Source organism: Zingiber officinale, chromosome 10B (assembly GCF_018446385.1).
Source record: "Zingiber officinale cultivar Zhangliang chromosome 10B, Zo_v1.1, whole genome shotgun sequence".
NCBI lineage: Eukaryota > Viridiplantae > Streptophyta > Magnoliopsida > Zingiberales > Zingiberaceae > Zingiber > Zingiber officinale.
In genome coordinates, this window is record NC_056005.1 from 22,493,550 (window position 1) to 22,565,638 (window position 72,089).

At 38.0% G+C, this 72,089-nt stretch overlaps 3 protein-coding genes and 1 pseudogene across 6 annotated transcripts; 3 read left to right on the top strand and 1 right to left on the bottom strand.

Annotated features, from left to right (window-relative positions):
• Positions 1 to 1,916: 1,916 nt before the first annotated feature.
• Positions 1,917 to 5,077, top strand: LOC122029519 (tubulin beta-3 chain-like). Its single transcript, XM_042588535.1, has 3 exons — positions 1,917 to 2,457; positions 3,870 to 4,139; positions 4,270 to 5,077. The coding sequence occupies exons 1-3, from the start codon at positions 2,064 to 2,066 to the stop codon at positions 4,938 to 4,940; spliced, it is 1,335 nt and encodes a 444-aa protein (XP_042444469.1). The 5' UTR covers positions 1,917 to 2,063; the 3' UTR covers positions 4,941 to 5,077.
• A 7,098-nt stretch (positions 5,078 to 12,175) lies between these two features.
• Positions 12,176 to 19,829, top strand: LOC122029549 (subtilisin-like protease SBT2.3). 3 transcript variants are annotated; one of them, XM_042588581.1, is made up of 10 exons: positions 12,176 to 13,065; positions 13,291 to 13,444; positions 15,166 to 15,563; positions 16,329 to 16,424; positions 16,506 to 16,578; positions 17,407 to 17,689; positions 17,799 to 18,127; positions 18,360 to 18,630; positions 18,826 to 19,107; positions 19,232 to 19,829. In XM_042588581.1, exons 1-10 carry the CDS (start codon positions 12,860 to 12,862, stop codon positions 19,645 to 19,647), a joined length of 2,508 nt encoding a protein of 835 aa, XP_042444515.1. In that variant the 5' UTR covers positions 12,176 to 12,859; the 3' UTR covers positions 19,648 to 19,829. The 3 variants fall into 3 exon arrangements, with proteins under 3 accessions (XP_042444515.1, XP_042444514.1, XP_042444516.1); XM_042588580.1 differs by having other exon boundaries at positions 12,177 to 13,065; positions 13,285 to 13,444; XM_042588582.1 differs by lacking the exons at positions 12,176 to 13,065; positions 13,291 to 13,444 and adding an exon at positions 13,494 to 13,775.
• Positions 19,830 to 19,897: 68 nt separating this feature from the next.
• LOC122029010 lies at positions 19,898 to 20,827 on the bottom strand (annotated as a pseudogene).
• Positions 20,828 to 24,790: 3,963 nt separating this feature from the next.
• Positions 24,791 to 30,808, top strand: LOC122030148 (putative rRNA methylase YtqB). Of its 2 annotated transcripts, none has more exons than XM_042589311.1 (6): positions 24,791 to 24,994; positions 25,142 to 25,205; positions 28,375 to 28,567; positions 29,166 to 29,231; positions 29,748 to 29,903; positions 30,389 to 30,808. In XM_042589311.1, exons 1-6 carry the CDS (start codon positions 24,844 to 24,846, stop codon positions 30,392 to 30,394), a joined length of 636 nt encoding a protein of 211 aa, XP_042445245.1. In that variant the 5' UTR covers positions 24,791 to 24,843; the 3' UTR covers positions 30,395 to 30,808. The 2 variants fall into 2 exon arrangements, with proteins under 2 accessions (XP_042445245.1, XP_042445244.1); XM_042589310.1 differs by having other exon boundaries at positions 24,793 to 24,994; positions 29,166 to 29,236.
• The last annotated feature ends 41,281 nt before the right edge of the window (positions 30,809 to 72,089 follow it).

Here is a 72,089-nt window from a genome sequence, read left to right on the forward strand (position 1 = left end):
ATCTAACAAGATGTAAACACTCGATCATGTACCATTCCAAATCATTTCATCAAGAGAGCTGTTTTTCCCACCCGACACACTCCCCTCCCGAGCCCACTATAAAATATAATTATATTTACATTTGTACCCTTTTCCTTATACTTCATTCACGTTTTTTTATTAACGTTTTTTAGTATTAATTTTTTAGTTTTGTTTTTTTAACTAATTTTATTTTTTTCAATTTTATTTTTGAATAATTTTTTATTATATATTTGTAATCTTTGTTTATTTTTTATTGTAAACTTAAGAGTTATTTTTGTAAAAATTTAAAAATATGGATTAAAATAAAAATTATATATATCAACTAACAATTAATAATAAACACAGTTATAACTCACGAATAATTTTTTATTCAAACTAACAATTAGTAAACACATTTATAAATATAAAAAAAATATGGAAATATATAAAATACATGAAAATTTTAACGTTTTTTAATTTTAATTTTTTTAGTTTTGTTTTTTAACTAATTTTATTTTTTTATCAATTTTATTTTTTGAATAATTTTTTATTATATATTTGTAATCTTTGTTTATTTTTTATTATAAATTTTAAGAGTCATTATTTGTAAAAATTTAAAAAAATGAATCAGAATAAAAATTATAGGTATGAACTAACAAAAATATTAATAATTAATAGTATACATATTTATAACTTACGAATAATTTTTTATTCAAATTAACAAATAGTAAACATATAAAAAAAATAATGAAAATATATAAAAATACAAATTTTAATGCCTACAAATTCAGCTCTGACACGTTTGATGGAGTACCTATTACATGTGTAAAGGATTGGATGAGGATAATTTAAAAGGAGAAATATTTTGACATATGTCGAGGGTTGAAAAGAAGATAGAGGTTTTGATACGTGTCATGTATCAAGGGTTGGAGGATGGATAATTTAAAGAAAAGAAAGATTTTGACTTGTGTCAAGAGTGGGATGGAATAATTTAAAAGGAAAGGAGGTTAGAGGGTAATTTAAAGAGAGAGGAAAGTTAGGATATATGTTAGGAGTTGTCAAGGTTTGAGAAGAGGTAATTTAAAAGGAATAGGAGGTTTTGATATATGTCAAAAATAAAATAAAATAAAATAAAAATGGATAAAAAAAATAATAAATAAAATTTATTAAAAAAATAAAACTAATAAAAATAAAGAAACAAAACTAAATAAAAAATACAGGAAAATATATATTAAAAAAAAATGAAATGTGGATTACGTCAGTTGCATACGGGCATAAAATCTTGGTTTAAATTTTATTCGACTTCCAGTCATCCCTCCTGCTCAATTTAATTATGATTTATTTTCTTTAGATATCTATGGAATCGAATTCAGGGGGTCGTTAAGGTGACGATTTCAATAATTTTTTTTTTTTTTTTTTTTTTTGCAACTTACATTGGATCGAAGGAAAGCCATATGCACCGACAAGATCAAGAGAATGAAGAAGAATGCTGAGCCGTTCGATGGGCGGCAGCTTTTCGATCGGATTGGAAGTTTGGGAAGGCGCACAAATTTGACCAGCTTTAGACACCGTCCACTGATGTATGGGTGGGGCTCCACGCACCGTCTGAATTTTTTAATATTTTTTTATAAAAGTATTGATATTTTTCTGGCAATTTCCAAAAGATGCCCTAAAGTTTATTGCTCCACCAAAGACAGATGTTTCACCTAATACCTTCCCTAAAATTAAGAAAAAAATAAATAAGTTAGTAGAATGCTAAAAAATATTTTTAAAAATATATATCGTTTAAAATCTTATTTTTAGAAATTATATAATATATTAAGACATTTTAAAGTAAATGAGAATTGGTAATTAGATAAGTTTATAAATAATTTTATTCGTAGATATTATATAAATGTTATGTTTATCTACAGCCTCCTCTGAATTAAAGTGCTTCTGTCAGAAAGTCCCCGATTTAGAGCAGAAAGACGAGCTAAATTCTTGGGTCCACCACTGAATTCTCGCCGACATCCGCGCCGCCACTTCCCCGTCGTCCTCTGTGCCGTTTCCTTCCACGCAGGAAGATGAGGGAGATCCTCCACATCCAAGCGGGACAGTGCGGAAACCAGATCGGGTCCAAGTTCTGGGAAGTCATCTGCGATGAGCACGGCATCAGCAGCACCGGGGCGTACGCCGGCGACTCTGATCTGCAGCTGGAGCGCGTCAGCGTCTACTTCAACGAGGCCACCGGACAGAGGTATGTGCCGCGGGCCGTCTTGGTTGACCTCGAGCCTGGCACCATGGACGCCGTCCGCTCCGGGCCCTTCGGCCGGATCTTTCGCCCCGACAACTTCATCTACGGTCAATCCGGCGCTGGGAACAACTGGGCCAAGGGCCACTACACCGAGGGCGCTGAGCTCGTCGACGCCGTGCTCGATGTCGTGCGCGCCGAGGTCGAGAAGTGCGATTGCTTGCAAGGTTCGAAATTCTTGCCTCCCCAATTCTCCGTGAAAAAAATAAGGGAGGAGAATTTGCAGGAATTCGCAACAGAACTTTACTTTTGAAACTAAATTTTCTGCGAATTGCATGTGTAATTACGTTCCTTGTCATGCTATTCATCTTTAGTTCTTGTCTCTGTTTTCTTTTCTGATTTTGATTTTGGGGAGTCCTTTCTTGCAGTATTTTTTTTTTTTTTTTTATCATCTCTGATTTGGGGATAGAATTAGATTTTCAACTTAGAGACAGATTTTATGTGCCAATGTGTCTTATTTCTTCTCGAATGAATAGCAATTGTATTCAAGTGCTTCTTTTCCATGTCCTTAAGTATGATAAAAAATAATAATAATAAATCAAGTTCAAAGCATAGGAAGCTGAATCCTCTCCTGATTTCACTAGCTAAATTGGAAGTATCTGTAGATGAGAGAAATTGGCTTACAGGGAACTTCTTTTGTGCATTCCCTTTCTTTAGGCTATGAGATCAACAGGGTTAAAGAACATTTGTCACCAAAATTACAAACTTTTCATGTTTTACTATTGGTGCTCTAATGCAAATCAAAGTTCAGTGGTCAATTATTTTGTCTTTCATTCAAGGAAGATAGTTTCCGAATTTGCAGACAAACTTCTTTGGCCTAGCATATCATTTTTTTTGCTTTCTAAAAGTTAGGTGTTAATTGTCTAGTAATTGTATTAATGTGAAAAAATATATATATGTATGATGTTATTATTGCTATTCTTAGAGCTATTTGAAGTTTGACAAATCATTTTCATATTGGCATTGATATACATCAAAGGTACTAGATGAACTAACCGATCTTATTCTAAACATACTGCTAGCTCAATAAAAGGATAAAATTCAAATAGTTGGGAGAAACAAGAGTTACCAATGATGATGAATTTGGATATTGATTGTCTTGATGCACTATTGCTTTTTACAAGGCTACAAAGATAACTAATAATCATTTTCAAAAGTTAAGACCAAATATCTCCCAATTTTAGCTACTATTGAAATTCAGAATCGACTCTAGATTAGAAAATTTTGGTTTGTGTGAACTTTTTTAAAGATAAATCCTTTTTTCTCTTTAGAAATGTTCATTTAAATTTTAACTGATAGTACATCCTTTTTCTGAAGAACATAGTCGTTCTCTTTCACTTAATTATTTGGATTTTTCTTCCTTTTATGTCATTTTAAATATGTTTAATCGCCCCCACGGCCGAAATGTGTGTTATTGGTTCATCTGGAAAAGCAACCAATTATCCTTTTACCAGGGAGATCCTGTGAGCCAATTTGAGCTACAATTTGTATTTTGATTGTCATACTGTTTTCAGTTTCATACACATGATCAATCTGTCACTAGAATTTCACCAGCTACATATACTACTATAACTTACAGGATTCCAGTTATGTCATTCCTTGGGAGGTGGTACTGGATCCGGCATGGGCACTCTCCTCGTCTCAAAGATTCGCGAAGAATATCCTGATCGAATGATGCTCACCTTTTCGGTGTTTCCATCGCCAAAGGTCTCGGAGACAGTGGTAGAGCCATACAATGCTACTCTTTCAGTGCATCAACTTGTTGAAAATGCCGATGAAAGTATGGTCCTTGACAATGAAGCTCTTTACGACATTTGCTTCCGCACGCTCAAGCTCGCCACACCCAGCTGTAAGTCGACACCTATTTTGTATGTGTTATCGCATTCCTATAGTTTGATCGACTTTCTTGAGTACCATTTCTCTTGTAACATCTACTCTTGTTGCATTCTGATATTTTCTTTGATATTTATATATGCCAGTTGGTGACCTGAATCACCTTATCTCTGCTACCATGAGTGGTGTCACATGCTGTTTAAGGTTTCCTGGTCAGCTGAACTCTGATCTGAGAAAACTCGCAGTGAACTTGATTCCTTTCCCCCGGCTTCACTTCTTCATGGTTGGCTTTGCTCCCTTGACCTCGAGAGGATCGCAGCAGTACCGCGCGCTCACTGTGCCCGAGCTGACACAGCAGATGTGGGATGCTAAGAACATGATGTGTGCTGCCGATCCACGACATGGTCGATACCTTACTGCTTCAGCCGTGTTCCGTGGAAAGATGAGCACAAAGGAAGTGGATGAACAGATGCTCAATATCCAGAGCAAAAATTCCTCCTACTTTGTCGAGTGGATTCCGAACAATGTCAAGTCTAGTGTGTGTGACGTCCCTCCGAAAGGGCTGAAGATGTCGTCGACGTTTATTGGGAACTCAACTGCCATTCAGGAAATGTTCAGCCGAGTCAGCGAGCAGTTCACTCTGATGTTTAGGAGGAAGGCTTTCCTTCACTGGTATACGGGTGAAGGAATGGATGAGATGGAATTCACTGAGGCAGAAAGCAATATGAACGATTTGGTAGCCGAATATCAGCAGTACCAAGACGCGACGGCTCAGGAATACGAAGTGGAATCCGAGGAAGAAGAGTTCGCTGCCTGAAACTCGAAAACTGTCTGTTGTAGTTGGTTTTGTGAGGTTTGGTGATTGTTTTTATCCATGTTTGTGTGCTATCAACAATGTGCAAGAGGAAGTTGTGAATTGCCAATTCCTGATCATAAAATCTGTTATTTATGTAACTATTGTGATTTGTGGGGTTCTATCAATTAGTATAAAATTATCAGACAAACTGGTCTCTGATAATCCTTTTGTGACTAGAAACATAAAAATTGTAGTGTTGGGTGCCAGATATCAAGTAGCTCTTGTGCAGCTGACCCTGTATTTTAAATAAAAAAAATCTTTAATCATGCATTTTATTTTATCTTTATTTTATTTTACAAAAAACAAATGTTATTAAGTGATCATTCAGAATATTAAAAATTTTAAACTTCTATTTATGCATCTTGATGTTACTAACTTAGCATCTAACTATGCAGGTTTAACTAAATAATTATCCAAATGTCCCTAAATAATTAGCATCTTGTCCCTGTTATATTAATTAGTTGTATTACTAGAGAAAGCGCTCGCATTCCTCGACGAAGAAAGCGCAGGAAATGAAACGATGCCACGCTTCAATCATTGTTAATTTTTTTTAAGGACCATGCCACAGGAAAATTACATGGGTGCTGTATTTTCTTATTTAAACCATCAAAAGTTTATTCCTCACAGAAAATACAAAAACAAATTACTGGTTCAACCACATTGACAGAAGTAATGTTCTGGTTGGTTTTGAATGTTGATACGGAACATTATTATGAGTCGTCCTAAAGATAATAATATGAGTTGATAGTTAAAATAATGTGATAGTTAAAATTAAAATTTGTTGGTAGTGTAAGTTAAGATGAGGTGATAATCAAAGTTAAAATGTATGTATTTAAATGGGTATGATTTTTAATATAAATTCGATCAGTTTTAGAGCCGATTGGATTTTCAGGAATCAGCTCTCCACTTCTCATGAATATGGTTCTAACGTAAACCCGATGACCCTCGAGCCGGTCGAACCTCCAGAGCTTAGCTCCCCACTTCTTATGGGCATAGCTCCTAGCGTAAACCTGATCGGCCCTAGAGCCGGTCGGATCACCGAGGTTCAGCTCCCCACTTCTCATGGGGATGACTCCTAGCGTAAACCAAATTGACCCCAGAGCCGGTCGGATCTTCGGGGCTCAGCTCTCCACTTCTCTAGGCATGACTCCTAATGTAAACCCGGTCGACCCCAGAGCTGGTCGGAACTCCGGGGCTCAACTCCTCACTTCTCATGGGCATAACTCCTAGCATAATCTTGATTAACCCCAAAGTCGGTCGGACCTCTGGGGCTCAGGTACTTACTTCTCATGGACATGACTCCCAGCATAAACTCGATCGCCCCAGAGCCAATCAGACTCTCTCTAAGAGACAACATTATCATAAAATAACGGCTACTCACCATAGAATATTCCACTACTTCGACATATACACGTAACGAAACCTTCCTCTGCATAGGGGAAGGTTGTTGTACATCCTCCATTATCCCGACATATTCTGACACCCAATATTCTTTAACGCCATGCACACATGTATCAACACTACTATTCTACTATTCATCTTCTTTTCCATTTTTCATCGGGACTACGATTCTGACTTGCGTGTTAGAGTGCTTGTGCTATAGACCCCAGTGAAGACTGGTCAAATTTGAGGAGTTGTAACTCTTGAATAAAAGTAGTAATGAAGGCAATCATGGGGACATGGAGATAATGGTCAGGGTTACTGGGATCATAAGAATGTGGAGATAATGGGGTTAGTGGGATTATGGGGAAATAGAGATATGGGGGTTAGTGAGAGATCAAAACTTCACCCTTATAAATAATCATATACACACCTATCGAAGAAAAATTTTCTTAGTAAGAGAAGACATATTCGTGGCATAATTATTTTGGTAAGGAAGGAGAAGTTATTGCCATATCAATTTCTAAGAAGTGTTGTAAGTGGGCTTATTAGGTAAATTATGAGTTCCAAAAATGATAATTTTATTTTCTAAAATTTATGTTATTTCTCTACTGTTATTTTCAATTGTTGGATTATTACTAATTATTATCATTATTAGATTTTGGACACTAAATTACTAATGAACTAAATGGTAGAGATACATATTCTGAATATTACCGATTATTGAATTATTATTAATTACCGACCTCTCTTCTAGAAGTGATAATTCTATATATAAGACTGATATTAGTTTAAGCCATGAGGAACATGATTTAATTTTAGTACCTAAGTAACCTTTGTGTTGAGATTATTATTATTTTACTATTGAAAAACTACTACTTTTAACAAACTACGGTGATCCTGTTTGAAGACTAGGGAAATGGTCTGCTGGCTCTGGTGGATGATTTATTGATCAGTGGATGACTTCTTTAGCTTGAAATGGAACTTTCCTCTGATCCTGTGCATAGTTAGATGATCCAATAAAATGTTAGTGACCAAAGACCAGGGAAGGGGTCTCTGGCAAGATCCTCCGACACTCAAGTCAGTACGACACTGGATGAAAGAATGATGAACAGTAGAGAAAGTGTTCATGCGAGCGTAAGGTGTACATGATGCTAATTGCGTACCTTGCCAATGGAGAGGACCTCCTTTTATATACCACCTCTCATAACCTCTGTAATCATGAGAAGTCTCAAGTTGTCAGAGTTTGTTAGGTGATGAAAAGTGTGCAATATGAACCTCTCGGAATGATTATACGAGGAATCTTTTGTCTATCCATTGATATACCTCTTTTGTTGTTTATACTTCGTGCCATTACTAAGGCGGTTAGAGAAATATGTTGTCATGATTAGTTGGCTTATGAGAGACATAATAATCCTCAAAGAAGGCTTTAAAAGAATATTCCCTGATGAATTCTGGTAATCTGTGATAATATTGTCAAGAATTGTCTGCTGAGTATATTTCGGTTGATCTCTGGGGTCAACCTTATTTATGTCTGCTTATGTATTAATTTGTTTGGTCGTGTATTAAACACCATAAAAATTTATTTAGAGACTGATGTGGTGTCCAAAGTATGGTAAGAACTCATTTGAGAGACCATATGATTAATTGTATATTAAAACAACATTCAAGAGGCGATGTGACATCAAGTAATTTTAGACCCGACCAACCTTTGCCTGGCCGAACATTCATGTAAATCCTCTAGAGGGCAGGTACCTCTAAGCCCGATCGGGTTTTGCCCACCCGAGCGTATATTGAGAACTTTATGAGGTTGAGTGTTCTTAAGTCCAGTCGGCTTTTACCCCGACCGGGCAGATACAGAGGAATTTATGTTCGACGAGCCTTCATCTGACCGATCGAATATTTAAGATCTTTATAAGGCTAAAGGTGCTAAGCCCGACCGGCTTTTTCATGTCAGGCCTTTTTTCGCTCGTGTGGGTATTGAGGACTTTATGAGGCTAAGAGTGCTAAATCGGTCGGCCTTTCTTCACCCATGTGGGTATTGAGGACTTTATGAGAGGCTTAGGGTGCTAAACCCGACCGGCCTTTGCTCGGTCGACCTTTGCTCGGCCGGCCTTTGCTCGACCGACCTTTTTTCGCTCGCGTGAGTATTGAGGACTTTATGAGGCTATGGATGCTAAGCCTGATCGGCCTTTGTCCGATTGGCCTTTTTATGCCCGCCTGTGTATTGAGGATTTTATGAGGCTAAGAGTGCTAAGCCCGGCCGACCTTTGACTGACCGGACATACACAGAGAGTCTTAAGTACCTTGAGCCCGACCAACCTGCCATCCGACTATGTGAGTATAAAGAGTTTTTAGAAGGCTTAAGTGCCTAGAGGTCGGATGACCTTTCATCCAGCCGAGCTTCCTTGAACCCGACAGGTCATTTACTGGCCGAGCGCATTATCTCTTTAGTTTCAGAGTAAAACCCTAGAGTCATTATATCCGACCAGGTTCGTAGCCAGTCATTCTTATCCGGACGTCCTGTTGTAGGGCTGCACAGGCAAGCCTCGAGAACTTTGAGGCTGGGCGATCAACAAAACTAAGTGTAGAATGCCCCTCTATTCTGACTTTGATCGTCACATCACCTTGACTTTGACTACAACACCATCTCCTGGATTCGCTTGTTATAACTTGTATCATACAGTATTTGTGTTTTATCCCTCACTTGTTGAGTGACTTCCAAATTACTTACTCCTTACAATCTATTTCAGTTAGAGATGAAATTGGAACCGAGAATGAGATCGAGGATCGAGAGTAAGTCGAATTCTGGGGATGGTGAATCCGCTCTTATTACTGACAGGAAGATTAGAGTTCAGCTACAATAATGAGCTCTTGATTTAAGTGAATATAATTTAATTCGTTCGAATGGTGAAAATAGTATATCGTTTATATATTTTGGGAATGAAAAGACTGGTTTTATTTGACAATTATTATAAGTCTGGTTGTTTTTGAATCTTGGATTTGAAATCAACATCGATGTTAGCCGTCGATCGCGGGGCATGACACCCCCTGTTCTCACTCCAACATTCATGTTTTTTTGTCTTTGTGAGATGCACAAGTCTGCGGTTTCCAACTCCATGTCCTTCCACTATCGACAATCTTGCTCTCTTACCAGCCGTTCATCCATTCAACTTCCGAACGAGATAAAATACAAATCTTTCTCATCTTTCGATAATATTTCTCGGATCCGATTAAGTCGAGCTCGGGTCAAGTCAAGCCGAGCTCAGGTCTTGTCAAATTGTGTTTGGGTCAGGTCTGCCCTTGATATAAGACATCAAGTAAATTCTGTTCGAGTTGCATCTAACTTTCGTTCAAATTGAAACTTTGATTTCGACTTAGCAGTTGCTGACGCGCCGATCCGCAAGAGAGGTATCTGTCAGTATGGAAATCCGGTCATCCTTTCTCTTTCTATTTAAAAGTAACAGGTTGCAACATCAAAGCAAGCAATTTAATTATTACTATTCATTTTTCTCCGTTCATTTTCTCTAGTTTTCTTTGAGATTTGACTTAATGAGCTTTGAAATAAAAGACTCACCTTGACCCCCTTCTAACATCCTCCTTGAATCTTTCCGGACCTCTATCTGAAAATTCTTCTGGTGCTCAACAGTTGGAAGCCTACCTCCTAACGATAATCAGCCTCCTTAGAAATCATCCTGACAACAACCGACTTCGAAAGAAGTAAGTCATCTTGACAACAACCAACCTCATTGAAGTCCGACCTGCTGACCTATAGAGCAGAACCCACCTCCCAACTTGAAGAAAATCGACTCCATTGGTATCCAACGTAACCGGCCAAAAGTAATCCTTTAATCTCGGACCGAATTGGGTTCTAAAAGGTTAGTGAGTGTTGTCAGTTTTGGTCCACTGAATTAAAAGAGTTGGAAAATAAAACTAGCTAGATAGATAGAAATTCCAGTTTGTTTTGTCTCTTTGCCCCAGGCGAATATTAAAGCTAGCTAGAGGCAGCAGCACTCCGCTGCCACTACAAATTATTCGATGAGACAAACGAAGCTCACGGGCATTAAAATCGCAATGCCTCCGTCACACGTTGCGCCATTACCAAACAAGTTAAAGCACTGCCCACCAAATCTCAGAAGTGGACTGGACCGACCTTTCATCCCCAACGGCTCCCTGCAGCAACATGCCACCATTTCTATTGATCGGATTTTAATTTGGCAAGAGAGGAGAGAGAGAAGAGTATTAATGAGATGGGGCTGTTGCGTCAGTGTTGCTTGGTCTTTGAGCAGCAGAGGTATGTATGTGTATCGACACAATTTCTTTTCACCCCCACACTTTCTCTGTTTTTCATTTTTTACCCATATAGTTTAAAATATTATAATTTGTCATTCATAATTTATAAAATTAAATTAAAATAACCTCTGGTCCTAAATATATATACACACGAGTTTGCTATGTGTGAATTCTATGCCACGCAACCCTACGAACCTAGGGCACCTGAAGTCAATCCAGAATATTTTATTTATTTATTTTTATTTTAGATGTATTATATATATTTAAGTTTTAAAGGGTTAGAATTTAGGAATTAGATTATAATAAGTTTGAGTCAATTTGATTTTTTATTTAGGGTTCAGACTTTTTTCTTGGATTATAATGTTTAAAATTAAAAATTTTAAATATTCACAGAATATATTATATATATTTAGGATTTAAAAATTATGTTATAATAAATTTAAGCTACTAGATTCCTCTTTATGGTTCAGATTTTATTTTTTAGTTATAGTATTTAAGATTAAAAATTTTAGATGCCCATTAAGTATAGAGTTTCTTTTTAAAAAAAAATGTTAATTTAAAAAAAAATGAATCAAAAAATTGTAGCTGCTTCTGCAGCATAGTAGGATTATATATATATAAATTAATTAGAATAAAAATAATATATTTTTGATTAAAAATTAAAAAGATGTTCTTAGTTATTGATATCTCCTTTTCAAAAAGAAGTCTTTTACCTTATTTTTTTTTTTAAAAAAAATAACTTTGTCATAAGTACCATACATAAAGAATTAAAAATTAAAAAGATGTTCTTAGTTATTGATATCTCCTTTTCAAAAAGAAGTCTTTTACCATTTTTTTTTTAAAATAACTTTATCATAAGTACCATACATAAAGAATTATATATATATATATATATATATATATATATATATATATATATATATATATTATCAATTATCAAGATAAATTTAAAAAAAATAAATAATCATAAAAAATTATTTAAAACTATTTAAGCAGCATTGGAACATGTATTCAATAGCTATTATAATAATTTTAAAATAATTTTAATTAAATTAATAAAAAAAAATACAAAAGTGGTCATTATACAATATATATTTTTTTTAACTAAATTGAACTTTTTTATTTTAACATATTATAGCATCTACTAATTGTATATTAGATTAAGAGTATTTTTGGCACTGAAAATATGGTGAAACACTCTATTATGTATTTTAGAAAAAAAAAAACCTTTTTAATTTTTGTCTTATATTTTGTTCGTAGCTTTGTAATATTTTAAATAATGAAATGTAAAATAAAAAACAGATAAAATATATAAGAGCAAAATAAAATTTAATTGTTTGTTCCTTTTGACAAGCGGGCGCTCCACCACCCCCGTGTTATTGTCTGTGGAGCCCAATCTCGTCGTTTTAGCCTGCTAGATTCTGCCGTCGATCCAAGATTTTGGACCAATCCAGTCCTGGAATTCGAGCAGTTGCAATCAACCTGAGTAAGTAATCTTTATGATCACGCGGAAACGGTTCTGAAACTGATTTGAATCTTGCAGGGAAGCACGGCTTAGTGACGTTAATGCTGAACCCAATTGCACAGTGACGACGCATCCTCCCTCGTTGATGGATCATCGATACACGACCACCCAAGTGGTGCAGGCTTTTGAGTCCAAACATTCAGAACGTTGGAGAGAGAATCTTGCAGGGAAAGCGAGAGGACATACACGCCAGCATCACCCAACGAGATGAACCCTCTCTGCTGAGGGCTGAGAGAGAAAGAGGATTGGACAACTTCCCCCTCTCTTTCCCGTTCATCTTTTTTAACTCCACCATGTTCTCCTTGCTCTGCTTTGGCTGATATTGTTGCCTGTGGCTCGCTTTGCTGTTGGCTTTTCTGCTTCATTTTTCTCCTTTGGTGGTATAGCCGAGGCTTCACAGGCGGAAGCAAATATAAAAAGAGATTCGCACTCTTTCGGAAAGTAAAAGAGGAAAAGCAGAAAGGGCTTTCTTTGGATGCTATTTTTTCTTTCCGCTTCTCTTTCCCCACTCCGTTAGGCTTTCTGGACTGGCGCTCTCAACGCTCTCTTCTTTGTCTTCTCCAATTGGGTTTTTTGTGGAGGCAGTGGATAAGAAATCTCAAGATTGAGTTTTGGTTGGGGATTCCAGTTCTATTGTTTGAGGAATGAGTTTGGGGCTTTGAGGGTTTGGGGGCTTTGATAAATGAAGGGCCTTTGGGGGGTGTCGCTGCTGGTGCTCGCTTTGTGGCGTCTGTGGGCGGGAGGTCTTTGTCAAGAGGATGCGGCCGTGTACATTGTCACCATGAAGCAGCTGCCCACAGCTCATTACTACGATCAGGCGAGGAGGTTAGGGAGCAGTGGAGTAGGTGCCAGAAACTCGGGAGCTTTCGCTACCCTCAACAAACCAATGTCAGTACTTTTTCCTCTGTTTCGTTTTTAATTTTCTTATCGGTTGCATCTTTCTACTCTTTTTCGAGCCACGAAAGAAGCGATTGGGATACTATATAAGGTTGCTGTCTCATTCTGGAAGGCACTTCTATTGTTCACAATTCACATTAGCTTCTAATTGAACATCTGGGATGCAGAGTTAATTCTTGAAAATGACAAGACTTTTAACCTATGTCCTAGCTCCAGGAACGCATCAAGAACAGATACAAGTTACAGCTCATATCTCATTCGCCTCCAGGATTCGCTGCTAAGGAGGGCATTGAGAGGGGAGAAATATTTGAAGCTGTATAGCTATCATTACCTGATGAATGGCTTTGCCGTGCTTATTACATCTCAACAGGTAATACATTGTATTGCTGTAAATCACTACTGCAATAACAAGTCATGTGTTCATTGAATTCCATGCAAAGCCATAGTAATATTCAACACTTCTCTATCACTGTCATTCACATGTTTAAAGGTTTTCTTTGATTGCCAACTACCTCCCGTGCCTATAATTGATTCAACTTGTCTAACTACAAAATTTATGATTGCCTTTGACACCACTATCATCTCAAGTATTTTTTTTTTTTTTTTTATTTGTGTTCTATCTGAGAGGGGAGAAATATTTGAAGCTGTATAGCTATCATTACCTGATGAATGGCTTTGCCGTGCTTATTACATCTCAACAGGTAATACATTGTATTGCTGTAAATCACTACTGCAATAACAAGTCATGTGTTCATTGAATTCCATGCAAAGCCATAGTAATATTCAACACTTCTCTATCACTGTCATTCACATGTTTAAAGGTTTTCTTTGATTGCCAACTACCTCCCGTGCCTATAATTGATTCAACTTGTCTAACTACAAAATTTATGATTGCCTTTGACACCACTATCATCTCAAGTATTTTTTTTTTTTTTTATCTGTGTTCTATCTGAGGTGCATCTAATTGCTCCAAAATAGCTTATCTTTTTCTAGTAACCCTTCACATTCATCTCATTATCATCTCTGCTACACTAACTTCTTATATGTGCTATTACCTAATTGTCCAGTCCCCATGGGATGCCCAGTTGACTAGAGGGTGGTAGATTTGCTACAATGGGGCATAAATCAATTCCCAATGGGCGCATGCCCTTAGGGAAAAACTCCTCCCACCCCCTAACCACTTAGCGGTCGGCTATAAGCTGATTCTGTGATTTACTTCCCTTCAAATAACCTACGGATAGACTATCTCAAGTCTTTTTTTTTTTCTTTTTCATTTGTGTTCTATCTGAGGTGCATCTAATTGCTCCAAAATAGCTTATCTCTTTCTAGTAACCTTTCACATTCATCTCATTATCATCTCTGCTAAACTAACTTCTTATATGTGCTATTACCTAATTGTCCAGTCCCCACAGGGGTGTCCAGTTGACTAGAGAGTGACAGATTTATTACAATGGGACAGAGATCAATTCCCAGCGGGCGCATGCCCTCAGGGGAAAACTTTCTCTCACCCCTAGCTACTTGGCGGTTGGCTATAAACTAACCTTGTGATTTACCTTCCTTCACATAACCTGTGGATGGGCTGTGAGGAGCGCCTGGGGTGAGCATAATAACCATTTGCTACAATATTACCTAGTTGTCCAGCTATAAACTATTGTCGACACAACATTTACTTTTCTATCAATTATTTTATTTCAGTTTAGCTAATTTATGGTAGTTTTGAGAACAATTTTGTGAGGTAATTTCAGAAAACTACATTTTCTGAGCCTCGTCATTTTTGCAAGAACTTAAATTCTGACGTTGTAAAGGAACATTGAATTTCTGTTCAACATTTATATCCAATTTATTCAGGGATGCAAGCTAAAGGTTTATTGAATGAAAGTGCACAGTATCCCATTATTGCTTTTCTGACCAAAGATCAATAGCAAGGCAGCTTTGTTGTATTTTACTAGTTATGTAATGATTGTTGTTCTTTATAAAATTTCTTGACTTGTTTATTCCTATATTATGAGCAATGATCTCAGAACCAATCTTAGTTATTTTTGGTGCATTCAACTTCTCAATTTGTATTATGAATTGGTCGACCTTTTGAAGGCAGTCAAGCTTTCTAGGAGGCATGAGGTGGCAAACTTAGTATTGGACTTTTCAGTTAGGACTGCAACTACACATACTCCTCAATTTCTAGGTCTGCCTCAAGGAGCTTGGGTTCAAGAAGGTGGGCCAGAATCTGCAGGAGAAGGAATTGTAATTGGGTTTATTGACACAGGAATTGATCCAACTCATCCAAGCTTCTCCGACTCTCTTTCTATCAATCAATATCCTGTACCAGCTCATTTTTCTGGGGTTTGTGAAGTCACAAGGGATTTTCCATCTGGGTCATGTAATCGAAAGCTTGTTGGTGCTCGCCATTTTGCAGCGTCTGCTATTATTAGGGGCATCTTCAATGTGACTCAGGACTATGCTTCACCTTTTGATGGTGATGGGCATGGAACGTAAGTACTTTTCAAGAACAGCTTCCGTTCAATGACTTGTTCTGCTCAATCTCTTCTGGTGCCTTAGGCATAGACACTTCCCTGAAATCTCTTACATTACGTTCACTCTGGCACATACTACTTTCTTTCATTTTAAGTTGGTTCAGCTGAAATACTATTATTTGTTGTCAATCAACAAAAATAAATTTAATTCTAGCTTAATATTTCTGTCACTACGTGCACTTAATAAGTCGAATCATCTTTTACAATTTCTGTAGCTTAATACATTTTACCCTGGTAGTTCTTCCCTGCGAAGGCATCAGTTTAGCGTAGATGTTCCTAACATACATGACCTGTTGTTGGATCAATGTATTGGGCACTCAAATAGAGTATCCATGTCAAACTAAACATAAAGTATCCACAAAGAAATATGTAGATATACATCATTTTTGCCATGCTCATGACATGCCGAAGGTCCCTTTAAGAATAATGAAAATTGCAAAAAAGTTAGATTACTTTTCCTTCTACTTTTCCCAAGAGACAAACAAAGAGATTCAGTACAAACTTTGATAAGAATAGCAAAGACTTCACACTTTGAAATTACATAGACAGACATAAACTATTAAAGTATCTCTGTTTAAGAAGGCTAGACAGCAGCACTACAAATCAATAGAATCATATGATCCATAGATTCAGAGACAACTAATAAAGAGGTGTCTTCATTGACCTGCTTTTGTTTTTCAAGTTTTTATTTTTATTTATGCTATGTTTTCTCTATGCATACAGACATACTGCTTCTATTGCTGCTGGCAACCATGGTGTTCCTGTAATTGTGTCTGGACATCATTTTGGAAATGCCAGTGGGATGGCTCCTCGTGCACAGTAAGTCAAACCTATTGAAGTGTTAATCTTTTATAATGCCTTTCTACTTATGATTGTCTTGAGTGATTAAATTTTCTTCAGCATTGCTGTCTATAAAGCTCTCTACAAAAGCTTTGGCGGTTTTGCAGCTGATGTTGTTGCTGCAATTGACCAGGTAAATGCATCAGTTATTCCACTTCCAAATCAAACGACATAACTTTTTCCTATTTTAGTTTACGGAGTATTCATGTAACCACAGCCCTCTTTCTGTCATCTGATTAGATATATTTCTGACACTTGGTTGCAGTCAAAATGAAGTTGATGAGGACTAGATTGAATTTGAAATCCACAAATTAGATACTTGAGTATCTTTGAAATAGCTATAAATTACATCAAAGCTATTTAAATTTACTTTGTATTTATGTAACCACCCTCTTTTTGTCACCTAATTAGATATATTTCTGTGACTTGGATGCGATCAAAATGAAGTTGATGAGGAATAGATTGAATTCAAGCTCCACAAATTAGAAACTTGAGTGTGTTTCTTTAAAATATAAATATATCCTTATCCTTTGACAATGTTAACTTTGAAACTTTTGCAAGAAAGAGGATATTGAAAGTTCCTAGAATGATGTGGAGGTAGGCCATCCAATTGCTGTTCTAATCTCTAGGCTATTTCCTGCATCTATTGAAGATGGGAATTTCTTTCTTTTATTTGTAACGAGAATAAGATTCTTTTTCCTTAACACAACTTCAAAGTGCACAATAATTTTGTCAGCTTGAACTTCATTATCCATTATGATTTGCAGAATCAAATATTTTTCTTCAGATATATCTGTCATCTCATCTTATTTTGGTGGATTCTGGCATAAGTTAATGAAATATTAGCATTTGTGGAGGATCGGGCCATAGCTGAGAAATGCCTCCTAGTTATTTATACCTATAATTCATTGCATAAAACAGCAATTTGTTATATAATAATTTGTGTGACATGCAACTTCAGGCAGCTCAAGATGGTGTTGACATCATAAGTTTATCAATCACGCCAAACAGGCGTCCTTTTGGGCTAGCGACCTTTTTCAATCCTATAGATATGTCATTACTCTCAGCTGTAAAAGCTGGAATATTTGTTGTGCAAGCAGCAGGGAACACCGGGCCTTCACCTAAGAGTGTATCTTCCTTTAGTCCTTGGATATTTACTGTGGGTGCTTCAGCTCATGATAGAGTATATAATAACTGTCTAGTGCTTGGAAACAATCTAACAATCTCAGGAGTTGGACTTGCTCGTAAGTATTATGTTTTTCTTCCTTAAATTGACTTCAATTTACTTGGATTTTTTTTCTGTTTGTTACGGACACAAAATTGACCATCACTATCATTGTTTGCATACTATAGCTAGAACAGACAGTGGTTCAATGTACCCTCTTATCACTGCTATTCATGCTCTGAGAAATGGCACAACCGAAATGAGCGAGTTCTTGGGAGAATGCCAAGATTCTAGTTATATGAATGAAGATCTTACTGATGGCAAAATATTGATCTGCAGTTATTCTATCAGATTTGTTCTGGGTCTATCCTCTATAAAACAGGCCCTAGAGACGGCCAAGAATGTTAGTGCAGTCGGAGTAATATTCTACATGGATTCCTTCGTTACTGGATTTCATCTTAACCCTACTCCTATGAATATGCCTGGTGTGGTAATACCCTCTGCAGATGATTCCAAGGTATCAGTACAAGGAATATTGAGTTTTTACCTCTTGATCATCTACATCTGAGCATTTTCATAATGTGCTGCATGCATATCTACTAAACACTAACCTCCATGCCATTTTATGTTTATAGACATTCTGTATTGTCAGAAAACAGGAGATTCATAGCTCTATTTTACTAACATCTTTTTGATCATGTGTTTGTTCCTAGTTTTTGATGAATATTTATTTGTATTTTGCTGTCCAGATATTTTTAGATTACTATAATAGCTCCTTAGTAAGAGATGAAACCTCCAAAGACATTATCAAGTTTGGTGGCACAGCCAACATATTAGGCGGTCTTAAAGCTAACTACAGCATCTCTGCCCCTAAAGTCATGTACTATTCTGCCAGAGGACCAGATCCAGAAGACACCTCACTAACCGATGCTGATATCATGAAACCTAATCTCATAGCTCCTGGCAATTTGATATGGGGTGCTTGGAGCTCATTAGGAACTGATTCTGCTGACTTTCAAGGTACATTACTGTTTGACAAAGTGTATTGTAGCTATTTTATCATGATTATATCAGGATATGATGTTTGAATTATGTTAATGTATATAAAAAGTGGTAGTCGTCGATAGGATAAGGACAATGGATGTTCATGAATCCAATACTAAGGACTAAGTGGCTTCTGATTTGAGCTTTCCTCGTTAACTTAAAAACACTCAGGTGAAAGTTTTGCAATGATATCCGGTACGAGTATGGCAGCTCCACACATTGCAGGGCTTGCTGCTCTTATCAAACAGAAATTTCCAAGCGCTAGTGCTGCAGCTGTTGCATCCTCACTCTCCACGACTGCTACACTCTACGAGAGGGAAGGTGGCCCCATAATGGCACAACGAGTTTACAGAAATCCAGATTCCAGCGAATTACCGGCGACACCCTTTGACATGGGCAGTGGCTTTGTTAATGCAACAGCTGCTCTAGACCCAGGACTCATCTTTGATACAGGTCAGGGGTAATCCATAAATTTCTGAAACAAATACTTGTAATCATTCAATGATCTGTTAAACTTTTACTGCAATTGCAAGTAGAATTTAGCAAGAGATTTTAGTGGATACCTATTTGTATTCAGGTTATGATGACTTCATTTCCTTTCTCTGTGGCATCAATGGATCTAGTCCTGTAATACTGAACTACACTGGCCACGCTTGCGGGGTTTCCAGCATGACAGGCTCAGACCTGAACTTGCCGTCGGTCACAGTTTCGTTTCTCAATGGATCCAGAGTTATAGTGAGGACAGTTACTAACATAGCAAATGATGAGTATTATACTGTCAGTTGGAGTTCTCCTTATGGAGTTTCCTTTTCAGTCACACCAACACAGTTTTTTATCGCAAGCGGGCAGCAACAGAGCTTACTTCTTGTGCTGAATGCCACAACGAATAGCACCTATGCTAGTTTCGGAAGAATCGGGCTCTATGGCAACCAAGGCCACAAGGCCATAATTCCTTTGTCTGTCATCTCAAAGGTAACACAAATCACCACCTAAGCAGAAGGAAATGCTGACAATTTTGCTTAACCTGGCAGATGTAGTTGACTCGTTTGTTTATTCATTTTGTTGTACCTTGAAACTACCTTTCTGTAATTAGAATGGAGTGACAAATAATTGAAAGTGTATATTAGGCCTACCTATCTGGTTTAACAAAGCTGATGGCTGTAATATTTATACAAGATTAAATATATTATCTGCTGAGTTGTAAGGCTTTGGCATCCTTGAAAAGTTGATGATGATGTTTTATACAAGAGCTGCAATCTTCTACAAGATTAGCAGATCTAGTGGATCACACTCATCTGTATCATAAGCGAATTGATCGAGTAACCCGCAGCCCTCGTGCCTGAGAAGTTCAATACCAGAAGCCTTTTTGAAAATCTCCTCATCAGCTTCAAAACCAACACAATTGTCAACTATTAGCGACTGCAACTCTGCAGCCATTGATCAGATCCAGTAATTGCTCCCTTGGCAAATAAGATTTACTGAGGTTGAGGTGTTTGATCCTTGGAAGATGGTTAACGATTGCCGTGGTGTCTTCCTTCTTGATTGAGCCCGCCATTCTGAGACTGCAAAACCTTTTGCTGCTGAGGCTAATCCGAGTGACCATCTCGACGAAGGAAGAAGAAGGTTTCGACTTCATTAGCAGCTGCTCCAGTCCCTTCCACTTCCCGACGAGCTTAGGCATTTGAGACTAATCTACCAAGGACAGATTGGGCAAGGCCACTGTTCTCGGCCTCGGACAGCTGCAAATTATGCAATCATGTTACATTCAATTGTGGCAACACCTCAAGGAAGCCACAAAAACAGGGAACTTGAGCGCAATGACAGTCCCGCGACTTCGTGCGACCGCTAGCATCAAGAAGCCGGAGAAGGAGAAGCGTCGAATAGAGAACTGACTCATGAACTTGGTGGTGAAGTCACTCCATCGCATGAAATCCAAGCTGGTGAAGTCGAGGACTCTCCAGCAGGCAGGGTCGAGGAAGGCTCTGTGTCATGTTTTGCACACAAATGGCACGCTCCAGGCCAAGTCTTGGTGTCTCAGCCTCTGGAAGATGAGAATCAAGCAATCTAACTCCATGTTCCGCATCTTCTGCAGCATGAGGGACTTCTGGTCTTTCAAAGTGAGATGAGATTTATGAGGAAGATGTCTGTTCCTTGTTTGCTACTTGCTCTGTAATGTTACATTTCCAACTAAAAGGAGAAAATAGATGTGAATTGTTTCAATTTGTTCTTTAAGGAACTTCTGGTGTTTAATCCACAGCTTCCTTTTCTTCTGGTTGGCGTAATTTCTCATTCGAACTTTTTCTTTCCACTGATGTGTGAATTACTTTAGTTAAATTAAGTAATTAAGTTGGGAACTTCTGCATTAACCTAAGGTTTCGTGTGATGGACTTTGAATTATGTTTTACAGATGGTTTACCGCCCAATCACCGTGGAAGTTTTTCATTGATTATCCTGATAAATTCAGCTTGTCAAAATGTCTTACCATAAGTTGCAGTTGGGAATCTAGGAGATTATATGGATGTTCTGTCATTATACCATAGTCTGGGTTATTATGAATCTAATTTGTGACCCCTAGGGTTATGTTGCAGTAAAAGGGTGTCAAGTTGTAACTCAAGTATTTACGGTTCGATCCCAACTACAATTCATTATAGGAATTTTTCCTCCAAATAGAGCGCGCAACCACAAGATATTGGACTTTTGGACTATCCGTCACAAGTGCTTTCTGATTTACTTTGACGACTAGTAAGAAACTTTCGTATGATCGAATTGGTCACCCTAAATTTGTTATTATTTTTTTAATGAATAATTCTTAGACTTTGAAGGAGGCTTGAGGAAAGAAAGAAATTTAATATAAAAAAAATTTGATAAACAACCCAATCAACATGATTATTCAGTGTTTGTCCCCACGGGCATAGCTGAGGTGGTAAATAGATGGTTGTTTGCCATTGATCCTGCTTGGGAACAGAGACATTGACCTATCAGTAATGCGTTGCTTTTATTGGTTGTTAAGAGGGTGACGTGGCTTCCGTCCAACAAGGAAAAATACTTACAGAAAATGGGTCAACTTTTGGTGAAGAAGAAAGTAGTTGCTAGAAATTAGGTTATGTGTGCTTACCTTTGCTCATGAGAGTCGACAACCTTTTATAGGACCAGAACTCTCCGTCACGTTCTTCTTGTGCCCCCTTGTTTTTTCTATCATGGCCACGTTCTCCAAAATAAATGACCATTACGAACCATTTATGTCAGGGTAAATAGCTGTGTTTTCTGCTTTTCTCACGATAATGGCTGCATTATCCATATCCTCAAGGAATAACATAACGGTTCGTTGCTTTAATTCTTGATAGATGGGGCCCTTTCAATTTAGTTTGAGAGAGTCTGAAACATGAATCAAGAGTCGTCAGTCGGTAGCCTAGAGTAGTCGGGAGTCGGGAGTAGTCGAGAGTTGGGTATCGGACGTAGCTGGAAGTCGGGAATAGTTGGGAGTTAGACATCAAGTATAGCTGGGAGTCGGGAGTAGTCGGAAGTCGGGTATCAGATGTATCCCGGAGTTATCCCTTGTTTACCCCGTCTACTATTCTGGCTCGATTATTGATCCTCTTAGCCCGGAAGTCGGAATACCCTTGCATTATCTACATGAGATCCCGGGTCAAATCTCGGGGCTGGCAGGGTGTAAATCCTAGCACCCTGTGTAACTCACCCTCTCATCTACTTGTCTTCTCAATCACTGTGATTTACCTCCTTCATGTTGGTCCTAGGGTGGGCTGACGGAGACGCTGGGGGCAAGCGTTTCAACTTTTGTCACATGATTATTCGACACTTGAAAAAAATGAAATACCATGTGTGGCAGCCTCACGGCCGCATGAGCCAGTCATATCAGGTGACCTCGAGGTTCGAGTAGGTCCGTTGCACGAGGCTACACAAGGCAACCTCACATGGGTCCGTTGGCCGAGGGCTCATGAGGCTACCTCAGGTTCGTCACCCATAGGAGCGCAGGGTCAATTCCGTTGACATACTTATGGGAAAATATGGTAATGCTCGAACATTCCTCATTATCAGTCCCACATCTAAATGAAGGGAGGTAGCATCTCCCGTTGACGTATGAAGCGACTTTACATGCTGTCTCTTCCCTAAGTTGCAAGAGGTGACCGTGAGTAGGGGAGGAAGTTATTTTTCCATTAGATAAACAAAGAAGATTATTTCACTTTAGAATCCTCAGGGATATCTAGTTAATTAGAGAATGACAAATTTATTACAATGAGATCAGAATCAATTCCCGATGGATACATGTCTTTTGAGTAAAAAATTTTCTCATCTCCTAGCCACTTGGCCGTAAGTTATAAATTGACCTTTTAATTTATTTTCTTTCATATAATCTGGAGACAGATTTAGAATGAGGTCAGTGTAATCACCTTGTGCTATCAGGATAGTGTGACAATTAGAAATACTACTTTGCAAATTACTTGAATTTATAAAATCTTACTTTACATTTTTTTTATAAAAATTAAAATTTATAATCTCACTAATAATATAATGTATGAATATGGATAAATTTTATATAATATATATTTACCAATGATAGTAAATTATTTTAAAATATTAAATCAGAGTCAGTGTAAAACACTTACCTCTTGAAAATTTGAACTATTTGTCATTGAGAATATGTATGTATTGAAGCTTGAGTTCTTTTTCACTTCGTAAAAAACAAGAGTAGAAATTGGGGTTTTAAAGATTATAACATTTTAAATAAAAAAAATAGAAATTAGGTTATTAATCATACATCAAATTATGTAGTAAGAATATCTTATATCATTCAAAAAACTAATGAAATATAGAGATAGATAGATGCCACTGTGATTTTTCCTGAAGAATCGATGAGATATAAATGAATTGATGAGGCTGTCTCGATATGTAGAAGAGCTGAAACAGATAGATTGATACGTTGTAATATAAAAATTATAAAAAGGAGAAAGCTATAGTAAAAATTAGAGAGGGAGAAAGGATGAGAGAACGATGAAAAATTTATGAGGATTAAGGCGGTGAGAAGAATGTAGATTATAGAAATTAAATTATTAATCATACCTCAAGTTATACTAGAATAATCAATACAGATGAATTGATATGTCTATGATTTAAAAAGGATAAGAAGTTGAAATTATTAATAAGTCTTGAAATTGTTTTCGATATAAAAAAATATTAATATAACTTAATTTTAGATTTCATCAAATTATAAATTAATTGAGGGTTATCAAAGGGTTGTATTTTTAATTAAATAGTAAGATGTAGTGATAGACTTTGGGATAGGTTTTAGGGACGATAATTTCATCCGAACCCGATGGAAGATCCGACATTCGACCCGAATGGAGGAGAGTATGGAGGGACTATCAATACCCGATACCCGATCCGAATACCCGATTAAATAATATATATACATATATTAAAGAAAATTTTCTTTTTCTAAAATCAATTTATTATTTTTTTGATATTAGTAGGAGATTATATAGATATTTAATTTATTTTTTTAGTTATATATATATATATATATAATTTTTTTAATAGGATGTTAATTTTAATATATTTTTGTTGAATGATAATAATTTGATAAAAAGAAGAAAAATTATACGTATAGAAGATATCCGATCCTTTAATGGGTATGAGTATATTCATCGGATATTCTATACCCAATGAATATGAGTACGGAGGATAAAGAATCCGATTCGAACCCGATCCATTATCATCCTTAATAGGTTTGGTGGATTTACATTAGTTATTTTGTATTGAAATAGTAATGAAAATAAAGATATGACATGTTTTAAGAAAATAATAATAATACCAGGTGCCCCTCATAACTCGTAGCCGAAGAGAGCCTTCTAGCGATTAAAGCGGTATTGTTTTGTTTTTACAAAGCATTGAGGTTTTTTTTTTTTTTTTTTAATTTGTTTTTTTAGATTTTTATTTTTATTTTTATTTTTTAAAATGAAATTTCTCCTTTTGTTTAAACTATTTAATTTCGGTCATCAATTTGACTCCTACCGTCCTACGTATCCGATTTGTTAGATAAGTCTTAGTTTGGACGAATTAAAATCAATCAAAATTAAATTGAATATCTGAGGTTAACTTAAACAAAAATAAAATAAAAAAGAAATAAAAAAGGAAGAAGGGTTTGCGACTTCTGCTGTCAGGTTACTCTCAATGGAAACGCTAACCCTACTGCCGCCCCATTTCCGAAAGTTTAACTCTCCGTTTCCTCTCCTATCTCTAATTCGTCGAAGCATGTCGATCAAATCTCACCTGACGATGGCTTCTTACAAGAAAACTGACGCCGATGAGATTCCTATAGCAGGTATACGACCAATCTTGCTGTGCTTCGTTTCTATGCCATAGTGGTTCTTTCTTTCCGCCACTCTTGTGGTAATATGTGTGAAGCTTTGGCACTTGTTCCTATTTTGATAAAAAGATTGTTTTTTTTATCATTTTGTTTTTGAATTAGGAACGGACAGCGCTTTTATGGGATTTATTACCGGAAAGAAGAAAGCAACGGAGGTAGCTCATTCGTAGGCACTCCATCTTTTGTTCTAATTTTCAGTGTCGTACTTAAGTGTTTTTCTGATTCGTGTATAAGAGAAGACATGCCTGAGGATTCAGAATAATCAGTTTGTCAAATGTATTCAGTCATATAATTAGGCAGATGATTTGTGCAATATAGGAGTACTTCATATGAAGCCCTTTCCTAAATTATAAATGTTGAATAGGCCAAAGTAAGTTGGTTTGGAACCACTTATTAAGTATAGTCGAAACAATTTACTGGAAATAGTCAGCAATTGATATCAGAATGAACTGAAGATTGTTTGATTAAAGTACAAATATATATACTTTTAAACATTGTTTCTCCAATTATATCTGTCATTTCTTTTATCTGGTTTCTTATCTTCTTTATCTGTGAATTTTTTTAGTAAGGATGGTGAATCAGGATATGTTTCTAAATTTAATGATCTTGGATGTAGGCTAAGGATCAAAGCCTGTTATCAAACTATTGTTGGGTTTCAATGTTGAGATTCAAAGTGGAAAGAACTAGATATATCATACGTTACCTTTATTCACTAATTTGCCTTTTCCAATCCATATAGTGAGTATTTTAGAAGGATAGTGATTGAGAGGGTTGATGGTGCTATTGGAGTTCAAAGAGCATAGTTGGTTCTATATTTAATATGCTACTACAACTTGTGATTTCATGTGATGTCTAATGGCTTGCCTTTATTAAAGGCCTGAAAATGATATTTTATATGCCCCCAGGGCGTAGCGCAGACAGTGGGTGCATGACATCTTTGGCGTAATGGTCAGGGGTCGATTATCAGGAACTGACGGACTGGGTTTACCCATGGTTACCAATGCCGTTTCGTGCCGCTCGGCATGGACGGTTTTTACGGTTCCGCCGGGCGGCCGAAACCGGCATGGGAGGCGTTCCCGTCTTGGCGGCGTTGGAGGAGACGCGGGACGCCTCCGGCGGCGTCCCACGACGCCTTCGGCACCGAAGGCGTCTACGGCGCCGGAAGCGTCCGGCAGGGTCGCTGGACGCTTCCGGCGCTGTCGGACGCCCCTCGCGGGATCGGCCGCGACCATCGCGGCGCGATCTCGCGTACTGCGCGTTTTTTTCTTCTGTTTTTAATAATTATTTATTTTATTTAATTAATTTAAAGAATTCCCAAGGAGGATGTGGGGCGGATGTGTGATATTTCGAAGAGGCTTTTATAAACCCTAATTAAATTATTCTAATAAAATAAATAAAAAATATATTTAAAATTAAAATAAATTAAATAAATTTTATTAATTAATATTCTGAAAAAATAATATTTTAAATTTCATTTAAAAATTTTAAAAAATATATAATAATTCTTATTTATATTCTAATATATTTTTTATTATTTTAAATTTCATTTATATTTTTAAAAAAATTCTAAAAAATTTTTTAAAAAATTCTAAAAAATTTTTAAAAAAATTCTAATTTTTTTTTAAAAAAATCTAATAAATTATATTTATATTCTGATATTTTTTTTATTTTTTAAAATTTTTTTACTTGATAGTTTTTATTATTTAAAATATATATTATTTAATTAATAATTAATTAAATGAATAAATAGTTAATTTATATAATTATTTTTAATATAAAGTAATATCTTGTATTAATTTATATACTTATTATTATTATTATTATTATTATTATTATTATTATAGATACTTCCATTTTAATTTGAATTATTAATATATCAATTCTATTTAAATAAAATTATTTTTAATTATTTTTTCTAACAATATTAAATTATTCAATAATTGAGAGCTTATAATAAATCAATATACAACTTATTTTTATATACACAATAAACATATTTATCTTATAATTACTATAGATAAATAAAAAATACCGAAACTGTATCGGCACGGCACGATACAATACCGAAATCGTATCGTTCCGGTCTGAGACCGAAACCTCGGCATGGGTCGAAATTTTAAACCTTGGTTTACCCCACCATGCGCTTATGGCCTGTGTACCTGCATTTACCTCCCTCTATATTTATGGGGCTGGCACTAGGGAGCCGATAAGGTAGCGGATCTACCTTTTTTCTGAAAATGATATTTTATTTTATTTTTCAATCCTTTTTTTTCCCAATCTTGATGAATCATATGTGTATATTTAAAGGACTAACAGGTTGCTATGTTTTCTACGATTTCTCTCAACCAGTATATAATTTATTCATAATGTCCAAAGATCTACAACTTATTAATGCCATTGTTATTAGGTTGTTGAAGTTGTTAGTTGCATTTGTTGTGAGTGTAGTCTCACACTGGGTGTTTCAGTTGTTGGGTATTTTGTTTAATCTTATAGGTATTGTGCATTACTTCTCTCATAGCACAATAATTCAATATTTCATCGCTTTCAATTCTGTAATAGAGCAGAATCTTTTTCTAGGGTTAAGTTTCTTTCTCAAATCCTTAGAGTTTGATGTGATTGTATGACCTCCCCTCCTTACACCAGTGTAAAACCCTAAAACTCCTTTGGACCTCTACCTCATCCTCCTTGATCTTATTTCTGTTTTACAAACAATATACATTGTGAGTCATTATCTTAGTTTTTTGTTGCATTATTTCTCTCTTCATGCTTGTGGTGTGGATGCAAGGAGCACTAGGTGTCACACTTCAATACTATGACATCTTCTAATGTTAACTCCACATATTGGACGCCACACATAACCCCAGCCCTAAAACTTAACCAAATTATACCTAATTTAAGTAGGCTCAACTTAAAGAAAGGGATAATATCGAAAAATGAGTGGCTTTAGGGAGTAAAAAAAGGACAATTCTAGACTCGGTAAAAACTTCATTTCGCAATAACAAGATCACAATAATTCACAAAAAAAAAATCATCAATGTTCTAAGTTGTAGTTTCGTGTCTGTCTTTCATCATCATTGTCTTAATCACTATTAATTTTATTTTTTGCAAGTTGTTTCTAGTATACCTAATATGTTGCTATCTACTATTATGATAGTTAGATAATTTTAAAGTACACTAATTGTTAATAGTCTTCAATCGTCTACTATATCAATTGCTAACCTGTCTCTGTTCCGGCTTCTCGGAGTATTTTGTTTTGCATTATGTTAGACTTGTGCTCTACCTTTTAGCTTCTTTTAGTGGGTTTTTAAATGTTCTGATGTGAGTTTCTTTGTCAGAGTTTGGAAAAGCATCATTCAGAAAGGAGACACTGTAATTGATGCAACATGTGGCAATGGCTATGATACATTGGCATTGCTCATGATGGTATCTGATGAATCATACAATGGCTGTGTTTTTGGAATGGACATTCAACAAGAAGCATTAGACAATACCTCTTCTTTATTGGAAATATCAGTTGAGGAAAACAAGGTACTAAATATTCCAAATCATATTCTCTGGTTGTTTGAACCATTTGTCAAGATGAAAACTGATTTGAACCTTGCATGATAACAAGAAGCATTAGACATTCAACAAGAAGCATTAGACAATACCTCTTCTTTATTGGAAATATCAGTTGAGGAAAACAAGGTAGTAAATATTCCAAATCATATTCTCTGGTTGTTTGAACCATTTGTCAAGATAAAAAACTGATTTGAACCTTGCATGATTTGGAATTGTTTTTAAAAAGGATAAATGTAATATCTAATAATTCTTAGACATGGATCAATAAATTAGCTTCTCTGTTATTTAGACCTTTCTAGTTAGTTTCCATTTTAGGTTTTCATTGCGTTGACATATGTGGAAACTATGACAAACACACATATCAAAAGAGGAAGAGGAAGACCAAAAAAGACTTGGTTAACAATAATAAAATAAGATAAAATTTATTTAAATATAGATGATGATATAGTAGGAAATAGAGCTCAATGACGTAAAAGGACATATATAGCCGACTCTACCTAGTGGGATAAGGTTTAGTTGTTGGTGGTATTATGCTAACATAATGATTAAATCAATGCTTATGCAGAGGAAGCTAGTGAAGCTCTTTAAGCTTTGCCACAGCAAACTTGAAGATATTGTCCAAGAAACCCCGGTCAGGTGATAGCTTCTTGAATTGAATTGTTACTATACCATGATGTACTGAGGTATGCTAGCATGCATCTAAATGGCTGTGTCCTTTACCTCATACCATTGGTTAACGATTGAGTTTCTCTTTTATTCCATTGATAGAAATAGTGGTTTGAGCTTTGTACTCTTCTTAAGTTATCATGAAGATGAGATACTAATTTACATTGTCAACTAGAATCGTAAAATTTATCTCAACTAATGTCTGTATAGTAGTTACTGTGTGCTTGTTACAAATATATCCATGTACCCTATGTTTCTGAGTCTGATGCAAATATCCAACACCAAAATGGCTGTAAATTGAATTGAAGTGGGTTTTCTTTGTGTCCTCTTTAATTATATTCTGGAAATAACTCTCTGATGAAAACAACTGTAAGAGAAACTAAAAGCTGATCTTCAAGTAAAGCTCATCATAATTGTGTTTTGCAAATGAGGAACTCTGTTTGTTTACATCTTATTTATTCTTCTGGTTGTTTGCCTTTAGGCTTGTAGCATTCAATTTGGGGTATTTGCCTGGAGGAGACAAAACAATTCTTACATCGCCAAGAACAACACTAGCCGCTTTGCATGCTGCCTGCAGAGTTCTGCAATCTGGAGGAATTATAAGCGTCATGGTCTACATTGGGCATCCTGGCGGAAGGTTAATCATCCGTTTCTTTCTTTTTTTCTGCTACTTGTTTGGTTTTCCTAGCTGCTCTCTTCTGAGTCTTTGTTGAAGACCCATTGCTTTGATTATTATTTTATGGTATTTACCTTTCTCATATTTAAATTTCAACTACATCACATTTCCATGCCAAATTTGTTGCGCTTTATGGCTTAACCATTGACTATTGGCGATCATCACATGCATTTTTGTTTACTTTCTTATATATTGGTGCCACATCCTACTCCTATTTAGTCTTGACAGATGTACACCGCTTGGTTAATAATATTTCCGAAGCCAAGTTCTTATTTTTGAGGTTCAACTGCCGCTGCTATTGTCTTTCTAAGCAATTTCCTTATGCCGCCATGTAGTCGTTTAATTTCCCCATGCCAAATGACCGAAGGCTATCAGTTAAAACTTTTCATTCATTCATGTTCTCATGCTTTTATTATTATGTTGTTTTTTGTTTGTTCATTTGATAGGGATGAACTGGAGGCTGTTCAAGGATTTGCATCTGATTTGCCAGTTGAAGCTTGGACAAGCATTGAGTTTGAAATGCTTAACCGGCCAACTGCTCCTGTTCTTGTTCTCATTTTCAAGAAGTGAAAATTTCGTACTTGGAGGATGGTGAAAATGCTTGAAGCTCCAGGAAAATCATTTATATTGATTCTTTAATCACTTCGTGCCTCCAACTCAAGGGCTGCTACTCATGTTACACTCAGGTTTTACTGCAATTGTTGATCGAACCAGCCTAAGATGTTTGGTTCTTGTTTAAGATGTTCTTTTCACTACGCGCATTTGGATCGAAAGATTTAGTTTTGATCTTAAAATTAAAATCTTGACGATTAATTTTTAAAGACTTACCAATTTAGCTAGCTCAAGCTAGTTGGCATTTTCCTGCTGATAAGAGGAGACGTCAGAATTCTTCAGTGCTCCAAGTTCTTATCATCATACCTGTCCACAATTGTGCAATGGATAGTGGTTTCTAATCGTTTTGCTGTCTGTCTTAGTTTTTTTAAAGGATTTTTATGATGGAAAATGGTTTTGGAACGCATTTTATTATAGTTTTTAGAAGAAAAAAATTTGCAACTGAATAATAAATAAATATATTTTTTATCTTATCTCTTTGAATCTAGGAAAGCTACTTTTTTTTTTTTTTTTTTTAAAGAATAATTTTTAAAATCTGTCATCATCTAGTACTAGAAAAAATCTTAATTAGAATATTTTAATAATAAAATGAATTATAGATTTAAAATTATCAAATTATGTATCTACTTTTTATTTTATCATCATCTTTAAATCAATTCGATTGAAAAATAAAATCAGCTGAATCTATTTCATTCTATTCGAAAAATTTATTAATCGATTTTGATTAAAATTGATTGATCGAGTTAGAGACTTTGGAATGATATGAAATTAATTTTTATGTCTTCGTCTAGTTGTCTTGATTGTAAAAATGATATCAAACATTAATTTGATCTAATATATTGAGAATAATAATTTTTTAAATATAAATTAATTTTTCTTGATATATTTATATTTAAAAAATCATCGCTTTCAATATATTGTGTCAAATTAATATTTGATAGTATTTTTTACAATCATGGGAAATAAATGAATACATAGAAACGAGTTTCATGTCATTTTAAGCTCTCTAGGTCCATCAGTTAATTTCAGCCCGACTGATGGAACTAGAGACCTAGTAATGACATGAAATTAGTTTCTATGTGTTCGTCTAGTTATCCTGATTGTAAAAATACTATCAAATATTAATTTGACCCAATATATTGAGAACAGTGATAATTTGACGAAATCGGCTGATGGACCTAGAAACCTTCAAATGACATGAAATCAGTTTCTATGTGTTCATCTAATTCTCCTGATTGTAAAAATATTATTAAATATCAATTTGAAGCAATATATTGAGAGTAGTAAATTTTTTTTAAAACTATTGCCGAATGAACCTAAATAAAATCAATGTAGGTTCATTCGACCAAAATCGATTGATGAACCTAGAGAGCTCGGAATGAAGTGAAACTATATCCTATAAGTTTTTCTAGGTCTTATGATTATATTTGTTCTCTCAAATATCAATTTGACCTAATATATTGAAAGTAGTGATTTTTTAAATACAAATTAATTTTTTAAATACATTCGTATTTAAAAAATCATTGTTCTTAATATATTCAGTCAAATTAATATTTGATAGCATTTTTACGATCAGGAGAACTAGACGAACACATAGAAACTAGTTTCATGTCATTTCGAGGTCTCTAAGTCCATCAGCTGATTTTGGCCAAAATCAGCTGATGGGCATAGAGATCTCGAAATGATATGAAATCAGTTTCTATACGTTCGTCTAGTTTTCCCGATTATAAAAATACTATTAAATATCAATTTAACCAAAAATATTAAGAGCAGTAATTTTTTAAATATGAATTAGTTTTTCTAATACATTCATATTTTAAAAAATCACCGCTCTCAATATATTGAGTCAAATTGATGTGTGATGTCATTTTTATAATTAGGAGAACTACACGAACATATAGAAGTTGATTTCATATTATTTCGAGGTCTCTAGATCCATCAGCTGATTTTGGTTGAAACCGATTGATGAATTTTTCAAACAGAATGAAATCGATTCAACTGATTTATTTTTCCAGTCGAATTGATTGTTGGATAAGGGTAAAAACTGTACATAGAATTATTGTAAATAATATAGCTTTTTACCGAGCCCAATAGATAAGTTTACAAAATACCCAAATCAATTTGTTAGTATTTTTACAATTAGGAGAACTAAACAAACATACAGAAACTAGTTCATGTTATTTCAAGGTCTCTAGGTCCATCAGCCGATTTCGACTGAAATTGGTTGATGGACCGAGGGACCTTGAAATGATATGAAACCAGTTTCTATGTGTTCGTCTAGTTCTTTTGATTATAAAAATACTATCAAATATTAATTTAACGTAATATATTGAGATCAGTGATTTTTTGAACACGAATGTATCTAAAAAAATAATTTAACGCAATCCTTGTCCTTTGAGACCTTGTGTAGTCTAAGAAATATAAACTAAGTGTGTGACACATAAGTTTCTATCACCGAAAATATAAAGAATTCAATTGAATGATGACTTGACTAGGATAGAAATTGAAACTTGAAAAGTTTGGGTCACTTATTGCATCATGCACAAGAACTTATGCCTAGGTCATACTTAGGTTACTCCACAATCATGCTCACAAATGAAACTAGTTGAGAGAGTTAAGCTAGTGCACTAAGATTATGATGCATTATAAGAGTACATAAATTTAAATTACGACATTTTTCTTGAGGATAAATAAAGTTTCAAGTCTGGGGTTGTGATGTGCTAGATTATATAACATTTATGCATGTTGTAAGGCATATTTACGTACTTTATTTATGCTTGATCTATGCATTTTTTACACCTCTTATTATATTTTCAGAATAATTTCTCTTCTTTGTTAGAGATATACTTTTTTTTGTATATTTTTCTGTTGACAGGATGCACCTTTGGAGCGAAAACGACGCTTGTAGATGACTTAGAGAATAAATGAAGGACAAAGACCTTGGTCCTGTGGATTCCACACGGCCGTGTTGCATACTAGAGGAGGAGATGGCACCGGCCTTGTGAACCCACATGACCATGCCACCAAATAGAGAAGGAACATACCTTGGTCGTGTGGATTCTGTTAGGGTCGATTTGTAGCTAGGGGGGAATAGCACCGTTCGCTTGATGATGATGTTGTTGCAGCGGAAGATACTCAAGCAAACGCTAATACTAGGATTTACTTGGTATCCACCTCAAGAAGAGGTGACTAATCCAAGGATCCACACATGACACGCTCTCCACTATGAAAAATACTCCTTCTCGGTAACTACCAGAGGTGGAGAAACCTCGTACAAACTCACTCAACAAGATACAACACACGCAAGAAGAAAATACAAGAATACAAAGTAAAAACCTTTTCTTGCTTGACCTTGTCAATGTAGATCGCCTCTTGAACCTTGGAAGTGCAACAACACTTGTCCCCAAGAGCTTCCAAGAACTGGCAGAGAGTAGGCGGAGAAGGTCGTGTGTTAAAAGAAGGCTCAAGAGGACTGCCTGAGAAGAAAGCTCGCCACGGCTTTATACACTGCACCTCTAGGGCTCCCCATCGATTGGGCTTGCTCTCAATCGATTGCCACGTGAGATCCATGCCATCCCAACTGTTCAAAGCTTGCTACATCCGCAACTGTCATATCCTAATCGATTAGTCAATCAATTGAGGAGGCTTGGATCGATTGACTAATCAATTTAGAGCGTCTCTGTGCTCTCGCTAGAAAAGGCCTGAATCGATCGCCCGATCGATTCATCCTTCCTCGCGTCGCGCGAGAATTCTAGCCCCAATCGATCGATTAACGACGCCTAATTGATCGGCTGATCGATTGGGGATGCTTTTGTGCTCGCTATTCAAGCTCACAATCGATCGGCTGATCAATTGAGCTGTTATTTATCGCAACACTCTCTCAATCGATCGACTGATCAATTGAGCTTCGTTCAATCGATGGGTTGATCGATTGGCCACCCTTAACTTGCTTAAATCAAGCTCAAGGGTTCCCAAATCTAACATTCGGTCAATCGTGGCATGTTGGAACTCCTCATGCCTAGCATTTGGTTAACCTTGACCTGCTGAGACTTCTTCACCAAGTGTCCGGTCAATCCTTTGACCCACTTGAACTTTTCTCCTTGTGCCAAGTGACTGGTCAACCTTAACCCAGTTAGACTTACCGTCTCGTGCCAAGTGTCCGATCCTCCATGATTCACTTGGACTTCCTTCCACCAGATATCCGGTCACCCTTGACCCATCTGGATTTCCTTGTGCCAAGTATCCGATCACTCCTTTGACCTACTTGGACTTCCCAACACCAGGTGTCCGGTCAACCATGACCCACCTAGATTTCCATGTGTTTGGCTTCACTCACTAGGTCTTTCCATCTACCTAGCTTCACTCACTAGGACTTTCTATCTGTCCGGCTTCACTCACCAGAACTTTCCATTTGTCCATCTGCCTGACTTCACTCACCAGGACTTTCACCTAACTTCACTCACTAGGATTTTCATCTGGCTTCACTCACCAGGATTTTCCCACTGCCTGACTTCACTCACTAGGACTTTCACCTAGCTTCACCCACTAGGATTTTCACCTGGTTTCACTCATCAGGATTTTTCCACTGGCCGGCTTCACTCAATGAGACTTTCACCACCAAGTGTCTAGTCAACACTAACCCACTTGGATTTTCCTTTCTACCAACATTCCTGTTGGATTTGTCTTTGCCTAACCTCCAGTTAAGTCTTTCCCAGTCAAGTAACTGATCAGTCTTGACCTACTTGACTCTTCTTCACATCAAACTGGTCAAACCTTGATCAAAGGAAAATTTCACTAACAATCTCCCCAATCAGATGATTGCACTTGCAATCTCCATATATTATCAAATATCAAAACCTAAACATTAAGACTCAAGCTTGAGCCAACTCAAGCTTAGTCAATTTGGTCAACCTTGACCCAAGGATATTGCACTAATAGATTTCACACTGTCGTGCCACTAAACAAAGGAGCAAGCCTTGGCCGTATGGATCCACACGACAGTGTAAATTTTCTAAAGTCGGAGCTAACTTTGACCGTGTGAATTCATACGACCATGCCACTAGACCAAAGCCTAGGTAGGGTGTGGCCATGTGGATTCCACAAGACCGTGGCACGGGCTGTGCCTGTCCCGTGCCCTGCCCTATTTAAGGGACTTCTTCCTCTTCTTTAAGGGAGGAAGGTTTTCCCTTTTGAGAGATCCATCTTGATTCTGATCTACACCCTCTCCGCACTTCGTTTGATGATCCAAAGTTATTTTTGTCATCTCATCGACTCTGGAAGCAAAGGATTAGATCCGAAGATCACTTAATGCATCGGATAAGCTATTGGTGCAGGAAGCATCCGACGATCGAACCTTAGGTTTGATAATGGCAAAGGATTCAAAGTTAAGTTAGTGTGTGATCTAACATGTTTGAATGGGTGTCTCAGGAAAGTCCTAGCTGCGGTTAGGCAGGTGAAAAACCCTAAGGGGTTGTAACCTTAGGTCCTAGGGGGCGGTAACCCTAAGTGGAGGAAAACCCTAAGGGGCGGTAACCTTAGATCCTAGGGGGCGGTAACCCTAGGTGGAGGAAAACCCTAAGGGGCGGTAACCTTAGGTCCTAGGAGGCGGTAACCCTAGGTGGAGAAAAACCCTAAGGGGCGGTAACCTTAGGTCTTAGGGAGTGGTAACCTTAGGCGGAAAGTCCAGTCGGTCTGGAGGACCGGACTGGCATCAGGTAATCTCTCCTGAGGGGAGTAGGTGAGGACGAGTTCCCCGTAGAGGGAACAGTAGGCGTCGAGTCGACCTAGGGTTTCCGGTTGAAAATCCGAAGTCAGACTCGGACAGTCCGAAGACTGTCAGCTCTTTTTCACTTATGAACTATCAGATTCTAACATTGTCTTGCAGGGTATGCAATTGCTCGGACTAACCTTGTTTTGCAGGAGAAGCGGCTCCTGGAAAAAGGAGGTCCGGGCGCCCGGGATGGATCCGAGCGCCCGGAGGTCCGGGTGCCCGGAACCCGGGATGGATCCGGGCGCCCGGAGGTCCGGGTGCCCGGAACAGGTCCGTGCGCCCGGGACCAACTCTTATCCCCTGCGCGACTTCGCGTTTTAAATGTTAAAAATTCGAAATTAATCTAAAACTCAAATTTAAAAAATTCGAAATTAATCGAAAACTCAAATTTAAAAAATTCGAAATTAATCTAAAACTCAAATTTAAAATTAATCTAAAACTCAAATTTAAAAATTCTAAATAAATCTAAAACTCAAATGTTTAAAAATTCTAAATAAATCTAAAACTCAAATTTAAAAATTTGAAATTAATCTAAAACTCAAAGTTAAAAATTCTAAAACTCAAAATTTAAAAATTCGAAATTAATCTAAAACTCAAATTTAAAAAATTTGAAATAAATCTAAAACTCAAAATTAAAAATTCGGAATTAAAATTTAAAAATTCAAAAATCAAATAGAAGGAGGGTCCAGAATAGCTGGCAGCTCCGAAATCTATTTACCCGACAGGGTAACCGAACTTAATCTACCCGAAATGGGTAAACAAGAGTAGATTACCCGGATGGGTAAATAAGGATAGATCAAAAAGGGTTAAATTTTAACTTGAAGCACAGTACTGGTGAAGTTTTTGGATGATAGTACGTTGGGAAAACTTGGGCATCGCATGTCTAGGAAGATATGACTTTGACCTGGTGCTTTTGGCCAAGTGGAACTAACCGAAGCTACCCTTAAATGGATCCTAACTAGTTAGACCAAGGTTTAGTATTAAGCTCAATGGGTAGGACTATTTGGGAAACCTCGAAAGCATGGTTACTTTAATGAGCTCCTTGTGACTCACCATAGCCCAGAAGTTTATCCAAAGAACGCTTACTTGTTGAACCCAAAGCTAAACCCGAATCTAACATAAAGTTAAACAAAACCCTATAAATTGAACTAATTCATCTCACAAAATAATAGGATCACCTGATTGAAAACATTCATCGAGTGAGATGACTAAGCAAATTAAAATTTAAATATTCCTCCAAATTACTTAACTAAAACACTTTCAAAATTGAATTAATTTAAAATTCTCAATTAAACATCAAATCACCAAACAAACCCCCATAAAATTAACAAAGATTAGGTAAGATGCCAAATTAGGGACTTACTTCAATCAAACTGTCTTTTGATCCATCAACCACTTTATGTGTAGGAATTGGATCAATGGATGTTGGACAGTGGATGTTCCAGACATATGACTGGAGATCGGTTGAAGTTCACTAAGTTAAAACTAAAGAACCTAGGATCAGTTGCATTCGACAACGATGGAAAACTGAAAGTAATTGGAAAAGGTAATATCGAACTTAATTCTGATTTTATTATTTGAAAAGTACTGTTAGTTGAAAATTTTAATTTCAGTTTATTGAGTATAAGTCAACTATGCGATACTAGGTATTCAGTCAATTTTACCAAGTCTGAATGTATAGTCAAACATGTCGATAATCCAGAAATCATACTTAAGGGCACTAGGAAAGATAATGTCTACACTATTTATCTACCGACACCCTCAATAAAGTGTTTTCTAACACAACAAGAGGAAACTGAGTTGTGGCACAAGAGATTGGGTCACACTCACACAAGACTCATTTAAAAAATGAGTCAAAATGGGCTAGTTAGAGGATTGCCCAAATTAAAAGTTATTGAAAATTCAATCTGTAATGCGTGTCAACAAGGAAAACAATCCAAGTCAACCCACAAGTCAACCAATCTAGCTAGAACTACTTGTTTACTTGAGCTCCTTCACCTAGACCTATTTGATTCACACGGAGCCAAGTCACTAAGCAAGAACCAGTATTGCTTAGTTATAATAGATGACTTCTCCAGGTTCACCTGGGTAAAATTTCTAAAAACAAAAGATGAAACCTTTGAAATATTTAGTAATTTTTGTAAATTAACAGAAAATGAAAAAGACACTAAAATTAAAAGAATAAGAAGTGACCATGGAGGAGAATTTGAGAATCATAACTTTACTGAATTTTGTGAAATAAATGGATACAAACATGAATACTCCTGCCCTAGAACCCCTCAACAAAATGATTTAGTAGAACGTAAAAACAGAACCCTACAAGAAGCTGCTAGAACCATGTTAAACGAATATAAACTATCTAATCAATTCTGGGCTGAAGCAGTTAGTACAGCATGTTACATTCAAAATAGGATTTTAATTAACAAAATTCAAAATAAAACACCCTATGAAATTTATTACAATAAAATTCCTAACTTAAACTATTTAAAAGTATTTGGGTGTAAAGTCTTTATTTTAAACACTAAAGATTACTTAGAAAAATTTACATCAAAAACAACCCCAGGAATATTTTTAGGGTACTCAACCACTAGTAGAGCATATAGAGTATATAACAAGAATACCCTAAAAGTAGAAGAAACAACAAATATAAAATTTGATGAAGAGACTATAGATGAAACTGAGGATACAGAAAATGTTAGTCCAATAAACATAGAAGATGACGAAACTCAACCTGAACCTATTGAATCTGAAGAACAAATCACTAATTCAAATGACATATGACCAACCAGAACAAGCACAAATCACCAATCTAACCAAATCTTGGGTGATCCAACTGTAGGAGTAAGAACTAGGTCATCCTATAGAAACCAGAGTCAAATAGCCTTAGTTTCAAAAATTGAACCCAAAACCATAGAAGAAGCCCTACCAGACCCAGATTGGACTATAGCAATGTAAGAAGAATTGGCCCAATTTGAAAGAAATCAGGTATGGGAATTAGTGCCTAAACCCATTAACAAAACCATAATTGACACTAAATGGGTTTTTAGAAACAAATTAAATGATCAAGGTGAAATAGTAAGAAATAAAGCCAGGTTAGTAGCCAAAGGGTTCAATCAAATAGAAGGACTAGACTATGATGAGACCTATGCTCCAGTAGCAAGACTTGAATCCATTAGGATGCTGTTGGCCTATGCAGCACACAAAGGATTCAAGCTATTTCAAATGGATGTAAAATCCGCATTCTTAAATGGATTTATTAAAGAAGAAGTATATGTAGGTCAACCCCCAGGATTTGAGGGCATAGAACGTCCAAATTATGTCTTCAAATTAAAAAAGGCCCTGTACGGACTAAAACAAGCACCTAGGGCTTGGTATGAACGACTGTCCAACTATCTAATATCAAAAGGGTTCAACCAAGGTCAAATAGATCCAACCCTTTTTGTAAAAACCTTTGAAAACGACATCTTTATAGCCCAAATTTACGTTGACAATATTATTTTTGGATCAACCAACTCAAAATTTCTAAAAGAATTTACCAAACTAATGGAAAATGAATTTGAAATGAGTCTAGTGGGTGAACTTAATTTCTTTTTAGGGTTACAAATTAAGCAAACCAAAGATGGAATTTATATTTATCAAACCAAATATGCTAAGGAATTAATTAGTAAATTTGGAATGGAAAACTCAAAAATCATTAATACACCAATGGCTACTAATGTTAAAATTGACTCAGACTTGGAAGGTAAAACAGTAGACTTGAAATATTATCGAAGTGCGATAGGAAGTCTACTGTACCTAACTGTAAGTCGACCAGACATCATCTTTGCAGTAGGTATGTGCGCAAGATACCAATCTTGTGCAAAAGAGTCTCACTTAACCCTAGTAAAAAGAATCCTTAGGTATGTTAAGGGAACCCTAAACGTAGGACTTTGGTACCCTAGATCTTGCACCCTTGATCTAACCGGCTACTCTGACTCTGACTATGCCGGGTGCAAGCTAGATAGAAAAAGCACAAGTGGCAGTTGTCAATTTTTAGGGCACTGCCTAGTAAGTTGGTCAAGTAGAAAGCAACACTGTGTTGCCTTATCTACCACTGAAGCTGAATATATAGCACTAGGTGAATGCACATCTCAATTACTATGGATGATGCATACCCTTAAAGACTATCAACTTGAATATCAAAAAACAAAAATCTCAATCGATAACATAAGTACAATAAATCTAACAAAAAACCCAATTCATCACTCAAGGACTAAACATATAGAAGTAAAACACCACTCTGTAAGGGATCATGTAACTAAGGGCGACATTGTACTCAGCTATGTTGAGTCAAAATCAAACTTAGCTGACATCTTTATAAAACCCTTACCTGAACTTGAGTTCAGTACACTTAGAAGACAAATAGGAATGTGCTGGGTAGAATAGATACTTTCAATTCAGTTCTTGTTTCATTTCTATAACTTCTAGGCAAAACTGATTTTTCAAAATCCCTACTTTACTAGACTTTCAAAAGTTGGATTTAGCCTAGGATTTCCCCTAGAAATCATGTTCCCCCAGGACTCAGCCAGAGCATCTCACAAACACCTAGGTTTACCTTGATTGTGTTTGTAAAACATAGAACGGTGTGAGATGCATAGGGTACAGCCTGGACTCGAGAATGCTTATTTCTGTGCATCAATATGAGTCTGGGTGTTAAATACGTGATTAAAAGTAATCAAATCAAGTCTTCTAGCCTTAGTCAAATCTAACTGGATAAATTGACTTGACTTGACTAACCAAGTGAACACTGTTGCCCTCTAGGCAATCAGCAAGTAGCTAAACGGTTAGACAGTTGGTGAAGGAAATAATAAGTTTAAGCATGTCTGTACTTAAGGGATCTGATACCTGATCAAAACAAATCTTGACTCATGCTTGGACTTTAGGGCTCTGATACCTTACTAAAACAAATGGCAAGCTATTAAAAAATAAGGTTATCACTTCTCCTTTGCCTTAAGTATTCTTGAAATTCATTTCAAAAACATGCCTTAAGCAGCTTTCTCAAAAACTTTCTCCAAATTTAAAACTTTCAAGTGTCCTCTACTTTGAAATTTTTTTTATCTTGTTAGAAAGTTATTTAAGCTAAATTTTTTTTTTCGAAAATGCGTTAAGTTAAAAAAAAAAAAGTTTTTAGAAAATTATTTAAAACTTTGAATTTTTTTTTTAAAAAAAATTTTCTTGAAAATTTTCTTTAAAAACCTGAATGTTTTTTTTCCAGAAAATTTTTGAAGTTGAAAAATTTTGTTAGAAAATTTCTGAAGTTGAAAATTTTGTTAGAAAATTTCTGAAGTTGAAAAATTTTGTTAGAAAATTTCTGAAGTTGAAAATTTTGTTTGAAAATTTCTGAAGTTGAAAATTGTGTTTTGAAAATTTTTCTGTGAAAATTTTGGAAACTCCTCAAAATACTATCTAGAAAAGTTAAGTTTTTTTTCAAAACTAGCTCATTTTTGATGTATGGCAAAGGGGGAGAGTAGAGAAATTCAAAGAAAATATTTTAAAGGGAGCTTGTATTAAGGGGGAGCTATGACTATTAGTAAAAAATTCAAAGAAAATAACTTATATTAAGGGGGAGCTATGTTTATGCTTATCTTGCTTATCTTGTTCCTTGTGCTTATAAATAACTCCATATTTTTACTTAACGTTGAATTTCGGTTGCCATTATCAAAAAGGGGGAGATTGTTGGTGCAGGAAGCATCCGACGATCGAACCTTAGTTTTGATAATGGCAAAGGATTCAAAGTTAAGTTAGTGTGTGATCTAACATGTTTGAATGAGTGTCTCAGGAAAGTCCTAGCTGCGGTTAGGTAGGTGAAAAACTCTAAGGGGTGGTAACCTTAGGTCCTAGGGGGCGGTAACCCTAGGTGGAGGAAAACCCTAAGGGGCGGTAACTTTAGGTCCTAGGGGGCGGTAAAGTCCTAGGGGGCGGTAACCCTAGGTGGAGAAAAACCCTAAGGGGCGGTAACCTTAGGTCCTAGGGGGTGGTAACCCTTGGCGGAAAGTCCAGTCGATCTGGAGGACCGGACTGGCATCAGGTAATCTCTCCTGAGGGGAGTAGGCGAGGACGCGTTCCCCGTAGAGGGAACAGTAGGCGTCGAGTCGACCTAGGGTTTCCGGTTGGAAATCCGAAGTCAGACTCGGGCAGTCCGAAGACTGTCAGCTCTTTTTCACTTATGAACTATCAGATTCTAACATTGTCTTGCAGGGTATGCAATTGCTCGGACTAACCTTGTTTTGCAAGAGAAGCGGCTCCTGGAAAAAGGAGGTCCGGGCGCCCGGGACCAACTCTTATCCCCTGCGCGACTTCGCGACGTGGAGCAACCTGGTTGGCTGGCCACGTCACACTCCAGGCACCCGGAAAGGTCCCAGGCGCCCGGAACCTCATATAAAAGGAGGGTTGAGGTGCAGCTTTAGAGTACAACCATCTTCTAAGCATTCTCTGTGCGACAAGCTGCTAACATCTCGACTCAGAAGTGCTGCAACGACAATTCGGAGCTTCAGCTTTATTCTTTTTATTGTCTGTACAATACTCTTTTCTGCTTGAATTGTACTTAGCGTGTAATAGATTTTACGAATTATAGTTGTTGCCCACCGGAAGCGATCAAGGATCGCGGGCCTTCGAGTAGGAGTCGTCACAGGCTCCGAACGAAGTAAATCCTTCGTGTCCACTTCATTTACTTTTCCGCTGCGTTATTTCTGAACAAGTTTTTACGATTTCGAAAAAGAAATAGCCACGAGCGCTATTCCCCCCCCCCCCCCCCCCCCCTCTAGCGCTTTCGATCCATCATAAGCTTCTTCTCCCTTCTTCTTCTAGTTTGGGTTTTGATACTTTTAATTCCAATATCTTTCGATTCTTTCCTCTATGTTATGGAGTAGATCTATTATTCTAGGATTAAGGGAGTAATTGTGATATGAATTGATATTAGAACTCATGGATTTATCAATTTCCTATCTATATGACATTGCTAAGCCTTGTATCTATTTGATCTTATGTGTATGCATTGTGCTTGAACTTAATTATCATGTTTAATTGAATATTTGTGTTGATTTTCTATCCCGTAGAGGGAATACCCTATATTATATGACTGAGGGGTCCTAGTGATAAGAGTATCTCATTTCCAGACATCTATGGAATTGCCTTAAAAGGAGGGACAATCCTCCACAAGGAAGTAGGGAATTAGACATTATTGTTGTTTCTATTTCTATGTTATTGAGTGTTAGCGTGTTCCTATGATTTATAATCGAGGGGCCCTAGTGACAGGGGTATCCCGTTACCGGACTTCATAGGAATCACTACCATTTAGTAGCATAGGATATAGATAAAGATAACATTCTGGCTTGATATCCATGGGGAGGAGCCAGTAATGAATCTAACTTCTTATAAGTGCATAGGAATGGAGGATTGATAATAGGTGATCCATGTTACATTGATTGATATCACAATGAAACCAAACTCCTAAAATATTTCCCAAGCCAAGTTCCTCGACACTCTCACTCTTTCTCTTTCTTTCTTAGTCTACTTCTCTTCTCTTAATGCGTGACTCTAAATAATCCTCGATATTTTAGCTAATTCACCATGAATAATCACTAGTGCTTATAACTAGTCCCTGTGTGATCGATATTTTATAACTTGACGACACCCGTATACTTGCGGGCTTACATCACTTCATTAAGTTAATGAGGGTGTCTCTGTTAGGTTTGGAGGCACCTTAGTTGTGTTCCGACAAGAAATTTTCCACCTTTATAGGATGCACTTCAGACTACTCAAGGCACCTCGAGTGGTTGTAACTGTGACGCCTTTAGTGATTCAGGGTGTCTCGGGTTGGTTTGGGTATAGCGGTGTTAGCTTTTTTTAATGTTAAAAGTGAGTATTCATATTTTAACCAATTTTTGATTAAGGGTTTAATTGTGAACTAAGTCTTAAGTATTTACATTTTTACTAAGTTTTAACTAAGTTTAAATTTTTAACTGAGTTTTAAATTTCCAACTAAATTTTACATTTAACTTAATTTTAATTAAATTTTAACTATGTTTTAAATTATAACTAAGTTTAAATTAACTAAGTTATAATTAAGTTTTAACTAAGTTTAAAATAAATGTTAACTAAGTTTAAATTTTAATTAAGTTTTAAATAATGTGCTATGGTATTTTTCGCCCAGACTTATATTGATGTATTTTTATAAGCATATGAAGTCCAGGCAAAACCTTATACATCTCACATCATTTAAATATTTGAATACACAAGAAAGGTAATCCTAATGTGCTTATAAGATGTCGACTGCCTAAAATTATATGTGCATACTTTCTAGGGAGAAAACCTAGGCTAAGTCTATAAAAATTTAAATTTAAAAACATAGCTTTAATAAAAAATAAGTTTTATAAAACATATCTTTTGAAACATAAAAAATGATATTGAAAACAAAACAAGTTTTAGCCTATCGTGCATATTCCTAATTTTCTTCGTAAATTACTAAACTCGGATTCTAGTACCGGTTAAGTGAAGATGTCAGCCAGATTTGACTTGGATTCAATATAGTTGAGCTTAATGTCTCTTCTGACAACATCGTCTCAAATAAAGTGATGATTAATTTAAATATGCTTTGTTCGTGAATGACGCATTGGATTTTTGATTAAGTTAATCGAACTTATATTATTAATAAAAAAATTTACATTTTTATGTTCTAAATTTAAGTTTTTTTAATGTATGCATCATCCATAATAATTGTGTTACACACTCACCCATTGCTATATATTCTACTTTAGTAGTAGATAAAGTAACACAGTATTATTTTCTACTAAACCAGTTGACAAGTTATGGTCCAAGTAATTGACATCTCCCACTTGTACTTTTTTTTAAATCTAGTTTGCAGTCAACATAATTTAAGTTAGAAAATCCTGTAAGTTCAAAATTTATTGTTCTAGGGTACCACATTCCTATATTAGATGTACCTCTTAGATATCTAAAGATCCTTTTAACATTACTTAAGTGAGATTCTTTAGCACAAGTTTGGTATTTAGCACACATACTAACTGCAAATAGAATATTAGGTCGGCTTACAGTTAGGTATAATACACTACCTATGTCACTTCCATAATATTTTGGATCTACTAGTTTTCCATTTAGATCACTATCTAAGGTTATGTTGGTTGTCATTAATGTTTTTATTTTTTTAGTATTTTCCATTCTAAATTTTTTAAGCAATTCTTTTGTGTATTTTTGTTAATAAATATAATTTTATTCATTTATTTGTTTAATTTATAAACCTAAGAAAAATGTTAATTTACCTACTAGACTCATTTCAAATTCTTATTCCATTAACATGATAAATTCTTATAAAAATTTTAAATTTGTTGATTAAAAAATTATATCATTTACATATACTTGAGCTATAAAAATGTATTGCTTAAGGGGTTTTAAAAAAGGAATTGGATCAACTCGATCTTGGTTGAATCCCTTAAAAATTAGATAAGAGGTTGACCTACATATCAAGCCCTAGGTGCTTGTTTAAGACCATATAATGTCACGCCCCGGGGAAGTCCTTGCCAGAAGAAATTTCGGCAACATCTCCCATGTACGGGTGACAATCTGAAACATTACTACAAATCCCTCAGGGCTCACACTCATCAGCTAACACAGCTGGAATATATATGACATACAAAAACAAACAATCCACGCAGTTATAATATATTAGCCTCCAACTGTCATCACAATATGAAAAGAAATCGAAAACAACATCCAAACTTACCTCTTCTGCCTACCGGCAGGCGCGTAGCTAAACATACCAGATGGAAAATCCATCGAGAAGGTAAAAGTTCAACTATTACAAGGTCTTAAGACAAAACACACAAAATCCAGAGTGCAAAACTAGAATAAGTCTGAAACATAACTCTAAACAAATAAATAGAAAACTAAAAGACAAAAGCGAAAATCCTTGTGGCAAGGGGACTAGTAGCTGGAACCGCTTAACGGCTTCAATCTAAAATAAGAATAATCAACGGGGTGAGTTTAAGAACTCAGCGGATATTGGATAGACATGCATAATAAGATATAACTAACAGTAATAATTATGTGATACAGTTTCCTGAACAATAGTAGGAAATGCAGATTGAAAAGGCTGAAGAAACTGTACTCACCAGAAACTCCTATTCGGAAATAAGGGTCGTCAGAACAGATACAAAATGTCACCTTTATGCATGTTAATCATATGCAACCACCAAAATGCATCATACATAATGCAGCAAGCACAAACAATAAATGCAATCGATGCAGAAATGGCATGGTCACCCCTGACGCCAGTCAACCATCTCACACGCGATGGTGAGACCGAGTGGGTAGGGCTATGACAACTGTGCACTCTGTCATCACTACTCCTGAGTGACCGAGTGGATAGGATGTTGTTGGAGTACACCTACCCTCCTACTCCAAACATAATGGGGGAGCCTAAGCTCTCATCTTCCTATATCATAGTCAAAGGGAGGGATCCTTGCCCGCTACACGCTGTAGTCATCGCTACCCATGAGCGGACCAGCGGAGCCCTGACAGAGCAAACTGCACACACCCTGCCTGATGTACCACTAACCGATGAGTGGTTATGTGTGCTTAACAATAATGGAGTCGACAATCGCTCAGCATGTAATCATGCAAGATGGTGCATGACACTAAACATGTAGATACTAACAGTATACATCTCCATATAAAATGTACTAAAAAGAAAATAACTCATACAATGATCTAGGAATCATAAATCTAAGTACACAAATCAGATATGACAAATAACAAGTCTACTACACCGTAGGTCAATGTATGTCATTATTTCTAAGAGCAGGAGTATGTTAGGACCGATGATCTCGGCTAGAGAGGGGGGTGTGAATAGCCGCCCCAAATCCTTCGCGTTTCTTTCTACAAGTCAAGGTTAGCGCAGCGGAAATACAATAATAGAAACGAGAACGAGAAGATCAAACCTTAGACGCAGCGATGTAACGAGGTTCGGAGATGAAACTCCTACTCCTCGGCGTGTCCGTAAGGTGGACGAGCCCTATCAATCCGTCAGTGGATGAGTCCCCGGAAACCCGGCTAATAATCACTCCTTCTGGGTGGAGAAACCTCGCCACAATGTCTTGCAACAGCAAGATAAACAGGAGTACAAGAATACAGCAAGAAACTAAGTACAATACACAAATGTAATAACCCTAGCTTGCCTTCTTGTCGACTGGTTGAAGCAGCAACTTCACGAGACGCCTACAACAGCAGGAACACAGTCGAAGAAGCTCACACGAAGCTTCGGAACTCAGCAAAGCTCAAGAGCACACCAGCAGCTCAGTAGAAAGAAGAGAAAGAAGAGAGAAGAATAGTAGCTCCTCAATCCCTTTTATAACCTGCGAAGAAGACACAGAAGAAACTAGCCGTTGCTACGCAACGGCTAGGATGTGGACCGATCAGGCTTCATCCTGATCGGTCCACAAGGGTCATGATCGGTCACAAGACCGATCAGGCCCTTACCTGATTGGTCATGAAGACCGATCAGGTCCTTCCCTGATCGGTCATGAAGACCGATCAGGTCCTTCCCTGATCGGTCCCATGACCGATCAGGTCCTTTCCCTCCCGAAAGTGATCTCCTTCTGATCGTCTACTGATCGATCTCTGATCGGTCTGCTGACCGATCAGATAACACTCAGTAGGCTGATCGGTCACCAGACCGATCCAGATACCCCGTGTATCACTGGATCGATCCACTGATCGATCCAGAGCTTGGTTTTTTGCCCAAACCAAGTCCCAAACCTTCCAAACCAACATCCGGTCAACTTTGACCTATTGGTACATCATGCTTAGTATCCGGTCACTCCCTTGACCTGCTAAGACTCCCCACCAAGTGTCCGGTCAATCCCTTTGACCCACTTGGACTTTTCTCTTCGTGTCAAGTATCCGGTCACTCCCTTGACCTACTTGACCTTCTCAACACCAGATGTCCGATCACCCTTGATCCATCTGGATTTTTCCTTGCCCGGCTTCACTCACCAGGACTTTCACACTGCCTGGCTTCACTCACCAGGACTTTCCCTTTTACCTAGCTTCACTCACTAGGATTTTCACCTGGCTTTACTCACTAGGATTTTCAATCTGCCTGGCTTCACTCACCAGGACTTTTCTGTCTGCCTGGCTTCACTCACCAGGGTTTTCACAACTGCCTGGCTTCACTCACCAGGACTTTCCCACTGCCTGGCTTCACTCACCAGGACTTTCCACATCCGGTCCAGAGAACGAGCTACCGAGCCCTCTCTGACCACAGTTCGGAGAACGAGCTACCGAGCCCTCTCCGACTTCCACTTCTGGTCCAGAGAACGAGCTACAGAGCCCTCTCTGACCTAGTCCGGAGAACAAGCTACCGAGCCCTCTCCAACTTCCACTTGCCAAGTTCCCATACTTGGACTTTTCCCGTGTCAGGTCAACTAACCTCGAGTCAACTAGGTCAACCTAGACCTAAGGTTGCACCAACAATCTCCCATCAAAATACAACTCTTTTGTTCTTGTCAAACATCAAAATACAACTCGAGTCAGGTCAACTCGAGTCGGGTCAACCAGGTCAACCTTGACCTAAGGTTGCACCAACAATCTCCCCCTTTTTGATGTTTGACAATACCTTTAAGTTAGGCTAATCCAATAGCCTCAACTTTCCTCATGCCACTAGGTAATGAAACATAAGTTTCAACCTTACATTCTCCTTCTAAGAAGGCAACCTCCTTCTTAGATAATGAAGGCCTAACTTAAACCCTTCATTCTCCCGCTATTGGCACACATCAACAAACTCTCCCCCTGAAGAGTAAGTTAACGTTGTTCACAACTTCACTCGTCGTGATCAACAAACTCTCCCACTAACTCCAATGTTCTTCCTTGAACATTCTCTAGACATTCTTCCCCCTTTTGACACACATCAAAAGGAGTGAATCAAGGTCAAGAGTTTCTTCCTAATGAAAGTCCCATATCTTTCATTGAAACCCTTAATTTCCCCCTTGACACTAGAGTCAATAATCAACTTAGTGATAATCCCATATCACTCATCCTCAAAAATTTCGACGAGTAAAAACTCCCCCTAAAAGTCAACTCCTCCTTGACTAATAGGTAAAACTCCCCCTAAAGGTCAACTCCCCCTTGACCATTGCACCAACAATGTCTTGGAGAGTTTCAAACCTTTAGAAATCCAAAACACCACTTCCCGAGCTGCAATTTCAGACAAACAGTCGAAATTCAGCAGGTTGGCACGCCCTGATCGGTCACCAGACCGATCAGGGATTCCCTGGATCGGTCACGGTGACCGATCCAGGCACCCCTGGCCCGATCAGAATCTCCTCTGATCGGTCCACAACTCTGATTTCTGATTTCTTCTCCCAAAATTCAGAAACCTCTAGAAAATCACAGAAAATTCTAAAAATTGTAAAATTTTGAGGATACATTCCTCATAACATATACTATCATGGAAAAATAGTTTTCTATGAAAATAAGTTCCATTTTCAAATCTTGACACAAAGTTCAAAAGTCTTTGAAATAGCTCAAAGTTACTTATCTTTGTATCAACTTGTTCAACGATGAATGCTATCACTAGAAAAGCTTCATCAAGGTTTTTCAAATCAATTTTGAAATAATTTTAAACCCTTCAATTTAGGATCATAATCTTAGGGCTAAATGTACATGACTTGTACATAAGCTTTCCCTATGATCCCCAATTAGAATTAGGCTCATCTAGGTACAAGAACTATGCACCTTGATCCTAACTCACAATCCTAATATCTCACACATCTCTAAGGTGTATCAAACACATCCAAGTCAATTTTGATGTGAGATATGGGTTTAGGTTATCTTAGGCTAAGGTCTCATGCATTTTCTAAACATCAATTTGATCTCCTTATCAAATTGTGTTTTTAACCTTAAATCAATTTCATTGATTGTAAATGCAAGAAATGATGACATGACATATAATTGTATCATAAGTAAAAACATGTGCCAATGTCATGATGTCATGGCATAAAGTATGAAACTTAAATAGAGCATGACATTTGACTAACCTAAGCATTATCATGACATTTTAAATGATCATAAAATAAATATGATGTCATGACATGGCATATGGCAAACAATATATGGCAAATAGCACATAAAGGTATAGAAAATACCTAATTCTAGCCTTAGTTGCCATTTTTGATAATTTCGATCATTTTACCATAGGTTCTATATTCCTAAGTGTAATAGACCTAAAATCATATCCTCAATACTTTTAGATCACTATGTGCCAATTAGATTGACCTAAGAGAACTTCTCAAATGTGATTGGCACATCTTAATCACCTTAGGAATAATTCTTAATTTCATTTTCAAGGCTTGATTACACCTTGAAAAATCCTAAAGTGCCACCTTTTGCCATGATTAGGTTAACTACTTATTCAAGTAAGGTTGGCACACCCTAACTCATTTAGCGTGATGAAATCACGCTCCTAGGAACCCAATACCTATTTGAGCTCATTGGGTTCACTAAGTATTCACTAGGGATGACTTCCCTAGCAACCCTTCTAATGACCCTCCTAGGCTTTGAAGCCTTGGTCATTTGGGACTCATCAAGATCAACTCTAGGGGTGACTCCCCTTGTGACCTTGGTGATGGTCTTCCTAGCCCTAGATTTTGTTCCATAATCGAATGGAATATTGTGATAAGTGGGCTTGACCACTTGGGACTTAGGTTGGTGACCCAAACCTTTCTTGTCCTTGGACATTGGTTTTTGACCCTTAAACCCTAGAGATGACTTCTCCAAGTTCTTAAGAGCCTTTTCCAAAGTATCAAGTCTTGACCTCAAGACTTGATTCTCCTTCTCTAATACCTCAATTTTTAATTTATCATTTTTCTTTGAGGTATTCCTAGGCATATGTCTAGATGATTTTGGATTTCTACCTAGATTCTCCTTAGCCTTAGATGAGTTAATTCTAGGGTTAGCATTTCTAGAATTGTCCTTATCTATGTTAACATGTTTGGCTCCTAAGCTCATGTATTGATTTCTAAGGTTAACATGTTTATCATTATTGGCAATTGCAATAAAGCTACTAGCATGTGTCTTATTATAATTGCAAAAATGAGCCTTAGAGGGTACCTTAGGGTTTGCCTTAGCTCCCCCTATTGATGTGCCCGATCTCTTGTCCTTGTGAGATTGCCTCCCCCTCGGACATTGGCTCCTATAGTGTCCCTTTCGCTTGCATTGGAAACACACCACGTGCTCCTTGCCCTTGCGTATCGGGACTCCGGCTTCCTTGACCTTTGGCGCCGGTGGAGTCTTCCTAATCCTCCTTGGACACTTACTCTTGTAGTGCCCAAATTCCCTACACTCAAAGCACATTATGTGTAATTTGCTAGAAATTAAAATGCTTGAGTTACCTAGGTTTGAGGATGGATGAACGCTCTCTTCTTCATCCCTTCCGGAGGTAGAAGCTTCTTCTTCTTGCTCCGAACTTGAAGAAGAACTCTCCTCCACTTCATCCTTAGATGTTGAGTGACCCTCAACTTCTAATTCGACACTTCCATGATGTGAGCTACTTAGTTCAATTGACTCCTCTTCATGACTTGAAGTGGAGCTCCCCTCATGGAACTTGGTCAAATTGTTCCACAATTCCTTGGCATTGTTGTAACCACCTATCTTACACAATATATCGTTAGGTAATGAGAATTCAAATATTTTCATTACCTCGTCGTTGACTAGGGATTGGTGGACTTGTTCCTTGGTCCACTTCTTCTTCTCTAGGGTTTCTCCTTTCTTGTCCATCGGAGGCTTGAACCCTAATTGAACACAACTCCAATTTTCAAGGTTAGTCATAAGAAAATATTTCATTCTTACCTTCCAAAACGCGAAGTCGTCGCGATCGTAGAAGGGTGGAATCGTGACATCTTATCCAAATAGATCCATCTCTAGCTTGTGCTCCCTCGGGTGTTAATCCGGCGAAGAGCGACCTCGCTCTGATACCACTTGTTAGGACTGATGATCTCGGCTAGAGAGGGGGGTGTGAATAGCCGCCCCAAATCCTTCGCGTTTCTTTCTACAAGTCAAGGTTAGCGCAGCGGAAATACAATAATAGAAACGAGAACGAGAAGATCAAACCTTAGACGCAGCGATGTAACGAGGTTCGGAGATGAAACTCCTACTCCTCGGCGTGTCCGTAAGGTGGACGAGCCCTATCAATCCGTCAGTGGATGAGTCCCCGGAAACCCGGCTAATAATCACTCCTTCTGGGTGGAGAAACCTCGCCACAATGTCTTGCAACAGCAAGATAAACAGGAGTACAAGAATACAGCAAGAAACTAAGTACAATACACAAATGTAATAACCCTAGCTTGCCTTCTTGTCGACTGGTTGAAGCAGCAACTTCACGAGACGCCTACAACAGCAGGAACACAGTCGAAGAAGCTCACACGAAGCTTCAGAACTCAGCAAAGCTCAAGAGCACACCAGCAGCTCAGTAGAAAGAAGAGAAAGAAGAGAGAAGAACAGTAGCTCCTCAATCCCTTTTATAACCTGCGAAGAAGACACAGAAGAAACTAGCCGTTGCTACGCAACGGCTAGGATGTGGACCGATCAGGCTTCATCCTGATCGGTCCACAAGGGTCCTGATCGGTCACAAGACCGATCAGGCCCATACCTGATCGGTCATGAAGACCGATCAGGTCCTTCCCTGATCGGTCCCATGACCGATCGGTCCTTTCCCTCCCGAAAGTGATCTCCTTCTGATCGTCTACTGATCGATCTCTGATCGGTCTGCTGACCGATCAGATAACACTCAGTAGGCTACTGTTTGGTTACTGATCGGTCACCAGACCGATCCAGATACCCCGTGTATCACTGGATCGATCCACTGATCGATCCAGAGCTTGGTTTTTTGCCCAAACCAAGTCTCAAACCTTTCAAACCAACATCCGGTCAACTTTAACCTATTGGTACATCATGCTTAGCATCCGGTCACTCCCTTGACCTGCTAAGACTCCCCACCAAGTGTCCGGTCAATCCCTTTGACCCACTTGGACTTTTCTCTTCGTGTCAAGTATCCGGTCACTCCCTTGACCTACTTGACATTCTCAACACCAGATGTCCGATCACCCTTGATCCATCTGGATTTTTCCTTGCCCGGCTTCACTCACCAGGACTTTAACACTGCCTGGCTTCACTCACCAGGACTTTCCCTTTTACCTAGCTTCACTCACTAGGATTTTCACCTGACTTCACTCACCAGGATTTCCAATCTGCCTGGCTTCACTCACCAGGACTTTTCTGTCTGCCTGGCTTCACTCACCAGGGTTTTCACAACTGCCTGGCTTCACTCACCAGGACTTTCCCACTGCCTGGCTTCACTCACCAGGACTTTCCACATCCGGTCCAGAGAACGAGCTACCGAGCCCTCTCTGACCACAGTTCGGAGAACGAGCTACCGAGCCCTCTCCGACTTCCACTTCTGGTCCAGAGAACGAGCTACAGAGCCCTCTCTGACCTAGTCCGGAGAACAAGCTACCGAGCCCTCTCCGACTTCCACTTGCCAAGTTCCCATACTTGGACTTTTCCCGTGTCAGGTCAACTCACCTCGGGTCAACCAGGTCAACCTAGACCTAAGGTTGCACCAACAATCTCCCATCAAAATACAACTCTTTTGTTCTTGTCAAACATCAAAATACAACTCGAGTCAGGTCAACTCGAGTCGGGTCAACCCTTGACCTAAGGTTGCACCAACAGAGTACACATGGAAACAATCAAGATGATATAAGCATGAATGTATAACATATACGAATATAGGCATATTATAAGAATCAAATAATGACATACCAAAGCAAATGTAAACATAATCATTGCTACTAGCTATATACTATTATGCATATCTAAACCAACTATATCAAAGAGATAAGTCAGAAGTACCTGCCTTTATCAATCGATTGTGACCAGAAATCCTACGTTGAGATGTCCGTCTCGAATCAATGTCCGTCTCGAATCAATGTCCTACGATTACATAAATATATTTAGCTAATTACACATATAGCAAATAGCTAAATAAAATCCCGAAACCTATATTGGGTAACTCCAATCAAAATATGATCATCGCTTAACCCCCCAATATATGTTTAGGTCTCGATAAAACAATTCACCACCTAAACTTGAGTTAATCCAACCTTAACCCTAAGCATTCCATAATCAACTTAGGATAAACAAACTTGAATCAATTCCAATAACTCACCCAAATCTCAATGCTCTACTGTAGGACTCGTAGCCGAAGAAACCTGTTGCTCACCTTTCCTTCTCCTCCTAATTTAACAGTCCTAAATTCTAAACAGAATTAAGATAGAGCAACAATGCTCAGGTTAAGAATTTGGTTAACTTTCGTTTCTTGTTCTCCGATGAGTAGCGACTACTCACGACGACTAGTGGAACCGTCAAAGATATGGGTTGTGGCATCTCGTGGTAAAGAGGGAAAAGAAAGGGCAATGGCCTCATTGGATTTGGGTTAGGGTATAGGCGGTGGCTGTCGTCGGTAGAGCAGTGTCCACGGTGCTTGCGTGGACGATGGTCGGCTTCACACGGTTTTGTGGAGAAGGGTGGGCGGCTGCAATCACAGGGCACCAGCGTCTCATACTCAGCCGCTGACTACGACGATCCGGGCCCGTAGCTGTCGGTGTCGGAGCTCTCGATCCTGGTCGGGGAGAAGGTCGGCGGCGATGGGGAGCTAGGGCAGAGGGAGGCAGTCGACGCTAGGGTAGAGGAAGTAGACGGTGGTGGCTTTGATTTCCGGTGAGTGCTTGGCGTCCGCGATGAGAAGAGGAGGCGGCGCTGCGGCTTCAAGGTTCCAAGGGCATCATTGGCTGAGGAGACGACGCAATGGAGAGGCTAGCAGCCTGATCCGCGTCGGTGACGTAGAGGAGGGGAAGAGATCGGTCGGTGAGGAGGAAATCGGGGAAGGAGAGGGGTTCGATGTCGAGTTGGGGAGGAGAGTCGACTAGGGCACTGTGAGGAGGGGTCGGCGCACGCGAGGAGTCGGGAGGAGCAAAGAGGAGGAGGAAATAAAAAGAAATTAACTTAGGTTTTTCTTAATCAAACCCTAGGTACATTCCTCAATCAACTCCCACTTATTGGTATTCCAAACAAGCTTTCCCTTGGACCAATAATTGATCCCCTTAAACTCGTCATACGGGTTTTGAAAATTTCTCAGAAAATTTCTAAAAATTCTTAAAAAATCTGTTAAGGTTATTCCTCAAATAACCTTATTGTTTTATTATCATTTGGGTGTCGTATTTTACATATAATGTTTTCTTTAGTTTAAACATATAGTCAGGATGATCTAAGCTTTCAAATCTAGGTAGTTGACCTAATAGACTTCTTCCTTGATTAGTCTGTTCAAAAAAATGGATTTAACATCCATTTGATAAACTTTGAATCTTTTATGGGCTGCATAGCTTGGTAGCATTCTAACATATTCAAGTCTAGCTATTGAGGCATATGTTTCATTATACTCAAGTCCCTCTATTTGACTGAATCCTTTATCTACTAATTTAGCTTGTTTGTAACAGTTTCCCCTTTTTCATTTAGTTTATTTCTAAAAACTCATTTTGTTTCTATGAATTTTTTATTTTTTGGCAATCATACTAAGTCCCAGACATTATTTCTTAATTCTTCTTGCAAAGCTATAATCTAGTTTGGGTCAAGTAGAGATTCTTTTACTATTTTGGGTTTAATTTTAGAAATTAATGTAATTTGACTTAGGTTTCTAAAGGATGATATAGTTTGAACCCGTAGGTCTAGATCACCTAGTATTTGGTTAACTGGATGGCCTGAATTAATTCTTGTTGTTCTTAAGTCAATTTGGTCTTGTAGATTTTCTTGTTCTTGCTAATCTTCTTGTAGATTTTCTTGTTGTTGCTAATCTTCTTATTCTTCTATATGCTTTATATTTTACTAACTCCCCCTTGATCATTTTTAGCCCTAATAAAATCAATTGGTTGATATTGAGTTTGATTTAAGTTAGGTTCCTTAGAGTTAAATTTTTCATCAAAATTTAGATTTGTTGTTTATTTAATTCTTAGTGTACTATTATGTAAACTCTAACCTCTACTATTTAGGGAGTGTCTTATAAAAATTTTATTTTTAACTTTTGAAGTAAACTTTTCTAAGTGTTCTCTTATATTAATATATAAACTGAACATCAAAATACTTTAAAATATTTAATATTAGGTATTTTATTATAGTAGATTTTAAACAGGATTTTATTATATTTTTAATTTATATTTATTATATTTTTAATTTATATTTATTATATTTTTAATTTATATTGATTCTATTTTGTGCATAGTAGGTTGTACTTACAACTTCTACCCCAAAATATTGGGTAGTTGGTATTCATTTAACATTGTCATAGTGACTTCTTGTAGAGTTATGTTTTTTTTCCACTATTCTATTTTGTTAAGATGTTTTAGGACATGAAGATTTATGGTGATAACCATTTTCTAAGTAGAATTTGTTCAATTTATGGTTTTAAAATTCACCATCATTATCACTCCTAATTCTTTTAATTTTTAGGTCTTTTTCATTTTCTATTTATTTACAAAAATTACTAAAATTTTTAAATATTTCATCTTTATTTCTTAGAATTTTATTAGGTGAATCTTGAATAATCATCAATTATTACCAGACAATATAAGGTTCTATTAATTGATTTAACTCCATGTAAGTCAAATAAGTCTAAGTGTAAAAATTCAAGTATTGAATTGATTTGAGTATGATTAGTTGGTTTTTGGATTGATTTGGTCTGTTTTCTTTATTTACCGACATTATAAATTGTTGAGTCTAAGTTAGATAATTTGGTAATCCTCTAACTAGACCATTTAGTTTAGTGAGGTTTCTAAAGTAAGTGTGAGACAGTCTTCTATGTTATAGGTAGGTCTCCTCTTTTTGTGTCAAGTGACACTTAAGTGAGGAATTTGTTAGGTTAATTACATAGATATTGTCCTTTCTAAACCCTTGAAGTCTTATATTAGGATTATCTGTGTGCTTAATTAGACATTCAGAGGATAAAAACTTAACCTTATAACCAGAATCACACAGTTTAGGTAAATTGAACTTAAAATTATCGATAAGTAATACTTTTCGAATAGCAAAATTAGATTCAAGTTCGATATTACCTATCCCAATTACCTTAAGTTTGTCGTTGTTTCCAAAAGCAACAATTCTTAAGCTCTTATGTGCTAGTTTAGTGAATTTAGTGTGATCCCGAGTTACATGTCTGGAATAATCACTATTCAATATCCACTTGAATTTCTAAAAAAGTAGGAGTCATTATTAATTTTAATAACATGATTAAGCTTAAGTTAGGTTTAATTAAGTTTTAAAATTAAGTTTATGTTTTATTATTAATTTTATTTAATTTATTTTTAAATTTAATTTAATTTATATTTTATTTTAATTTTTAATTTTAATCATCTCACCCGGTCTAATTGTTCAACTAAGGTATTCCTATAGTTTGTGAGATGAGTTAATTAAATTTTGAAGATGATTTGATGTTGTGTTAGATTTAGATTTGACTGTTAGTTAATTAATTATATATTTCAAAAATTGGCTTCCAAGCTATGACGAGGTACAGGGACCTTCTTGGATATCGGAACAACAACCACTTTTAGATAAACTTTTTTAAGGAATTGGACATTTAATCTCCCTATTGATAAACCTTGGTCTAACTAGTATAGGATGTGGCGAGGTAGCTTCAGTTAGTTTCACTCAGCTAAGTAGACCAAGTCGGGTATGCCTTACCCTACCTAACTCCCTAATCAAGCTTTCCTAATGTACTATCATCTTACCCCACTCGGGCACTATGTTGGACAAGGATCAAACTATCTTTTTCAATATAGTCTTAAATACCCAAATGGATAGGTTAAGTTTTTGAGATGTCAACTAATTTGGTGTCTCTCCCTAAATTATTGAACTTATGTTTTGTGCTAAGTTTTTTATTAGGTTTATGTCGATTTATTTTGTAGTTGTAATATACTTGATTATAGCTTTGATCGTGGGATTTAAGCTTTTTATTTGAGTTGGACTTATAGCCCGAGTCTAGATTAATTGATTGTTTTAGTTTATTAGATTTATTTAAGGAATTATGTTGTTTTGCTTTTATATAGTGAATTTTATTTTTAGATACATAAAATTTGTTAAGTTATATTTGCTTGATTAGACATGCTTTTGGTGTTAGGATCGAAAAGTAGCTAGAGGGGGGGTGAATAGCTCGTCGGGTTCTTCGTGCTTGACGTTGCTTGACGTTGCTTGACGTTGCTTGTTTCTTCGAAGATGTGCAGCGGAAATACAAGAAACAAAAACATACAACGCTAACACTTGGGATTTTACTTGGTATCCACCTCACAAGAGGTGACTAGTCCAAGGATCCACGCATACACACACACCTCCTCTAACAAACACTCCTTTTCGGTAACTACCGAAGGCAGAGAAGCCCTACAAGTTCACACTACAAGAAGAAAGGGAAATGATACACAAATTCAAGCAAAAGCTTACAATGAGTATAGAAACCCTAACCCTAGCTTTCTTCTTCAGCTGTAGATCCGCCTCTTGACTTGGAAAACCTCCAAGAACCTTCAAGAACTGGCGATCTGATCTTTGTGGAGGAGCTGTGGAAGTACTGAAGTGATCTCAGATGAATCGGTGAAGATCTGCTGAAGAAAACGCTCGCCTACAGCTAAATATGACGCCAACGGTTGGATCCCGATCGATTGGATTGCTCCCAATCGATCGGGGAGGCTTTGGATCGATCCACGGATCGATCCAGAGCGCCTCTGTGCTTTCTGGAATAGCCTGGATCGATCGGTGGATCGATCCAGGGCTTATCGCGCATACACAGCAGCTCCCAATCTATCCACTGATCGATTGGGACCTCTGGATCGATCCACTGATCAATCCAGAGAGGTTCTGTTCGTGGGGATTCTCTGGATCGATCGGCCAATCGATCCAGATCTGCTGGATCGATCCACTGATCGATCCAGATCTGCTGGATCAATCGGCTGATCAATCCAGATCTTGTTTTTTTTGCAAAACCAAGTCCAAAGCCCCCTAAACCAACATCTAGTCAACCATGACTTGTTGGTACATAAAACCTAGCATCCGGTCACCCTTGGCCAGTTAGGACTCTCTTCACCAAGTGTCTGATCAATCCCTTTGACTCACTTGGACTTTTCTCCTCTTGCCAAGTATCCGGTCAATCCCTTTGACCTACTTGGACTTTTCTTCCTCGTGCCAAGTATCCGGTCAATCCCTTTGACCTACTTGGACTTTCACCAGATGTCTGGTCAACCTTGACCCATCTGGATTTTCCCGTGCCTGACTTCACTCACCAGGACTTCCCTTCTGCCTAGCTTCACTCACTAGGACTTCCACCTAACTTCACTCACTAGGATTTCTCTCCTGCCTGGCTTCACTCACCAGGACTTTCACCTAGCTTCACTCACTAGGATTTCTCTCCTGCTTGACTTCACTCACCAGGACTTTTACCTAGCTTCACTCATTAGGATTTTCTTCTGCCTGGCTTCACTCACCAGGACTTCCCTTCTGCCTAGCTTCACTCACTAGGACTTCCACCTAGCTTCACTCACTAGGACTTTCACCTAGCTTCACTCACTAGGATTTCTCTCCTACCTAACATCCCAGTTAGGACTTCCCAGTCAAGTATCCGGTCACCCTTGACCTACTTGACTCTTCTTCAACCAACCTGATTAGATCCTGATCAGAGGGGAATTGCACCAAACAATCTCCCCAAATACACAACTGCCTTGTCAAACATCGAAACCCAAACCAAGACTCAAGCTTGGTCAATCAGGTCAGCCTTGACCTGAGGGATATTGTACCAACAATCTCCCCCTTTTTGATGTTTGACAATATCACATTTAAGTTAGGCTAATCTCATATTCTCAACCTCCTTCATGCCACTAGGTAATGAAGGCGTAAGTTAAACCCTTCATTCTCCTCCTAAGAAGGCAAACTCCCTCTAGGTAATGAAGTCCTAACTTAAACCCTTCATTCTCCCCCTATTGACACACATCAACAAATGCCCCAACTTTGGGCACACATCAACAAATTCACTTATTGAAAACTCTCCCCTTTGATACTCTCCCCCTAAAGAGTTGCTCATCGTTGTTCACAACTTCACTCGTTGTGATCAACACGATAATGAAAGTCCCATACCCTTCATTATCCTTAACCCTACATTCTCCCATTAATGTAGTCAAATGCTCATCCTTGAGCATTTTTAACTTGAACCACTTGAACAATGAGGATATACACTCCCCATTAAAGTTCAAATGCTCAACCTTGAGCATGTTCTGAAAAGAAGGTTAACCACCTTCCAAGGTTCATGAAAAATAGTTTTCATGTCTTTAAAGAGTCGCTCCCCCTAAAGACATGGTGGTAACTTCTGTCATTGCACCAACAATGACATGGAATTCCTAAACCTTTAGGAAACCCAAATTTAGAAGTTTTAAGGTTCAAATATTCAATATTTGAAGCAACCCTCACTTAAACTTCTACCTTGTCTACCTTAACCAATCCATCCTTGTTTTCAACATGAAAACACCCTTTTTATGTATACAAATGTATTTTTGAGGGTTTGGAATGGATACCTAGACTAACCATGGTTCAAAAATGCTAAAATCAAGCTTTACAAGCCAAAATCAGCAACTTTGATCGATTGGAGTTGGGTTCCAATCGATTGAACCAGCTTGAATCGATCTACTGATCGATTCAGGAGAGCTGGATCGATCGGTGGATCGATCCAGAAGGCTTCTGTTCGCGAGAAGCCTGCTCTCAATCGATCGGGCGATCGATTGAGGCACTCCAATCGATCCACTGATCGATTGGAGCTCTGAAATGGCTGAAATACAATTTCAGTCAATTTCAGAAACTCTCCAAAAATTCTACAAAATTCAAAAAATTATGAAAATCGTTGTAGACATTATTTTTGGCATACTTTATCATGGAGAAATAGTTTTCTATGAAAATACATCATATTATCAAAGATTGACACAAACTTGAAAACTTGCAAAAACTTTAGTGTTTTCTTCAAGTTTTGTGTCTAACTATTCAATGGTGATTACTATCAAAAGATAGCCTTCACCAAAGTTTTCCAAAAGCATTTTAAAAACATTTTCAAAACCAATATCCCACCATGTTCCTTGGGCTTAATGCACATGACTTATACATTAGCTTTCCCAATGATGGGAATGTTGGTGCGGGAAGCATCTGACGATCGAACTCATGTTTTGATAACGGCAAAGAATTCAAAGTTAAGATGTTTTGTAGTCTAACAAATCTACTTGAGGATTTCAAGAAAGTCCTAGCTGCGGTTAGGCAAAGGGAAAACCCTAGGGGGCGGTAACCCTAGGTCATAGGGGGTGGTAACCCTATGCGGAAAGTCTTGGCAGGTCGATGGCTTCAGGCAAAAGTCCTAGGGGGTGGTAACCCTAGGTGGAAAGTCCTGGTGTCGCGAACCAGGTGAAAAACTGGACTAGCCGGGGAAGTGGATGTCCAGCAGAAAGTCCGGAAGCATCGAGTGCTGAGCAAAAGTCCAGTCGATCTGGAGGATCGACTGACGACAGGTAAATCTCCTGAGTGGAGTAGGCGAGGACGCGTTCCCCGTAGAGGGAAAAGTAGGCGTCGGGTCGACCTAGGCTTTCCGGTTGGAAATCCGAAGTCAGACTCGGACAGTCCGGAGACTGTCTATACTTCATTTATCATGTTTATTGTGCTAACTTTGTGCTGCAGGATAGTGTTTGGGACTAATGTATCTTGCAGGTGCAAAGGAGCAACCTAAAGCCTCGGATGAACAGTGTCCGAGGCGCCTCCATGGAGCTTGGAGGCGCCTCGGGTGGAAAAGCTGAGCTGGCTTTGAAGCACCACTGGAGCGCCTTGAAGCAGGCAGAAGGCGCCTTGGAAGGCGCCTTGAGAGGGCTATAAGGCGCCTTGAATGGATGAAATTCGACCAGGTCAGTTTTGATCCACGCGGAAGACCAGGCAGCATGGAGGCACCTTGAACAGCCTTTAAGGCGCCTTGAACACCCTTTATAAGGGGGTTTCGACTAGCACTTCAAAATATCAAGTTTGAGGCCTTCTTTCTTCAACGTGCTGCTAACAAAATCATTTCGAAGTGCTACTACAACATTCCGACAACCCGGAGCTCCGCTTTCCTCTTCTTTAAGTTATCGGTATAACTTTATTATAATACTTTCTTTGTAAGAAGCTTGTAATTCTTATCGAGATTATAGTTGTTGCCCACCAGAAGCGATCAAGGATCGCGGGCCTTCGAGTAGGAGTCGCCTTAGGCTCCGAACGAAGTAATTCCCTGTGTCTCTGTGGTTGATTGTTTTATTCCGCTGCTTATTACTCTGATAGTTTCTCGTACGATTTACGAACTCGAAAAACGAAATAGCCACGAGCGCTATTCACCCCCCCCCCCCTCTAGCGCATCTCGATCCAACAATTGGTATCAGAGCGGGGTCATTTTGAATCAGTGTAACCACTGTTCAAAACAAGTTTCACGTGGTATTTTTATTTTTTTTGGTCAATTAGAATCTAGCCTCATAGCTATATTCTAATTTCTTTTCACGAATCGATTTTCTGCTCAAAGTTGGTCAATACCACTTGAGTCTGTTATTTTTTTCTTCTTCCTCCCGCACTACTAATCCAAGACTCAGTCTTGGAATAGATCTTGTTGTTTCTATTTTTGTAGATCTAAATGGCCCAACAAGAAGGATATAGCACCGTTCGTCCCCCACTATTTTCCGGAGAAGACTTCGGATATTGGAAGGGGCGAATGGAGATATATCTGAAGATCCAGTTCGACACCTGGATGATCGTCAAAACAGGACTGCAACTACCAACTGGTACAGACGGTAAGCCTACATCCTGTGAGAACTGGGAGCCAACATTTATCAAAAAAGTGGAAGTCGACGCTAAAGCCACCTGCACCATCCAGTGCGGTCTTACCAAAGAAGAGCTTAACAGAGTCGGTCCATTCTCCTCCGCAAAGGAACTATGGGAGAAACTGATCGAACTTCACGAGGGCACCTCGGAAACCAAGGTAAGTAAGCGTGATTTGTTACTTAATAAACTATACAATTTGAAAATGCAGGAAGGCGAGACGGCAAGTTCTTTACATTCTCGAATTCAAGATATCCTGAATTCCCTTCATGGAATCGGGCAGAAGATAGAAAACAGAGATATAATAAGGTATGCTCTTAATTCATTTCCTAGGAGTACATTGTGGGCATCAATGGTAGATGCCTACAAAGTCTCTAAGGATTTATCTTCCTTAAAATTAGACGAACTATTTAGTGAATTTGAACTCCATGAACAAACTAATGCACAGCCATCCGAGAAGGGTATTGCTTTGGTTGCAGGTACGAGTCGAACAAGGGAATCGAGAGTACAGTGAAAAATTGAATCGGAATCAGAAGACGAACCCGACTCAGAAGATTCAGAAGATGAACTGACCAGCGAACTAGTGAATCTCGTGAAGAAGCTCTACAAAAAGAAAAAGGGCTTCAACAAGAAAGATCTAAAGAAGGCAGTTCAATCCAAGGAGGCCCAACAGAACTCAAAGGTAAAGTTCGAAGTCACTTGCTACGGGTGCAACCAGAAGGGGCATATAAAAGCCAACTGCCCCAACCAAAAGGAAGCCAAGAAGCAAAGAAGAAAGAAGGCCCTAAAATCAACCTGGGACGAATCTTCCTCGGAGGACGAATACGACGAACTCGACCAAACGAGTTTACTCGCATTGATGGCCCGGGACCAGATCATCGAATCCGAGAGCAAATCAGAAGCCGACTCCGAGCAAAGCCACGGATCCGCATCCGTTTCCGAAGGGCCAGACTCCGTTGTAAGTATTCCTAGGCTTAATAATTTAGTCAATTATTTACTTCGCAAATTAGCCAAATCAAATCTGAAAATAAAGTCACTTCTAAAGGAAGTAGCCATTCTTAAAGGAGTAACTAAATACTTACCTGATCAAGTTCAAACTGAAGATTCAACTCAAGTTCAACAACTTGAGGAAGAAAATTCAAGTTTAAGAAATCAGGTAAAAGACTTAAAAAATACCTTAGAACGATTTTCTTTGGGCTCCAAGAATCTGGACCTAATTCTTGGGACACAAAGAGCCGTCTACAATAGAACTGGGCTAGGATATAAAAAGAAATATAAATCTTATTTATCCCTAATAAACAAACAAAGTAGTAAATCAGTCCAAGCATGGGTCCCCAAGTCTAAATTGGTCAATCAAGTTGGACTTGGCCAATACTGGGTTCCGAAGGATCAAATATACTACCTCAATAGACCATATCGAGGCCGTGATCCAGGGAAAGCTAAAATGAAAACGATTATAAAAATCTAAATTCAAAATTCGAAATTAAATTAAAAATTCAAAATTAAATTCAAAATTCAAAATTCTAAATTAAATTAAATATTCAAAATTAAATTATAAATTCTAAATTCTAAATTCAAAATTTGAAATTAAATTAAATATTCAAAACAAAATTAAATTCTAAATTCTAAATTCGAAATTAAATTAAATTAAATATTCAAAATTAAATTATAAATTCAAAATTCAAAATTCGAAATTAAATTAAATATTCAAAATTAAATTCTAAATTCTAAATTCAAAATTCGAAATTAAATTGAAAATTCAAAATTAAATTATAAATTATAAATTCAAAATTCGAAATTAAATATTCAAAATTAAATTATAAATTCTAAATTCTAAATTCAAAATTCGAAATTAAATTAAATATTCAAAATTAAATTCTAAATTCTAAATTCAAAATTCGAAATTAAATATTCAAAATTAAATTATAAATTCTAAATTCAAAATTCGAAATTAAATTAAATATTCAAAATTAAATTATAAATTCTAAATTCAAAATTCGGAATTAAATATTCAAAGTTAAATTATAAATTCAAAATTCAAAATTATAAATTCAAAATTCAAAATTTGAAATTAAATCAAATATTAAAAATTAAATTATAAATTCAAAATTGAAAAATAAATGGTGGATCCAAACTAGCTAGCACCTCCAACTGAACTACCCGACAGGGTAACTGAACCTAATCTACCCAAAATGGGTAAAACAAGAGTAGATTACTCGGCAGAGTAATTAAGGTTAGATTAAAACGGGATAAGTTTAACTTGAACCACAGTACTGGTGAAGTTTTTGGATGATAGTACGTTAGGGAAGCTTGTGCATCGCATGTCTAGGAAGATATGGCTTCGACCTGGTGCATTTGGCCAAGTGGAACTGACCGAAGCTACCCTTAAATGAATCCTAACTAGTTAGACCAAGGATTAGTATTAAGTTCAATGGGTAGGACTATTTGGAAAACCTCGAAGGCATGGTTACTTTAATGAGTTCCTTGTGACTCACCATAGTCCAGAAGTTTTATCCAAAGAATGCCTACTTGTTGAACCCAAAATTAAACCTGAATCTAACACAAAGTTAAATTTTACCCTAAAAATCAACCATAATTCATCTCACAAAAAATTACAGGATTCCCTGATTGAAAATTTAGATCGGGTGAGATGACTAAGAAATTAAAAATTATTTTAAAAACTTAAATTTCAAAATGATTTTAAAACTTAAATTTCAAAATGATTTTAAAAACTTAAATTTAAAAATGATTTTAAAAGATTAAATTTCAAAATGATTTTAAAAACTTAAATTTCAAAATGATCAAATTTCAAAATGATTTTAAAAACTAAAATTTCAAAATGATTTTAAAAACTAAAATTTCAAAATGATTTTAAAAACTTAAATTTCAAAATGATTTTAAAAAACTTAAATTTCAAAATGATTTAAAAAACTAAAATTAAAATTTAAAAAAAAAAAGACACGTAGCATCCGAAGGCGCCTCCATCTAAGAGGAGGCGCCCTCAAGCAGCGGCGGGAAATTTCCCGCCACCCACTTAAGGCGCCTTAAGAAGCCCTTAAGGCGCCTCCAAAGGCGCCCTAAAGGGATCTTAAGGCACCTTAAAACCTCTCTTTTGTCACGAACAGAAGCATTTTTGCTTCTGTTTGTGTTTCGCCGCAAGCCGCCGATTTCTTCGGATTCTTCCCAACCAAGGCACCTTCTGTTAGGATCGATGATCGCGGCTAGAGAGGGGGGGTGTGAATAGACGTCCCAAATCGTTCGTTTTTTTCTACAAGTCAAGGTTAGCGCAGCGGAAATACAATAATAGAAACGAGAACGAGAAGATCAAACCTTAGACGCAGCGATGTAACGAGATTCGGAGATGAAACTCCTACTCCTCGGCATGTCCGTAAGGTGGACGAGCCCTATCAATCCGTCGGTGGATGAGTCCCCGGAAACCCGGCTAATAATCACTCCTTCTGGGTGGAGAAACCTCGCCACAATGTCTTGCAACAGCAAGATGAATAGGAGTACAAGAATACAGCAAGAAACTAAGTACAATACACAAATGTAATAACCCTAGCTTGCCTTCTTGTCGACTGGTTGAAGCAGCAATACACATCAGCAACTTCGAAGGAAGAAGCTCACACGAAGCTTGCGAAGAAAGCTCGAGCGCACCGGGCTCAAGGTAGAAAGAAGAGGAAGAAGAGTAAGGGTTCCCACCGTAGAAGCCCTCGAACTCCTTTTATAACCTCGATATCACGAGCACGCAAGCAAAAAGCGAACACGAAGCCGAAATAGCCTAGCGGCTGAGTCACAACGGCTGGGCTCGAACCGATCGGGCTCCACCTCGATCGGTCGAGCCTATCGATCGGTCATGGGGACCGATCAGGCCCTTGATCGGTCCCCGGACCGATCCCACCTCTGTAAGAGAGGTGGGCTGCGTCTCGATCGGTCATGGTGACCGTCGGACTCCTAATCGGTCCCTCGGACCGATCACCGTATTCTTTCCCAGCTCGGTGCCTTCTTCGATCGGCCTCTGATCGGTCTTGATCCGATCGGATAACACACTGAAGCTCACCGTGGTTCTTGATCGGTCACCGGATCGATCCCGACAAATGTATCCTTTGGATCGATCCAGCGATCGATCCGGCTTGTTTTTGCCCAAACCAAGTCCCAAGCCTTCCAAACCAACATCCGGTCAACCTTGACCTGTTGGTACATCATGCTTAGCATCCGGTCACTCCCTTGACCTGCTAAGACTCCCCACCAAGTGTCCGGTCAATCCCTTTGACCCACTTGGACTTTTCTCTTCGTGTCAAGTATCCGGTCACTCCCTTGACCTACTTGATCTACTCAACACCAGATGTCCGATCACCCTTGATCCATCTGGATTTTCCCTTGCCCGGCTTCACTCACCAGGACCTTCACCTAGCTTCACTCCCTAGGGTTTTCACCTGGCTTCACTCACTAGGATTTCCAATCTGCCCGGCTTCACTCACCAGGACTTCCCAACTGCCTTGCTTCACTCACCAGGACTTCCCAACTGCCTAGCTTCACTCACTAGGACTTTCCTACTGCCTGGCTTCACTCACCAGGACTTCCCAACTGCCTAGCTTCACTCACTAGGTCTTTTACCTGGCTTCACTCACCAGGGTTTCCGATATGCCTGGCTTCACTCACCAGGACTTTCTCCAACTGCCTGGCTTCACTCACCAGGACTTTCACTTTCACCTAGCTTCACTCACTAGGATTTTCACCTGGCTTCACTCACCAGGATTTCCCGAACTGCCTGGTTTCACTCACCAGGACTTTCCGAACTGCCTGGTTTCACTCACCAGGACTTTCCGAACTGCCTAACATCCCAGTTAGGACTTCCTAGCCAAGTATCCGGTCAACCTTGACCTACTTGACTCTTCTTCATCCAACCTGATCAGACCCTGATCAGTATCTCTCCGCATGGACAACTGCACCTGCATTGTCCTTGTCTACATGTCTTTCTGTATTGTCAAACATCGAAACCATGACCAAGGTTTACGCTTGGTCAACTAGGTCAACCTTGACCTACTGGAAATTGCACCAACACCTTCTACCTATTTCCTTCCCTTTAATTCCTAGCTATGCCTCCTAGGTACAATCTAAACCCTTCTTTAAGTGCTTAAATCCTATATTCTTTGCTAGTTTTGCAATTTTTCTTGCATAATAGGAAGCGTCGTATTGTGGATACCACGCCAGCAAGGGCCCCTTCCATGGATCCGAGATTCCCCTCGGAACAGCATAGGATAGATTTCTCTAGGTTTACCTTTGAGTCAATCAAACCTAGATATATTGGTAGGGAGTTCTTGTCCCAATATTGTCAACCCACTATCCAAATGATAACCCACTATCATTTAGATAAACTGGTTGATTGCACCACTACTGTCAACCAAGACCTATGTGCCCAGTTCTATCACAACCTTGAAAAGGTTGATGATCGAACTTATACCACCAGAGTAGGAGGTACTGACCTTCAGTTCACTCCATCACTACTTCGCACCAACCTAGAGATTAGGGAGTCTGAGTGTACATTTTTATGTTATCCGAGTAGGACCCTACCCTTTGGTGCCCCCTATTCCCACATTACATTAGACGACATTTACATGCATTTTTTTGGGGAGGAGAGACCCTTAGGCCTGACTGAGTTCAGATCCACTCTTCTTCGAGTTCAGGATTATGCTATGTACAGAGTCCTGATAGCTTGTATTCTACCCTTATCATCTCGAGATGTCTCGACGATGCGACCGTCCCACTCGTTCTTTTTGTACGCCCTCACCCAGCGCCTGGACATAGACATAGCCCTCCATATGTTTCATAACATTATCCTTGCATCTAGCACAGTTACATCTGGAGTAGTTCATATGCCTTATTGTCATATCCTGACCCAGATATTCTCCAGCTCTAGGATAGACATTACTAGAGGGGTTCTCATCCCACTTACCCTTTATGATGAGGTCGGTCAGCGTAGCCTTAGATTAGCAGGGGCAGAGGTCACTACCGAGGGGATTTTGGCCTGGAAGGGCCGACCACCACCAGCTGCTGCCCCTGGTGCTCCAGAGGCCGAGGGCGCACCTGATGCAGATGAGGAGTGGCCATATTTCCTCGCAGAGGACTTCTTCGCAGATCCTTCCACCTCTGCCGGACCCTCCTCTTCAGCCGGGCCGTCATCTTCAGCACCACTCTCTGTCGAGGATAGACTCACCCGACTTGAGATCCAGTCCACACAGACGCGGTGAGCAGTGTTAGACAGTCATCGTTTTCTTCGGACTATGCGATCTGAGATAGCTGCTGGATTCGCATCTCTTCGAGGCGAGCTTCGGCGTCAGGGACAGCCTCAACCGCCACCTGAGCAGCACCTAGCCGATCCTCCAGCCGACGATCCACCTGCTTGATTCTATCTTTCACCTGCCTTGACATATTATTGACATCTGGGATCTTTCTCTTACTCAGCTTTTGATGTATATCTTGGATGTTTTAAATTGATTAGACATGTTATTACTCAGTTTTATGCGTTATATTTTATGAGCATAGGTTTTATTGTTTTTTAAATTCTAGGAAAACCAGTTTTCAAAACTTCAATTTTTGTTAGATTGTTCAAAATTTTGGAATTAGCCTAAGCTTTCCCCCTAGATATCATGTTCCCCTAGAATTAAGCCAGAGCATCTCACAAACACCTAGGTTTACCTTGATTGTGGTTGAAGAACATAGAACGGCGTGAGATGCATAGGGTATAGCCTGGACTCAAGAATGCTTATATCTATGCATCAATATGAGTCTGGGCATTAAATATGCAATAAAAATTAATCAAGTTAAGCTCTCCAGCTCTAGTCAAGTCTATCTGGACCAAAATAACTTAACTTGACTAACTTGGTGAAAGCTATTGTCCTATAGACAATCAGCAAGTAACTAACGGTTAGACAGTTGGTAAAGGATACTCAATTTTTTAGTTAATAATGTTTTGATTCTCTATGGCTCTGATACCTAATATATCAATCTAATGAACATGACTTGTGCTTGGACTTAAGGACCAACTGAACTTAAATGAATAACCTTGTCCTAAAACTTAAAATATTATTCCATTTGACCTTAAAACCCTGTTGAACATTGCTAACCTGTTGACCTTAATAAATTCATGTACAACTCATTATTGCCCATTTTTGAGTTATGGCAAAGGGGGAGAGTAGCAAAAATGTAAACATAAACATAAAATTCAAGTTAAAAATTAAGGGGGAGCAAAAGTTAAGGGGGAGCATATAGGGCAAATTTACTTAAGTTACCTTGTTCATCTATACTTAGCAGATTTTCCTCTGTTAAAAACGTCTATCTATTCGGTTGTTTACTTAACTTTGAATTTGAGTTGCCATAATCAAAAAGGGGGAGATTGTTGGTGCGGGAAGCATCCGACGATCGAACTCGTGTTTTGATAATGGCAAAGAATTCAAAGTTAAGATGTTTGGTAGTCTAACAAGTCTACTTGAGGATTTCAGGAAAGTCCTAGCTGCGGTTAGGCAAAGGGAAAACCCTAGGGGGCGGTAACCCTAGGTCATAGGGGGTGGTAACCCTATGCGGAAAGTCTTGGCAGGTCGATGGCTTCAGGCAAAAGTCCTAGGGGGTGGTAACCCTAGGTGGAAAGTCCTGGTGTCGCGAACCAGGTGAAAGACTGGACTAGCCGGGAAGCGGATGTCCAGCAGAAAGTCCGGAAGCGTCGGGTGCTGAGCAAAAGTCCAGTCGATCTGGAGGATCGACTGGCAACAGGTAAATCTCCTGAGTGGAGTAGGTGAGGACGCGTTCCCCGTAGAGGGAACAGTAGGCGTCGGGTCGACCTAGGGTTTCCGGTTGGAAATCCGAAGTCAGACTCGGACAGTCCAGAGACTGTCTATACTTCATTTATCATGTTTATTGTGCTAACTTTGTGCTGCAGGATAGTGTTTGGGACTAACGTATCTTGCAGGTGCAAAGGAGCAACCTAAAGCCTCGGATGAACAGTGTCCGAGGCGCCTCCATGGAGCTTGGAGGCGCCTCGGGTGCAAAAGCTGAGCTGGCTTCGAAGCACCACTGGAGGTGCCTTGAAGCAGGCAGAAGGCGCCTTGGAAGGCGCCTTGAGAGGGCTATAAGGCGCCTTGAATGGATGAAATTCGACCAGGTCAGTTTTGATCCACGCGGAAGACCAGGCAGCATGGAGGCGCCTTGAACAGCCTTCAAGGCGCCTTGAACACCCTTTATAAGGGGGTTTCGACCAGCACTTCAAAATATCAAGTTTGAGGAATTCTTTCTTCAACGTGCTGCTAACAAAATCATTCCGAAGTGCTACTACAACATTCCGACAACCCGGAGCTCCGCTTTCCTCTTCTTTAAGTTGTCGGTATAACTTTATTATAATACTTTCTTTGTAAGAAGCTTGTAATTCTTATCGAGATTATAGTTGTTGCCCACCGGAAGCGATCAAGGATCGCGGGCCTTTGAGTAGGAGTCGCCTTAGGCTCCGAACGAAGTAATTCCCTGTGTCTCTGTGGTTGATTGTTTTATTCCGCTGCTTATTACTCTGATAGTTTCTCGTACGATTTACGAACTCGAAAAATGAAATAGCCACGAGCGCTATTCACCCCCCCCCCTCTAGCGCATCTCGATCCAACAGGGAAAACACATAAATATGTGTTTTGATGAACTCAAAATTCAAAAGAATGCACTAAATCAACATCTTGAGTTTTGTTCATCATCCTAACATCTCACTTGTATCTAATGTGTACAAA

Bases quoted from the DNA above. Each gene is read 5' to 3' on its own strand.
- LOC122029519 (XM_042588535.1), top strand. From the start codon at position 2,064: ATGAGGGAGATCCTCCACATCCAAGCGGGACAGTGCGGAAACCAGATC. The intron at 2,458-3,869 runs GTTCGAAATTCT...TATAACTTACAG, and splicing joins GAAGTGCGATTGCTTGCAAG to GATTCCAGTTATGTCATTCC. The intron at 4,140-4,269 runs GTAAGTCGACAC...TATATATGCCAG, and splicing joins CAAGCTCGCCACACCCAGCT to TTGGTGACCTGAATCACCTT.
- LOC122029549 (XM_042588580.1), top strand. From the start codon at position 12,860: ATGAAGGGCCTTTGGGGGGTGTCGCTGCTGGTGCTCGCTTTGTGGCGT. The intron at 13,066-13,284 runs GTCAGTACTTTT...CCTATGTCCTAG, and splicing joins GCTACCCTCAACAAACCAAT to CTCCAGGAACGCATCAAGAA. The intron at 15,564-16,328 runs GTAAGTACTTTT...CTATGCATACAG, and splicing joins GATGGTGATGGGCATGGAAC to ACATACTGCTTCTATTGCTG.
- LOC122030148 (XM_042589310.1), top strand. From the start codon at position 24,844: ATGGAAACGCTAACCCTACTGCCGCCCCATTTCCGAAAGTTTAACTCT. The intron at 25,206-28,374 runs GTAGGCACTCCA...TTTCTTTGTCAG, and splicing joins GCAACGGAGGTAGCTCATTC to AGTTTGGAAAAGCATCATTC. The intron at 28,568-29,165 runs GTACTAAATATT...ATGCTTATGCAG, and splicing joins TATCAGTTGAGGAAAACAAG to AGGAAGCTAGTGAAGCTCTT.